This window comes from Pseudopipra pipra, chromosome 1 (genome assembly GCF_036250125.1).
Source record: "Pseudopipra pipra isolate bDixPip1 chromosome 1, bDixPip1.hap1, whole genome shotgun sequence".
NCBI classification, from domain to species: domain Eukaryota; kingdom Metazoa; phylum Chordata; class Aves; order Passeriformes; family Pipridae; genus Pseudopipra; species Pseudopipra pipra.
Genome location: NC_087549.1, coordinates 91856348 through 91928436, shown reverse-complemented (window position 1 = coordinate 91928436; position 72089 = coordinate 91856348). Strand labels below are relative to the sequence as shown.

Sequence of the window (72089 nt, the reverse complement as noted above, 5' to 3'; positions counted from 1 at the left end):
TACCAACTAAGAGCTAACCTCCATTTCTTTAGGATTTCACTAGACCACAATTCCTTTTAAAATAAAATGCAAATCACTCAGAAAACACAACTTCTTCCCCCTACCCAGAAGTTATTATGAATTAATACTGTGTCTGGAAGAAGTAACAGGTTTCCTTTTTCTACTGAACAATAGTCTAGGTTATAACATTTTGTAATGTTTCCAGATAGAAGAAAGCAGTTCAATAAAAGATTTTGCATCAGTAAGGTCATTTGGGGACATAATTATCTGTGAAAGACATTGCATTTTTGGCAATATGTGAAAAGAGATTGCAGTTCTGGGTGCCTAATTTTTTGTGGTGTTTTTGAGGTAGGTCCTTCTCGTGTAGAAACCTTTCTCTCCTGCACTGTTTTTTAAGTGTCAAATTTCATTGCATTTAAGAAGAGTATGCAATGTAACAGATGGCAAAAATGCCATTGAATAATTTTATAATAGCAGAAAGCTAATTGCTTGTCAGCAGAAAATTCCTTTTCTGGAACTGGCAGAAAACCACAGAATATCTGTGTTGTTGCTGAAAGGTTCAAGCTAGTCAATTCTGTAAAAATCTGACAAAAGTAGTCTTTGCATTCATATAAATATATTTAGGGAAGGTACAGCTGCTGAAATGAGTACCTAATTGATGTGAAATGCTGCTGGAGTGCCCAAATGAAACAACAGAATTTAAAAAATGAAATTACCTCAGTCGTGACTTGGCCATCAGATGAGGCAAGGTTCTCTGGCTTTTGGAAGAGCTTTGTAGTAGTTTATACACAGTGAAGATTTTCATTTTGCATCCTTTTGTTGACAGTATTATGTAGAGATGTATTCTGCCTACTAAATATTAATGAATGCTCCTTTTGGTACCGCTGTGAGAAATGGCAATATTATTATAATTTCTGTATTACAGATGTAAAGCCCCTAAATTATAGTCTTTTTGACTTCTTTTGCATGTATTTTCACCAATAAGGTAAAGTCCCTACAATTTAGTAGGGCAAGCAGAAACTCATTGTACATTTAAATTATCTTAGTTTTGTTAAGGTTATTGTGAATATCTGAAGAAGTTTGAAATATGAATCTGCTTTTTCTCTTGAAGGAATGGCAGTCCCAAACATTAAATCTTATAAACCTTAGCTCAGTTCCTTAAACTTTGTAGTCACTCTTCTTATCATTGAAATGGGACATAATGCTATTTCTGGGCACTGTTTCAGTACTGGAGCAGGTTCCAGGTGTGTGAGTTTCAGTTCTGTGAAGTGTTTCAGCTCCTTTTGCCCTACCTCCTGTATCATACCTGCTCGTAGTACCTGCAACTATCTGATGCTGACCTTGAGAGGATGGCAGTGGACTCCCCAGCATCAGCAACATCTCCACCTGGATAGTCCTTCTGAGCATTTCCTCTGAAATCCAGGCTGAGCACATCCTTACATAGCTCATGCCATCTGATGAATGACATTAGTAAGTGAGACAGATGTGGATGCATTTTTTAAACAAAACAAGGTAAAAAGTTTTTATATTTAAAAGAAAACAATTTATATTTTAAAAAAAAAGAAAGCCTAAATACTACTCCTAAGGAAGATCCTCAACTTGCAGTGCCTGACAAAACTAATCAGCCTGAATGACTGTATCATTAGGTGTTTACAGAGTACAATGCTGTGTTCACAAAGAACATCACCTAGAATACGGTTTTAAAACTTTCAGCAGAACTGGTTCCATGAAGTATTTAGATTTTTTGTATAATTGTAATCCAAAGAAATACTTTGAGATACAATAGAAGCAGATAGCCATTATTTCTACCTTAGTAGAGACCACAAACTAGCAAGCACCCAGTAATTTTTGTTGTATCTTTACTTTCCTACAGAGCTGTCAGTGGGAAAATTATCTCAATAATTTCAGTGTGAGTCTTGTCCTGCTTAGTTTGATATGATATTGGATACATGAATAGCTGGAATAATAGATATAATTTATTGCTTGATAGGAACACAGAAGAGCAATATAGGGAATCTCACACCCACTGATACCAACCATCTCTACTGTGTCAAGAAAGTCACTTGAAATCTGAAGGCTTTCCATCGAGTTTACATATGGCCTTCAGGCCCTGGAACTCATCAAGTCCTCAAAGTCTGGAAGAGCTCCCATCTGTTGACTCTATGGGTTCAGCATAAATACCCTTTTTCCCTGAACATGGCTGTGATGGGGGCAGAATCTCACTGGTATAGAAATGTGATTCCATCTTTTCATTTGCCAAATGTATTTTTAACTACTTATTTTTGAGTGGCTGCTCTGCACTTTGCTTTAGTGTTATTTTTATAAAGATAATTTGTAGCTGTGTAAAAGGTGCTGAGGGTGCACTTCCAGAACCTTTTTGTACATATGCAAAAATAATGAATAAATAAATAAATGCTCCTTTCACATGACCTCATCAAGAGCAAAGCCAAATTCCTGCAAGAGAAAGCCAGCTGAGCAGAATTTTCCAAGTGCCTGTATTTCTATTCCCATTGCATCTCAGGGCCCTAGTCACAGACTGGGACATTACAATACTAAGTGCCACACAAAAATAAAAAGGATGTCTTTGCTCCAAGGGGCTTTTATAACAGCAGTAGCTGAAACAGAGAAATGTCTGTCAGTAGGACCCAAAAACATTCTTCTGAGCGTGGAAGTGTGTATCAGCACTTTCTTTTTATGCAGGCTCAAGGACAGATGGGATCAGTGTGATGACATCTAAAGTTCCATTTCAGCTACTGTGTACAAACTTATAAATGCTTCGGGAGAACCAAGCTGTACACTTGCTGTACTTTGAAGAGGTAAGTTAAAAACCAAATGCTAATCAGCCAACTATGCAGAGATGAAGTGGGGACAGTCAGCTCAGGCTTTCAAGTCAGCATTGCTGAGGGATTTTGCTTATGTAAACACTTGTGATCTTGTTTTCTATGTCTACAACCATCTGAGGTTTTGCATAGCTGTAGACTGAACATCTGCATAAATCTGAATGAAAGATTTAAAAACAAATAAGAAGATTATGTAGCAAAACTACATCTTTGTTGCAGAATTTTAGAGCTCAGACACAAAAAATCAGACACATTATATGAAACTAACAATACAAAATTATGTTTTCAACACATATAATCCATCTGGACACTAACTTTTATTACCTGTATCTTCAGGTTTGAGCTGAAGGTGAGACACTGCTAGGAGCAAGGAAATCATTATGAATTGTTAAGCTAATACTGAAGACACTGCATAGTTCCAGTAAATGGACTGTGAGAACACATATTTGTGGAGGTAAAGGCAAATGGACTTATCTCTCAAATCTCATAGTGGTGGTGATGGAGCCCCAAGGTTTAACTAGCCTGAAAGTGACAGGTGTGCTTTCATTAAGAGAAAAGGATTTAGCTCATGGTTCCCTGTGGCAAGTGACAGTCCTCAAATTTGCAGGAGTGCAGGAGAGTTGGGGTCCTACATGCTGAACTTTTATTCACGCAGTCATGCCCTAGCAATGACTGCACCTCAGGTCTTTTGTGATATCCTCCCAGGCTGTGATTGTGCCCTACCATGTGCCTTTCCTTGTGTATGCACACAAAGTTAAGAGAAATGCACGTGACCTGAGGCTGCACGGGAGGAAAATAAGCACATCTCTTCTTTATCAAGTGGAAAAAAGAAAATCTCTAAAAGGTGATTTTACACGTTGATTATCCCTTGGCAAGACACATGCATTGTTAAAATCTCTCTCTCTCACACCCTCCCACGCCCCCACCCTGTTTTTTCATCTCCCATGACTTTGGGGGAATGCCATTAACAAAGGCAGAGACACAAATCTGGGAAGTTTGAGAGCAGGGAAGAACTAGAAAGGGAACTGCAGCTTTAAATTTCTACTTCTTTTCTTTTCATTACTAGCACCTAGAGTCCTGAGTGGCATTGGGCCTCATTTCCAGAAAGTACAACTAAATGCAAGACAGTTTACACAAAATCTCAATTTTTACCCAATCGGGTAAAATGGAAATATTTTTTGACTAACCAGAATTAAAACATTTTTGTTCAAATGAATCAAAGCATTTTATGCTAGATCAGAGGAAAACAAATCTGGACTGTTAATACTGATGTGCTGACATCAGCCAGTTTATCACAAGATCAGGATTAAACTCTGGTACTATACCATAATGTGCCAGTAGACTGCACTAGCCCCAACAAATTTGTTTGCTGGAGCTTGTGCAGAGGGAAGGGGATAAGGGGAAGGAGGTCCTTGGGCCATTCAACCTGATTCCATTTGGGGAGTGTTGAAACTTTTCAGTGAAATTAAAATGCAGATGGAATTGGGTTTTTTGAATGCTAGAAGTGCAGCTGGGAAGTAACTGGTGGGTTAAAACTGCAGATGAAAAGCCGTGGGCACTTGCAGCAATTAAGCAGTCTGGAGTCTTTCAGAGAATGAGCAAAAACCCCCACATTTTAAATACAGTGAAAACACCAGGCAAATATATCTCTGTAGCTTTTTCCTGGCACTTTACTTCATGAACCAGCTAGTGATACTAGTGTTCATACCCTACATACCATTTTTTCCCAATGATTTTTCTTTAAAAAGAGGTTTTAAAAGTTTTTTTAAAAAGGTTAAAAATATGTAGAAATGAATGACTCATGAGCCAATATCAGCAGGCCCCTATTTCAGGGTGTCAATTAGATGGCTACTTTTGCAGTGATGGGTGGTTGACAATATGCAGTTAAAATCACTAGTGGCCTCCTCCGCTTCTTCCTCCATTAGCTTCTATTGTCTTTAACATAAGCTTTGGTAATTCTTCCACTGATTTGTATAAATAATAATTACAGTTCAGTAATCCTTGTTATAGCATAGCCTAATTAGTCTCTGTAGCTGACTGATGCTTTTTAATCATGAAGATAGAAATGAATTAAATAGAGGATAAACAAAAACCCCTCACAAAACAGCTTTCTCTCCAACATAATAAAAATGTTTCTCAAGGAACTCTAGGAAAAAACCCCACTATTTTAAAAAGTATTTTAATTTGTTTTCCTGGGCAACTGCCAATTCTTAATTTGTTGATATTTTTGTTTTTTCTCTCTTAGGTTTCAACTGGAAGATGGACCATGTCTTGAAATGTAGATAACATTTCTATCCTTAAGTAAGGATAAGAAATTAAGAAATTAAGAAGTTCCTCCTAGGAATGATGCTGCATACATAACACATCTGACATACAATAGACCAAACTAAGCTCTTGTACAAGTCTCTTAAAGTCAATGGAGTTACACTACAAATGAATTTGGCCCAATGAAGTATTCTGGAGAATAGAGCGAAGCCTATCAGATTCCATACAAGAAAATAGAATACCAGAGCTGCACAGTTGGGCAATTTAATTCTATTTTCATTTTAGCTTGAAAGCTTTTTACTCGCTGGTTTCTATCCTGCATAGGTTTTTATACTGCGGTCATCAGCACAATATGAGTACCTTCCAATAATGCATTAAATAGTGTGACCAGCATCTGGTACAAGTTTGTTTTTCCATCTTCTCTAATGCACTGAGAAGTTCTGTTTACAATAAATAATTATCATGAGGAAAGGCACTTGTCCATTAAGATTACTAAAAAAGAGGAACAGCATTTTTTACACAGATAATCAAATACTTAGAGGGAAAACACACTTCTTTTCTACAGTTCAGAAATGCAGCTTTAAACCTATAATGTTTAAAAAGTACTTTCTACAGATGTCCCAAGAAGAACACTTTGCAACACTAATAGGTTCCTAATGCCTTTCTGTATCCAGAATTGTTTCAAGGTAAAATCTTGGGAGAAGAAGCTGTGTTGTCAAGCAGTAGGAATCAAAGTGGCTCACCTCCTTGTGGAAGATGCTTGGCCATTTCTGGGACTGGCAAGTTGAGAGCAGAGCAGGAGAGGTGAGTTTAAGGCTTCAATCATGGGTGCTCAAGTGCCAGCTGGAGTAGGCAGCACAAGGGTGCATGCGTCCCCTCTTCATCCAGAATGGAAAGGAGTTGAGTAAACCATTCACACAGCGAAATCAGAAATAAAGGAGAATTTGGGATTTGAGCAATCTCCCTTGTGAATGAACAGTGCGCTTTGCTCAAGACACAAAAAGAAATCTTAAAAAGATTAAAAAAAAAAAGATGAAGACATGATCAGAGAGAGCAGAAATACCATGTTGCATGAAGTGGCTTAAAGCCATTCAAACCCCAGGCTTAGTTCTTTTGATACATCTAACAGATAAATCATGCTGTTGTTTGATAATCTACATTTGAATTTTATACTTCAAATTGAGATGAATCCTAGCAAGCACAGGAGTCGTTACTCCCTAATTTAAATTCAGTTGAGTAGCATCTGTGCTGAGAGGCTAATTACACAGATTTTTCAGTGGTCTTTATATGAAGTATTTCCTCTTTTCCATTTAAGAAATGAGGTTTTTGTTAGCTCTGCAGATAACCGTAGTTCAAATTCACGCCTATCATTAGCATCTTCTTTATGTTTGTTGTTGTTGTTTTTCCATCAGGTGTTTATATGAGTTTGATTCCATCTTCTTACACAGGGCTGCAAATAACAACCCCATTTTCTCCTAACAGTCATTTCCTCGGGTTTCTGTTCCAGCTCTTTCATCACACACTGCCTCTCCCTGCAGAGTCTAGGTGCTCCTGCAAGTCTCATCTCTGTTACTGCAAAAGTTTCTGTTGGCTTTGGGTTCTCTGTGATATGATTTATTTCAGTAAGATATTTAGAAGGCAGTGATTTAAACAAAAATAAAAGTAGAAGAACTGGGAATCTGAAATACAAGATGACGTTGCCTCCAGTCTAATCTACCTTGGAAGATTGTCTGGGAATGGTTCAAATCACTTTGATGAACTGACTTCTTAGAGGGAGAATCAGTACAGGTATTTTTCATCTGGCAGTTTACTGAATAATTGATGGCTCTGAAGACCTGTGTGTGTGTTTTCTGCTACCAGGCAGGATCAGTCCAGCTCCTGAGAAGGTGATCAGGAGGTGGAAAATTACTGGCATCACAAAGAAACTGAAGCTGATAACATGATGTTAGCAACAGCAATGGCTTTCTCCCTAGTACTGAAAAGAAACCATAATCTCACCTGAGTTACACTACTGCTACTCCAAAGATGCCGTAGAACACAGAAACTTCCTAATGAGTGGAATATTGCAGTCAGTACTTTCAAATGACATATAGAATGTAGTTCAGACAAGCTGTGATTTATTTCAATAGATCCTATACCTTTGAATCCTGTATTTTATTACTGAACCAATCCACAAGATCAGTCTTCATCGAAAGTTGTGATAATTGCTATAAATATTGGATTAAAATAGGACCAGAATCTGCTGTTGGTAACATGAATATCCTCCTCTTCACTCCTGAGGGAACCTGCAAACGCAGACCCCCTAGCTCAACCTTCCTTTCTTATTCACTTTTAGCTTGATGTGTTTTTTTTTCTGTTTATTATTCTCTCATTTGTGTTAGAAAAATACATTCTTCTCCTTGCAATAAGAATTATACTGATTATTTATTTAGATAGAAAGAGCCTTCCTGCATTGTTTTTATCCAGGGATTCGCTGGTGAATGAAACAGATCACATTCTTAAAAGTAAACTGAATTCAGAAGTATAGAGTTAAAGGCAGGAGCATTTCAAGAAAAATTAGAACCCATTTTGAAAACACAAAGACCTAAAAATAAAGCAAAGCAGATAGCCTAAATTGGCTTTGATCCCCTGTCCTCCAGCTCCTGCTTTTTGATCTGTGATTCTTCAGTGAGGTAAAAGAAAGTTTTTATCAAAAATATCCCTATCATTTAGGCACTGTAATAACCTGCAATCTACAGGCTTTCAGGACTCAGAGAGGTTAGGTAATCACCTTTTGTTCAGCTCCTCATTCTCTATGATTTTCATTCTAAGCACCTAAGACAGAATGCCACAGAAATCTATGGGTTGATTTCTGTTTGAGCCGGTTTAGATCATGCTAAGTGCTGCAAACATGTCTATTACTATGTTTAAAGATCTCTGTAATGAGGAGCAGTATATCAATGATTTATACCTCTTCTGTTACCATTATCCATGCTAATAAAGGACTCCAAGATTGTCTCCATCTCTTGTCAAAAGCATTTTGTTTTCACATGTTCCATATAAAATTTGGTGATGAATTGTAAAATGCAAATGAACTATGGCCAGGTAGGTAGATTTATCTTATCATAATATTATGACAATTTACTTAATCATTTTATCTCTTGAACTGTGAAGATTGCATTGAGCCGCTGTGGAAACACGGCAGAAGGCTGCAAGAATGCATGATAGCAGTCAGCACCTGTGGAAGGTAAAGATGCTTTGTATTGCTGCTGTAATCTTAAGAGGGGAAAAAGGGATGATCTAAAAAATCCCCCAAAGGCTCATTAAGAAGCATTCTATTTGCACATAAGTGTATTGTGCTAAATTTACTTACTAATTTCGATGTCAACAGCGACCAGTACTAATGAAAAGCTTATGCAACATCAGTGAATTTAGTGAAAAAAGAATAAAAATAAAAAAGTAATTTTAAGTAGTTAGATTACACCAAACTGTAATTACTAATTCAAGATTACACAAGACTGTAATTAACAGTTCAGTGTTACAAACACTATCAAAAGGCAAATGATGACACATTTACAGTATGTACAAGCACCATTGCTATCAAAGTTTTAATACCATGTGTTTTTTTCCCTTCTACTAGTGGTACAAAAGGTTTAGGTAAACTAGATGCCAGCAGAGAGATCTGGCCAAGTTAGTGTTATCTACTCTGTCCCAGTTCAAGACAGGTCTTAAGATGCTGCTTAAATTCACCTCTCTCCAAAAATAAATTTCCTGAACATACGCTTGACAGCAGGATGTGCTAAGACCACATTTCTTACAGCAGCATAGACAGGAATATTTTTCTGACCTAGAACCACAAGGATACAATCCTCATTTTAAACTCCTTCCAAGCGAGGCAAATAAGAATTTAGTCACCTCACTAACAGGAATGTTATAATGTAAACCACACTTCTCTCCAAACCAGCTCCAATAAAAGGAGGACAATTTTTATTTGTGTGTGGTCAGGCCCTATGGGGAGACTACTATGAAGATTCAGGGCTGATCTGGTTCTACAAGATTGTGAATTGCCAGACTTTTATAGAACTTCTAATTGTATTTTAAAAAGATGGCTAAGGATACCACTCCTAATAGGGGATTACTGTGATTGTGTAACAATAAGTTAATGTATTATAATATTATAGACAATAAATTAGAAGCAAAATGGGAGCTCATCAAAGCAAAGACAGCTGGAGGCCAACTACAGGATTATCTGGTGTAGCAGACTGTCCAAAACCCAAATTCAAACAAATATTCCATACAGAAATGCTGACCCTAAGGGACTCTTCACATTGAAGGCAATATTAATTTCCAATCCATTTCTAGACTCTGCTTTCCACTGTGGGCTTTTAATACTGCTGCCCAATGCACAGTAGCATTTTGCCTGAGAGAAGTGGCAGGGCATGAGGACTATTAAGTAAAGTCATTTAGAACGATAAAAACAGTGCTCAACAGGGAGCATCTTTGCTGCAGGAGGAATCCCTTGCGAAGATTCACAGGACCCAAATCTGTCTCCACCTCCTTTCCTTTTCTCTTTGCATTTTCAGGGCTGGCTGGCTGGACAGCATAGGCTGAAGTGTTGGCAGCAGAGTGAAAACCTTCTACTGTGTACATGAATTGCTGTTTGGGATCAGACCATGAAAGAGGAATATCTAAGTAAGACAGATGCTGTGGCACTGGGCAGTGGGAAGCTTTCAGAGAGGATCATGCAGTTACAGTGCTGCCCTCATCAATTAACTGCCTCAGCTTGTACAGTACAACTCACTGATCCTAAATTGCATCATTTTGCATCACAGCATTTGTACACATGTATTGCTGCATCGTGCCGTGGTTTTTGTGCTTGATGTTTTCCATTGCTTCTGGCTCAGAGATTGCCCCATTCTGGTGGGCAATGACTTGGCTTCAGCCTCAGCTGTTGTTTTCTGATGCACGTGGGGAGGAAGATGTCAGTGCTTGGGAAATCTCCTTAAGTCTTCGTGGGTCTGTGCCAATACAGTAGGTCCCCTCAGCAAATCTTAATTACCTCTCTGTTGCCTTCCCAGATATACTATCTTGAATATTGGATGTCTAGATTTACCATTCCTGCACCCTGTGGTTTGTGACAGCTGGAATTTTATCCAAGACCAGTTTGTTGAGGTTCATTTTTCAGCACCATGGAAATTTTAGGTTGGAGCAGGACTCACCTATGTGGCAGGCAGAGCCTCCCTTGCACCTCCTTCTGGGATACTTCTAGGATCTAACAACGCATCTTCTCATCCACTTTCTTCATCCTTCACCACTTGCTGCTGCAGCTGGAAGATGCATTTCTTTGACTGCAGTATCTTTAAAATTATGATAATCTTATATGTCATGTTTATGTTTTAAGAGCATGCTGTTACGTTTTAATTTTCACACATCAGATGTATCAGGCATCTGATAGGTTTATTCCCCCACTCAGAGTTAAGGAAGGAGAAACCCCCATCGGTGACCTCAGGAACATCAGGCACTTCACATACTGCTGGAAGGCACATCTTGGTGTGGTGCTATGCCTGACAGCAGAAGGAGGAACCTGAGGAAGCTGCATGTCCCTCCCCTGGTCTGGGGACCATTTCCCCATTTGGAAGCCCTGCAATGATGGGGACCAGAGTGGTTTTGGTACCAATAGCTGTACTCTTGACACACTAGTTTTAATTTTTGTTCTCTCCATGTTAGCCTGCAGCATTCTCTGAAAGACTTCACGCTGTAACAGAGCTCAGATAGATCACTGGCCCTACCTGTGTCTCTGCTCATTGAACATGAGCTATCATCTCTGGTTTGCAATTAAGATGCTGTAGTGGGACTAACAGCACAGAGCTTTGGGCACACTGAGTTACTGAAGCTTTTGCCAGCTTGAAAAATTCAAAGGTGAAGTCGTACAGCAAAGCAACTGGAAAAAAAATACTCATGAAAGTCTCTTTCAACAGTCGTGTGTTAAGCAAACTATGTAAAGTTAAAAGAAAAAATTGCATACCTGAAGTATTTTTAACTTATTGTTTGCTATATGCAATAGATAAGTTATTAATTCTAAAGAATTTCAAATATTTTAATGACACTGCTTGGATCTGCTGTTTTTCCTTTCCTCTAATCCTTCCGGTATTTGATGGTGGAAATAGAGGATTTAGTTGTGACTTGCCTGCAGATAAGGTATTATCACTATTTTTTACACAAGAACATTAGTTGTTGGGATGTCCAGGAGCAGAGAGAAACACTCACTGGCCACTGTAAAGACTGAGCAGTATTCCCTGTGCAAAAAATAATAGATCCATAGATCAAGAAGAGTTTTGCTCACATTAGGAACTTAAAAGAAGCAAATACATTGCATCCTTATGAATATATTATTTTCAAACCAGCCACATCTGCCCTCACTGTGTCCTTTAATGTTGAGACTCTGCATGGTGGCTTTAAATTGCTCTTAAAATGCAATTTTCACATGCTTGTTTGTTTTGACTGATTTCTTAATACAATATAAAGTACTTGCCAGAAACAATCCTTCTCTGTCAGACAAAAGCACCAAAGTAAACATTCCTTGATTTGTGCTTGGCAGCTATTGAAGAAAACTTGTGCCAATAGGAAATTTCTTTTACTGCTGCTTTACTGAAACAATTGGTTATTAAATGAATCTTAGGTGATTCAGAGGCATGCAACTCCTACAGTTTTTTCTATCAGATTTTTCCATTTATGCTTTTATCTTCACCTTGGAATTTTCCCTTTACCATAACAAATGTGGAATTTTTCAATCATTCAAGGGACAAAACATGGTGGGAGCACTGGGTAGCCCTGCATCTACCTTCAAGCATACAAGTGGCTTAATCAGGGGAACCACAGAGAGCTGAGTAATCACTTATTCCCTCCTCCTACCCACTCCACCTTAAAAAATGTAAGCATACATACCTTTTTTCCCCCTTCTTCCTGGTATTTCTTCCATCCTTTCTGAATTTTTGAAGAGGAGCACTGATAGGTCTGAGACAGCTTAAGCAGGATCTTTAGCCTAGCAAAACCTCATCTGACATGCCTGACTGTAAAGCCTCTGTAACGCCTAAAAAGTAGTCCAAAGACACAGTGTAGCTCTGTTTCTGTTGGAGCAAACTGAATCCCGAAAGAAAGATCTTTATTACACATATTTGCTACAATTTATCATATTTTGCAGAGGGATATCCAGACTACAGGGTGAGGGGAATGCATGGAACTTTTCCATCATACAACTACACATTGTTCAAACTATTCAAACTCTTCATGAACCAAATTGCAACATACTCGTTACTATCAGTTAACTGACCAATATATAGTCCCAAAATGGAGCTACTATAAACAGTCTATAAACAGTCTTTTGGCTTCAGAATTGCTTCTCGTCTCAGGCATACTTGGCACGGTCTCACTTTGGCAGAGTTAGCAGTTCTTTTTCTCTCTCGCTCAGGCTTCAGGGTCTCTTGCTGAATTCCATGGTTATCTCTGAGGCCCCTCGCTGGACAGTTATCTCTGGGGCTTTTTGCTGAACACCTGCTCCTGCTCCTACAAGCCTCCAAGCTAACCAGTGACCATCTCATTTTTCCTTGCCCCATTTTACCTGTCACTGGCATTAATTTTACAAGCCATTTTCTCACTGACAGGCTTTCCTTAAGGAAGACTGATGCAGAAAAAGTCTTTCTGGAAGACTGATGCATAAAGAGTCTTGCCAGAAGACTTTTCAGCTCAGGATCAGGGTTGAGTTTACATTAGCCTCCACCTCCTGGTTTTGCCTTCCCACCACGCAGCCTTCCTTGCATCCACATATCACTGTTTGGACTGTGGGGACCCCTGCTCCCGCTCCTCACTTCCCTTTGGTTCCCCACAGATGCTGCCCTACTCTTTCCAAGTAGTGAAGCTCTGGAGAAAAAGCATTCATGTTACCCTGTTTGCTCTGCCTGGGTTTAGAAACCAACACTGACCAGCATGAGAGGAGGTTTGAGGGAGTTTTTCATGTAGTCTGGAGGTGTGCTCAAAGGGAAGAGTAGTGCTTGCAGCACAGGCCGCTGGGACAGCCATCTGCAGAGATGACATGGGATGCATATCTCACTCTTCTCACTTTACCATGTCCAGAAACCTGAGGCCTCCATATGTGTCAAAATTGCAATGATTTTTTTCTCTAAAAATAATCATTCACATTTCAGATAAATTTTCCCCAATTTTACACAATCTTAAACAAATGTAAAATTTACACACCAATGTTTGGGCATTGTAAGCATTTGTGCCACACACCACCCCAATGTTTTTAACTGATTGCAATCCACACTGTTAGTATTGCAAGCATCTACTATCCCTCCACTGAAGAGCATCATCAAGGAGATATCAACTTAAAGAAGTAAATAAGCATCAAATTATTTTCAGGAAACAACGATCTCTTTGCAGTGCTCTGCAAGCAGGGAAAGGCAAAGTCTAAATTAACTCTGTCAAGTATTATGTTTGAATTAGTTGGTCAGGTCTAAGTATAGTGTTTCATGTAGTTGGGCTCAGTGCCTTGTGGAGAGCAGGAGGAAACACAGAAAGACATGAAGTCATCTGACAAGAAGTCAGATGGAGGGAGCAAAACATGGCTGCAATGTTTCCTTAAGACACCTAGCAGTGAGGCAGGCTGGGGTGGCACAGGGAGCTGGGAGAGGACAGGGAAGAAGAGCTATGAGGCTGGCATCTCGGACAGGAAGAGCTGTGTGCTTAGTGCCAGGTGTATACAGGCCACGTGGGGAAGGATGGGAGAAAGTGCTGGAGTTGCCAATGCCTGAGTGCAACTGCCCTGCAGCTTTACTAGTCGTGCAGCATGGAAGAAAAAGCTGCGCGGACAATGGAAGTTAGTGCTATATCACCAGAGCACAGCACTGCAGCAGGGAGAATACCTCACACAACATAAGCCACCTGTACCAGGTAAACACATGCAGCACCGGGAGTGAAATGCACCATTCCTCTTCATGTTAATGGGAACAAGGGCTTCTTCCCTTGCTGCTGTGTAAAAAGCACACCCTGTGATACCCACAAGGCTCTTCCTCCCAGTTCTCCCTTTGAAGCCAGCTCAGTTTGCTCTGTAGGATTTCCCAGAGGAGTCTGGGCACCACATGGTTCAGCTGTATGTCCTTGGTCAAGGAGACAGTCATGATTCATGTTTCAGACAAGCAGGCGCAGCTGGCAGGTAACATCTTTCAGGAAGCATCTCTAAATGTCGTCATTGTTCCAGGCCTGGGAGACAGTCTTCCCAGTCCTCCCCACCCAGTTGCCATGGGGACATACAACCAGGTGATGTTGAGATACGTTTCCCTGCTACTACCAGAGGCTCAGTCCCAGGTCAAAACAGCAACACCTCCAGCAAAACTAACCATCAAATAACTTGCCTTTCAAACAATGTGTCAATGACAAGAGGAATGGGTTTGCATCCCTTTGCGATGCATAAGCAGTTCCTGATATTTTCTGTGTTTGGGTAGGGGAAGAGCTGGCTTTTAGCTCTAACATATCAAGAATATGAGTCTAAGCTTCATTTTTTTTCCTCTTTGGAGGTTCCAGCAATGCTGGCTTATTGTTAAAAGTTCAGCAGTTTGAATATTTAACAATGTGGCCTATTTTCCCATTTTTTATTTATTTGTTTACTGCTTTTATCAGTACCGTTCAATAAGGAAACCAAGAACTTCTGAGCAAAAATCACATTCTCTCTCATTTCTTAATGTACTGCACTTGATTTCCTAAACCTATGGATCAGGTTGTGTTGTGAAAAAAAAGGGGAAATATCTGAAATTCTGTGGTGGTAAAAATAAAGCCAAAAAGACACTTCATGTCTGAATCTGCCACAGAACAAAACAAATGCCCAAATTTTAATTTGAGCTTTTATTTCTACACTAGAAAGAGGGATAGCTAGTATACCACCATCTTTTTCCAAGGATGGTTTACTCTCAGCTAAGAGTGGGATTAGCCCACAACCCAGGGTCCAAATGTCTGCAAGCTGAGGCTCTGAATATCAGAAAGCTTATCAGTTCTGGGCTATCCCTCAGTTTAACAGAGAGAAAAGGAAGCAAAGTGTCGCAGGTGAAGTTTTGCAATTAAAAAAAATAAAGAAGCACTGCATGAGTTTTATATCTAACCATCACTAAACCAAAGTCTCATCCATTCAAAATGCAAATTACATCAGTGGCCACATACTGGATAATGTGAATAAATCTTCTTATTCTGCCCGCTACTACTAAGATCACCTACTACGCTCCTGGGAGTTGTGCTCCTATATGGTCCAGCTGTACCTGAAGCCAGCAGAATAACACAACATACTTACTCCCTGCAGTCCTGCTAAAAGAGGGAATAATTCATGCCAGGGGAGTGTGTGCTCGCCGAGCAGGTGCATTTCCCTGTGCACATGTGTGTGCAAATCACATTCCCATCCCCTGTGACCAGATTCTACTGACACCTCTCTGATAACATGGGCGATGGCCTGCAGCTTGCAGCCTTCAAAAGCAGCAAACACTAGTGGACTCAGGTTTTAGAGATGCCTTTACTAAGGGATTCCAGGCAAGAACATCCTTCTCTAAACCAGGAATCAGCCCTGTGTTTTTAAAAACAGTCAGTTGGCAAGGTCAGAAAATGTAGGAATCCAATGCAAAATACATGCTCCAAAGTACTTTCTGGCTGCTACCTGGAATGCTCCCTCATACATGTTCCTGTCATTTTATCTTAAAAATACATGGTTGAGTGATCATCCAGAAACCTGCCTAGCTTCCATTTTTTTTTTTTGCAATCTTCCTTTACACAAAATACTTTACATTCTCATGCAATAAACAGAAATATTTTGTTTTACTGTGTTAAAACACTGTGAAATATACTCACCTTCACATACTCACCTTCAGTCTATTTTTTAAAATTCCAATGAGTAACAGGAATGAAATCTGAAAGACTCAGGCATTAAGAAATATGCTTATCATGAGAAATCTTTACTGAAAAATTAAATTTTTATTGAGTCAAACAATTGCTTTTACATTAGTACTTCATTATTTCAGATAGGAATAGTTATACTTTTGCCATTTGCTACCATGTTATAGTTTCCTTGTCTGCAAGATTATATTTCATCGTTCCACTCCTGAAATAAAAACAAACAAAATGAAGACCCCGCACTGTGACTTTTCTTCATACACCTAAAAAAGACAGCTACAGAAGGCAAAGTTACAGCAGCCAAACTCCTCTCATAAAACTCATGTTACATTTGGTAAGCCTCAAGCTCATCTGGAATTTGAAATCAGTGGATTTTTGGTGGCAAAGTAAAGCAATATATAATTAGATATTCTGGGAGGTTTTTTTTCAGTTTGTTGGACCAAGAATTTCACACTACAATGTGTTCATAATTTGCTGGAACATACACACATATTTTTCACATTCTACCTGTCTTTGCGCATTATTTCTACAATGTCTTGTCTTGTCAAGTTATATACAGCTATTTGTCCTCTCCACCCAAGCCATATTGTGTGATCAAGCCTCTTTCTCCACTTCCTAATTTTTTTTTAAAACCCCTTTTCTTCCCCCCAATTTTCAGAACCTACTTCTGAAATCTCATTAACTACCTGCATTATTCATACAGCCTCACTGACCTGGTTTTATTATTTTCTTGCATTACCAAAACAAACAAAAAAAGCTATCAAAGATTTGCAGCTGATCCTGGAAGGACCAAAAAAGTTTCAGCCACAGAATTTTATTCTTCACTGAGAGAAAATGAGCCCTATCCAGACAATGAAGGCAGAAACTCCCAACTTCTGCCCTATCTGTATGGCAGTATGAAGGACCCTACCCTCTAAACAGCATTATTATTGTTATTATTGTTATTGTTTATTTTATCTGACAGCATCTCCTCTTCTTGGAATGAAGAAAGGAGAACATGAAAAAGGCCACAAGTCTTGAGGAAATAAAAGATTAAGTACAAGACATTTTTTAAAAAAAGTATTCTTGCAATAAAAAGGCTGTAGTTTGGGATGGCTGCAGCAAGTGGGTGAGGTAGGCACACTACTATGGTAGAGAGAGAAGGCATTTTACAGCACTTGCTGATGAGTAGCTGCTCAGTCCAGCAATATCAGGCCATGCGCTTAATAGAGCTAAAATCTGCACAGTCTATGCCAAGATTAAATTAAATATTTTTCTGGAATCTACTGTCTCCTGCACCCATGTGAACTGGAAAATTTAAGCAGAAAGATTAGAATGCACAGGATAAATACATGTTAGGAAGTTTATCAATACACATCCATATAATGCATGATATATAAAGTAACAATAATCAAGTGTAACACCTCAGATGTGCCATCAGGAACAATATCAATGACAAAGTGATTTCCACGGTCATGGCAATACAGATTTCTTACATGGTCACATGATTTTTTAACAAATTACACTAATTAGAACCTATTTCTGAGTGCTTCGTCTCACCTTAAAGTAAAAAAGAAGCAGCAGCAGAAAAGGTTCAGGCAGGTGCAATGGCTGGTGTTGAGCACAGAAAGCCTGCTGCCTAAGGAGAGATCAAAAAGACTTGGATCTTCAGCTTGGACAAGAGACAGCCAAGGAGAAGTATGAGGGATAAAATCATGTTGTCAATATTTCTAAAGATAGGTGAAGTTCTAAGGGGTGTAGAGGAAACAATCTGCCATCATATCTCAGAACTGCTTTTCCTATCGGAAAAAAGTGGGGGACATATAGCAAGTGTCTTACGAGTTTTCAAGACAAGGCAGACCTTTTCCACAAAGCATATAATTAAATTGTGGGACTCTGTGCTGTGGGACTTTTTAGATGCCAAGACTATAAATGGGTTAAAAACAACAGTTAAAAGAATTAACAGAAATGCATGGGCAAGAATCAAACCCACAGATAGACACACCCTCCATCTCAAGAGATCTCCAAACTGCAGATTGCTATAAATTAGGAGGTATATGAAAGCTCACCATGCATGTGGGCTGTTCATGTACTTTTTTACATGCACCCACTACAGCTCTTAGATTAGAGGGACCCAGTGGACCTTCCACCTGACTCAGGGTCAGCATAAAGCATAGTACCACTTTTTTAAAGTAAGTATCTTGCAAAACCATATAAAATCCATTTGTCCACCTAGGATTTCCTTAGTCACACTGCTCCTTCTTGTCCTTTGAGACAGGCAGAGGATTATCTAATATGTTGTAATTAAATCAGAAATGCACAGTTTCTGTTGTCAAGACATGAGTCACTTTTTCATGCACAGATCCGATTCCAGTGACGCAGTTGCAAAGGCATCTTTTCAAACTCTTTAACGTTGGATTGAATTTTTTTCTGAGCTAAGCTGTCAGCAAAAACTGCTGAGCAGTGAGTGGCAATCAATTCAGCCTTGTCTCTCAACAAGTTAAGAGTTTTGACATAGTGCTGTTCTCACATAGAGGCTTGCTTATGAAAATGACATTTAAATGCTTTTTTTAAAAGCATACTTTTATAAAATCATCCACTTTTAGAAAGAAAATGTCTAAAGAAGTAGGCTGTTTGCCTCAGCACCTCTTGAAATTTCAGTAATATTGCCATGCATGCACTTGAGAAGATGCATTTCTTCAGTTTGACTTGACATTTTTCACTCCCTAATGCAGAAAGCAGTGTGAGCCAGGACTTGCCAGGAAATATGTCTACTGGTACATGGCACACCATCTCAGTGAAGTATTAGCTGTTCAGCAACTGGTTGCTTATCCCTTGTGTTACTTGAACAACAAGGATTATGAACTATTCAGCTACAGTATGAAATGGATAAATACGATACATTTCCCAGATCTTATAAAAGTTAAAACAGTGGGTAGAGAATAAAGGGTTTACATTATGCAGAAGAAAAAACTGGGATCAGTATGAAGCAAACATTTCCTAACAAAGAAACCTATTAAACGGCTAAAAAGTCCCTTGTGGGAAGAAGTGGAGGCCTCATCACTTGACATATTTAAAAACAGACTAGACAAAGCATTCATCTCTACAGGGACAGAGGAAATGGATAAAATTACTTATTAGGCTTTTTTCTACCCATCTCTGATTTCTATGATTTAATACATTTTTTAAAATGCAAACCACATTACACAAGCAAAAGGCTGAAAAACAATAAAACAGTTTTTAATTGTACTGTTGCCCAGCACAATGAAACTTGATTTAAAATTAAATTTATGCTAGCAATTCAGACTGCAAGATGACTTCTCTTTGTTTAAGGTCTAGCACTGAAAGCTTTGCTACTGGCACACATGCCTCTAAAAAGATGATTTAGCATCCCCAGACTGGGGATATGTTCTTTGTGCCAGAACTCTTTATAAACTGTGACGGTTCAACTTTTGACAAGGGTAGCTGATGCAAAAGGCAGAATGGTGCTTTAGAGAAAAGCAGTGGAATATGGGGTTTGTGCCTAAGGTCTGGCAGACTTATAAACTCCCTCAGGAATCTCCAGCACTAAATATTTACTGATGTCACTCAAAGCATGACATCTAATCTGCTATCATGTAAATAAAAATAGACTCTCAGAACAGTTTCTTTCTATCACATTGAATATATTAAAATTATTTCAAAATTTGCAGGGTTTTTTCCCATTTTTTTTCTTTTTTTTAATCCTTGAAGGCACTGCTCTATTTAAAATAAAGTGCACTGTCTTGTTCTGTAGAAATATGAAGAAATATGGAAAAAACCAAGCCTGATAAACCTAAGGATAGTCAAAATGACCCTGTTTAAGAGCGGGTGGACCTTTCACTCCACCCACCATCCACACAGGAAGATGAAATCATGATGTAGAACTCCTGAAGAAGAAATCACAATGCACTACTGAAGTGAACTGTCCCAGAGATAATGCTGGGGTGGGTGTTGAATCATAGCCTCTCACTATTTTTGAACCAGCCAAGACAAGGCAGGATGTGGCCACATGTTTTCCTTGCCTTGCCAATAAAACTATTTTAACAACATGCTGCCATTTCCCCTCTGCACCCTGTTCACTCTTGCATCCCGGCTGCAATTTACCATCTTTTCAGTATTAGTCTTGTGCTAGACTGGGCTGCAAACTCAGTGTAGTAGAAAATATTACTTCATTTCAAAATACTGTTTAACCACAGTTCAATGTAGTCTTATCCTAGAAGAGGGGGCAGAAAGGTAAGGGGAACAGTGAATTTAATCTATCCCTAGAACCAGCTAGAATTAAGAAAAACAATGGTCCAGTACCTGAATGACAAGGACCTCCCTCAGAACTATCATCCACCTTCCTGTGAACCTCCTCCATTCCTTTTCCTCTGGTTGAAGTGATGTGTGGTCATTTAGCTGGAAAGCTGTGTTTTCCTGTACTGTGCTTATCTGTTTGGCTGTGGGCTGCCAGACTTATCTGTCCCTTCAGGTAATAAAGTCCGTTCGGAACAGTGTCTATCTGTGGATATATTGTAAAATGCTGGCAACTCTGAAGTTTGCAGATGGTGTTATCAGGACAAGCGTTTGCCTATTTTAAACAACTTCCTCATGAGGGGAAGAGGAGGGGCATATACTGGTCTCTTCTCTGTGGTGAATAGTGACAGAACCTAAGGAAATGGCCTGAAGTTGTGGCAGGGAAGGTTTAGGTTAGATGTTAGAAAAAGGTTTTTCACCCAGAGGGCCCTGAACAGGCTCCCCAGGGAAGTGGTCACAGCACCAAGCCTGACAGAGTTCAAGAAACATTTGGATGATACTCTCAGGCACATGCCATGACTCTTGGGGATGGTCCTGTGCAGGGATAGGAGCTGGACTTGTTGATCCTTGTGGGTCCTTTCCAACCCATCATATTCTGTGATTCTGTGATTCTGTGAAGTGTTTTATATTAGCATGTAGAGTTTTGTGGGCATATAATTGATATAGTAGGACAAACTCCCAGTGCAGCTAAATCAAATACATCAGCCCTTATTTTTGGAGTATGCCCAAATCTAAGGATGTCTTTAAATAAGAATAAAGTTCAATACTTTGCCATTTGGAAAGTAAAAACACTCAACTGTAATTTTAATTACCAAATTAATTTTAAACCCCAGAAGAGTCAGTTTGAAAAACAATAAACTGTTTGCAGCAGCTGTACCCCAAAATCCTTATTTAAAACACAGCCCCTTTGTCCAGGCATAGACCCATCTCTGCTTTGCACAGCTTCTCAGCCACAGCACAACCCCAGTCCCGCATCCTATTTAATTGTCCTTTAGGCTCTTCGGCTCAGGCCACACTGGCAGAGCTTCATCCCTCACTGAGTCTTGCTCAGAGGATGGTCCAGCTCAGAACATCCTTCCTATGTTGTGTCCAGCAGCTGCTACTGCATCATCCTGCCCCAGCCTTCAGGGGATATCAGTATATCACACTGTAAATGAGCAGCTGGTGAGGATGCAGTCTGCCTCCATAGGATAAGCAGGAATTAAAAAAAAAATAAAAATCTCATTTGGACAAAATTAATCCTGTAGTAATGAATTTATAATACTTTTTACCTGGTTGAGTCATATGTCTGGTCATAGCAGGAATAAATCCCACTGAAAGGGAATTGCCTGGGTGTGCAGGCAGTATTTTACAACCACAGGAGCCATTACTTTCCAGGAAGAGAAAAACAGTCAGAGAAAGACAAGGAAAAGCAGGCAGCCAAGTATGCCAGACTTGATTTTAGCCCCATTTACATTGATTTCATCAGAGTTATTCCACTGCAGAGGACACAAGAGTTTTCAGTTCTAACTCTTAAGGATGGTAGAGAATAAAAATAAGAGAAGAGTAATATCTGAAGTTCCTCTAGTCTCACAGCAAATATCTTCTCCACAAATAATTGAGATTTACCTCCCAGCAATTCTTAATGGCCATACTGTAAGTCATACAGGTATTTTACGACACCAAAGCTGTAATAATGTGCTCTGGGTGAGCGGCAGAATAGCTATACAATCAGTATGTTTTTGCACGCTTGCATTTTTGATTGGGTTAGTATTGCAGCACAGCCTAAAACAGCAGTATAAATTTAATGGGCTGGCAGTCTTAAAAGTAGGGAAGTATAATAACAGGTGTATTTATTTTTGCTGTGATATGTAACTGATACGACTGCATCAGCCTAATCTTGCTGAGATTAGGCTCTCTTTTAAAACAGAAAAGAAAATACCTGGTACTGGACCTAAGATAAACTTAGTCAGATGAAAATCAAAAGGAAAAGACAACAGGTAGCACTGTAGAACATGTTGTGCAAAGGTAATACATATATATCACACATTTGCAAAACCTACTTCCTCTATCAGTCAGCCCTTTATTAGAGACACTGTATTCAGACAAATTGAACAAATCCTAAAACATGTAAATCCCTAACACTACAAATACATCTTTTCCCAAAGTTATGAAGTACTATAAAACCACATAGGTTTCTTTTTTTCTTGCTTTTTGACATGATTGTTGTTGGATACTTAAAATTTATGAGTTCATAGATGAGTCAAACCTTGCAGTATACCAGAACTGGAGATGATACCTCTTCTAACTACATGTGCTTTACCACAGACGTTAAAAACAATTACTTAGGAATAGTTATTTCTAGGAATTCTGAAAATATTTTAGTTATAATTATTGTCATTACAGAAAAGTCTGAAACATTTCCTTTAATCATTCGATACACAGCTCCATAACCCCAAACACTTGAAAACTATAACTTTGCTATGTTTTCTTCTTACGTATGTGTCTATATGTACATACACACACATATATATGCACTATTAGAAACTGAGTGTCAAGAAAAGCAGAACCTTTACATTTCCTTATTTTTCTCTATGTTTGCAATAGGAATATAACTGTAGATACCACTTTTGCCATCTACAAAAATTGGACCAGCTTAATTTCAGATCCTCTTGACAGACACAACAACCACTTAGGCTCTGCTTTTCCCACTGTCATTTTTCATTCTTACCAAAGTCTGTTAGCTCTAAGAGTATATTGTTGGGTCATACATTCAGTTTTCATGCAACAAACCCATCTCCCTTTTACACTGCCGCGAAATGACTAAATCTTGTGCCTAAAACCAGCCTTGCACTGCTCAATTCCGTTTCAGCTTTTACTCTGCTGCGCACAGGAAAACCAGTTTGCAGTTGTGGCATTGACTAGACCTAGTTATACACATAAACATTAAATATTACTTATTTTTGTGCTCTTCCAGTAGTTCAAAAAGTAGCCTAAACCATGCAACATATAAGCACGCCTTACAGGGCCTGGGTCTATTTGCGGAATGATAAATTATCAGTAATTCCTCTGAGCCCCACTAATCAAGGCATTCTAATTGCCACATCTAGAATGCCATCAACTGACAATGGTGACAGAGGGAGTTCAGAATATTAAACATTTTGAAGAACTATGCCTTAAACAGAAACCTTCCTAAAGTCATAGTATCTCCTCAAATTGCTCATTCTGTGAACTCAGAAAGAGAAAAAAAATGAACAAAAAACCAGTTAATCATTTCAGAACTTTTTTCCAATTTGTATTAGTGATTAAAGATCCATTTCCTAATGGTTGGGAATAAAAGTCTATCTTGAGAGCTGAAGTCACATAAGTCAAATTCTCCAGCATAACTACCACAGAGTACATGTGCATGAGGTTGTTCATTTGTTAGGAGGACTAGTGGCTTGGAAATGTGGGGTGGTGGTGGAAATGCTGGAAGGGAGGGTAAGCACAACAGAACATATCTAGAGAAGTCTGCAGAGCTCTGAACTCTCAAAGGGAAGCCCTAAGGTGTATGTACACTGAAATAAGTGCACCTGGAGAACAGCAAATATGTGGCTGGGTCCCTGGAAGTACTCACTAGCAGGAATATTTCACAGTGAGCTGCAACTGTGTGATAAGAAAAATAGGCTTCCTTTTGGGGAAAGTGTTCTGGAGACATGTTTTTAGATGGTAAAAAAAGATTCCTCATTTTGCAGAATATGGCGAGATTATAACCATTGGCCTCCTACATGTATTTTTGCTGTAACGAGAACTTAAAAAAGCAACGGTAGCTTGTCTTATTCTTCATTTAATATTAACTAACAAAGTGATTTTATTTGTTTTAAGCAACAATGGATGATAAACAACAGATATTCCAAAGCATGAGATGCTTTGGGTGAAGACATGCAGTACTTGGACCTGGAAGGTGCCTGTTACATTAATTTCTTTTAGGTGGATCCTGCAGCCTGGACTGACTTGATGAAGCCAACAGAAAGCAAAGGGCTACTCATTTCAACAGTGGCAGCAGTAGGCGGCACCAAGTTTGGCAATTTTGCTTTATCCCTTTCTAAAACTTGGCCTTTGAAAATCAACATGTAAATTTTATTTCCAATTTTTAGCTCAAAAAAAAGCTCTGGGTAGGAAGAATCAAATTCAGTAGGGGAAAAAAAAGGACCATATAACTAGGGCTACTGCTTCCATTTAGTGGGATGGACAACAATAAGAATAAATAAGAATACAAAGACAGGATAAATCAACTATGCTACACATCTGGTAATACATCTTATTTTACTATATTTGTTATCAAGATGACATGCAGTCTAGAACTTCATGGCAAACACACTGGCAAAAGCCATAAATCATGAGAATAACAAGGCTCGAAGGAACAAGGCTTACAAAGACAACCCCAAGGGTAACTTTCTTAGATACCAGTAAATAAATCCCTAAAGGCAAGGAACTAAAGTACAGCAAACCTAGCAACCACACTAGCACCCGAATTGAGGTCTGGAAGAGCAAGGATGTGCAGTTCCACACTGTCCAGTTGTGGGACACAGTTGCAACAGAGTCAAAACTTGTAGGCCTGTAAAATTCCACCACGGGGGTCGAGTTCAGAGTCTGAGGACTTTCTCTTTGTACTTCCATGATTGTTATAACCAGGCAATTAGAAGAGGTGTGAGAAGGGCTAACTAGAGATGCCAGCCTTTTGGGAGTCAGCAACAGTTCCGTTGGGTTGTCTGGTAGGCACTTCTTTCCCTTTCCCCCGCAAGCTAAATTTAGAAGGATATTGTTGTCATCAGGAAGACTACTAACCTCATCATCTGGCAGGCATGTTTCAAACCTGCAAAACGGGCACACTATGACTCCTTGTGGGGAATCACCAAAGTCTATGATCTTGCAAAGGCATTTGGCACATACTCTGTGACAACACTCCAGCACTTTCGGTTTTCTCTGTCGCAAGTTATAGCGGTTGTAACATATCTTGCACTCAAGCTCATCTGAGCTCTGGGTCTCCAGGGACTCCTCTGGTAGCTGAGTGGTCATTTCTTCAGATGGTTTTTAGACTTGCAGAAAGAGAAGTCAAGGGATGAAGAGGTCAGTCAGTCTTGTCTTAGAACTTTTTCCTATCACACATCTCAAACAGGAAAAAAGGAGATGACATCATCGAAAAGCATCAGTAGGCATCATCCATTTTCAACTTCTGCTAGAGATTGTGCACTGCATGTCCTTTACTCTGAGCCAGGCACCCATCTGAAAAAAACAAAGTGGAATTTTTGGGGAAGGCAAAGGAAAAAGCAGGAAAGGAAAAGGGAAGGGGAAAGGAAAAGGGAAAGGGAGAAAGAGAGGGAGAAGGCAAGGGAGAGGGAGAGGCAAAGGGACAGCTTTAGCAGGTGAAATATACAAGTTTTACTTTTTACAAGATCAGCTTTCTTTGCTAAAAGTACCTCTAAGGTAGTTTTTTCCTGTGGCATATGAGGCCTATATAACAGTCATGCTGATAAAATGGCATCATGCTGCACAGATTTGTTTTAGACTTGTAGCTCTGACTGGCTCAGCCCATGAATTTCTCAGCAGAAGATGCAATCTGATCACTGACCTGTGACGGTTTGTTTAAATTCTGGTTTCCTAAGGAAATGAGACCCGACTCCTGGAGCTTTTGGTCTTTCCTGGTAACTTGTGAACCCGCTGACCAATTTCAAACAGATCAGCAGAGGGGCCACAGTACTGAAGATAATTAAGTTTCTGAAAGGAAATGAACACTGGCAATTGGGTAGAGGAGAGATATTTATGATAACTACCATTTTATCCTGGAGGGTAATGGCCAGCCAGCAAACCCCTCTCTCTGCTCTGCACGGGCAACATGCTGTCTGTTGCTAAGCCAGAGAGGAGTACAAACCAGGGGGAAACTGGTGATATTCTGGGGAAATAAAGAGTTTGTGGGAGTGGAGTAGGTATGAAAGAGGGCTGGGGTTATTGCAAAGAATTATGTGGGGACCTAGATAAAATTTGGAAAAGATCAGGCTTTATTAATTTTTCTGCTTGTGGAACAGCTCATTTTCTCCACCCAGCTGTGGGACACATGATTACAAAAATGAGTGTTCTTTAGGTTGCAACAAATGTCTCCTAGGATATGTGGCTGCTAGGGTGAAAGCTAACGTGTCTCTCAAGGGCATTTGCCAGATGCACTGGTTTTCGAGTGTTTCATGACTGTGACAGCTGTTTCACACCTCAGCTGAGGAGAGGTCTGTGGCACACTTGCGGTGCTGCATGCCCACTCTGCGCAGCAGTTTTGCTACCAGACCCATCAGCTACCCTTAAACAAATGTCATATTTTGTAATCATGCATTTTCATGACTTCAGGAAACAGTCCTTGTATTATAAACAAGAAATTAATCAGGACTATATACTCCGGAGATCAAAAATCACCAGCATTTAAAAAAGCAGCTCTATCTGACAGAAGACAAAAACTTGCTCGAGATTCAGGCATATCACAGCATTGCATTTTGCATGCTTTCAAACTCATGTCTTCAGTGTTAGAGTAGCAGGGAACTTGCCACAGTCAAATGATGGGGTCAGCACTTGTGTCTGGCTGCCTTTTGCATTATCAATAAATATCACGCACACTGAATATGAAAAAGTTGCCTCTTTCAATAAACTTATTTCTTGACTATGCATTTCAGTAAATGTCTGATTCCTTTACCTTTTCCTTGGGAAGTTTTTACTCACTCCTAGCATTCAGATCTTTGTCCTTTTTTTTTTTTTTTTTGAGGTCAATGCAGGAAGCAATTCTTTTAAGCAATGTGATCCTTCCATCAATACATTTTACCTGCCAACCATCAGGTACAGTAAAGTCTCTTTCATGGGCCTCTTCTTCTTACTGTGCTTTAAGTATTTTCTGTTCTCTCTCTTAACTTTCTGTAAATCCATCAGAGGATGGAAAGACATAACAGAGAAGGATATATAACTTCTATAAGCAACATAATTTCTAAAACTCATCTCCCAGATTTTAAAACAAAGATGTAAACATCAGACAATCCAGTAACAAAAAAACCATGACAACATAGTGAACAAACCCCACATATTTCTGTAAGAATTGTTAGAGACATGGCCCCCTCCCCATTTAATTATCTCAATAACTCTTTCCCTGCCTCTTCCAACTTATTTCTTTAGTGGCCTAAATGTTTTCATCTCTGTCTGACTGTTGTTTTTATTATTTGTACTGTGACTACATTTGTGGTGTGTTCCATTAGGCAAGGCAAACACAAGACCAACCATCCACAGTTTTCAAAGTGTACAAGATAAACATCATCTAAGACATCTTCTACAGAACTTATAACCTATCCTTTATCCTTTGTTACACTGTATGCTTCCCTGTTAATTTCTACTCCTCTTTTTATTTCATTCCAAATATCACCTTCTAGATGACTTTTAGGTAGATATAAATGTCATGAGATGCTAACTTTCCAAAGGATAAAGAAACCACAAAATGGACCAAAAAAAGTGAAATGCCAGCCTACAGGAAGGCAAAGCACTGCTGAAAAATTAAGAAGCTAAACAAAAAAGCAATCGTTTTTAACTTCTACCTCTTGAATATCATTTATCTTCTATACTTGAGGTGAATTAGGATTATTAACAAGCTAAGGCTGGCAAACATTGTCCTATGACATAAGACTAGATTCATGATAAACCAAAAATCTTCCAGAAAATGTGTCTGCTTCTTATTGAAAATTATGACCTTTCTCTGAAAACTCCCAACTTGAAAAATCTTTGTATTTTAGTGTTTATCTTTCTAATGAATATGACCAGCTTTTCACAAAAACCAGCCTGCTTTCCAACCAATTCTATTTGGACATGGATCACTTCCCTCTGAATCAGCTTTCAAACTGAATGTGTTTTCCTATATGGCTCCTATAGGTGCCAAAATTTAGCATTAAAACAAGGAATAGCAAGTCCCTGGGACTAGCAGTGCCCCAGGTGCTAAACTGGGATTATTAGCTCCACGTCCAGAGCACAATGATCCTCCTATTGTAGTTTCTGTCATGAACTAGTCTACAAATTATTTTCAGACTTTTTTTCTTTAATGTTCTGTACCAGACGCTTCACAGAGTCTCTACAAAACATATCCATCAGTAATAAAACATCATTGATTATTTTTTCTTTGGTTAACTTTAGATGTTGGATTTCTCCTTATGTGTCCTAGTGTGAACACTGCTTACTACTATGGGTTATTTAAACGTCTTTTCCTTTGAAAATTAAAATTCAATCACCAGTTCTTATTAGTGCTCTTCATACATTTTTTACCTTCTCAGCTCTCTGACTTTTTTGCTTTTCTGATTTCTTACAGAATTTTTTTATTTTTCCTTCTCAACACCCACTTTCCTGCTCTTTTTTTTTCTCTGCTGGGAACTGACACCTTTTTGAATTTAAATAATGCTGGCCTTCTGTTAAATACACCACATACCCTAAAAAGTTCTCTGATCAGAGACTTATTCAAAATATAAGGAAACTGAGGATTTTATAGAAATCTGACTTCAAATTATCCTTATTTCTTGAGGAAATGAAATGTTTCTTGAGAAATATGGCCAGCTGTGTCTTCAAGCAAATTCTACTCTATGTGAAAGATTTTCTAGCTTTTCTTTTGCATGCCTCCCAGGTGGGTATTCACTGGAAGCAGGCAGAATAAGAAATTAAAGAATGGAATAGCTTAACTGCTGCCCCTCTGAATCCTGTTCCCTCACCAAAAAGGTGACAATTCACATACTTCTCCTTGCTGTGTGTTGAAAGCAATACTACACAGAAAAAAAAAGTGATTGTGTCTATATGTTCATGTTTTGTCCTCCTCTTCGGGACATGTTTTTTATGATGCTGTGAGAAGGTATGTCCCTATTACATGCTCCAATACTCCACTAATATTTGGGCTATTTTAAATACTGGACTACAACTTACATGTAGTTGCAACTTCTTTCTGACCTTGACATCCAGGGGGCAGTCAAGTAAAAAGTCCTGAGTGCAAGTCCTATGATGAGCCTAACCTCTTTCTCTTCAACTAAAAAATTGCTAGTGATTGGAGGTCAAAGTGAGGTCCCATGTCTATTTTGAAACTACTGAGTTTATTTTTATTAATTCTGTCGTTAGTTTAAACCACTCCTTATGTCCAGTTTTCCACCTGAACTTATTTTAGATAGACTTATCTCACCTGCCAACAGACACAGGCTGTAGCCAGGGAAACTTCAATTAGAGACTAGAAAAAAAATTATTTCACAAGGTGTTCAAACACTGGAACAGGTGTCAAGATAGGTAGAAATGAAATCTTCAACCTTACAGATATTGAAAACTTCAGTGGATACAACCCTGGTCAGGCCAGTCTACCTTGGAATTTCGCCCTGCTGTGAGCAAAGGAAACTGGATTTTTGCAGAGATTCCTTCTAACCCAAATTATTCTATGATTTACTGCTTTGGCATCCTGAAGTCACTCTATATTATCTGTTTGAGAAGCTTTGTCCCTTACTGAGTAAGGAATCAGGCTGACTGACATTTGTCTGTATAGCTAAACACTGCTCCTAGATACTAGGAAAAGAACTAGATACTAGGAAAGAACTAGATACTAGTTCTTTCATTTAATATATGAGTTCATTTTTACAAGCAAACCTAGAGACCTTCTCATATTTTGTCTTCCACAGAACCTATCTGATGAGATCAACACAATCCAATTGCAGAACTTCTCATTCCCATGTCTAATATGTAGCACATAGCAGCTTTCTGAACAAAATATTAACTACTAGACACGTACAGTGATGACAGCATCCACTGCAGTTAATTCAAAAACAAGCACATCTGTTACACTATGACAAGCACTTGTCTTTTGTAAGAGTCCTGAGTAAGCACTGCAGGAGTGAATCCATCATTCCCATTGCTGCTTAAGCTGTAACTCCCTCTCTTCCCCTTCCCGTACCTTACAAACTTCTCTACCTGAACATTTTACTAAAAAGGTAAAAAAGCTGAAGCCAGAGAGGTATCTTCTGGATGGCAGAAGATCACCAGCAGTCCTCACAGTGCTCCAGTTGACTGCTGGAGGGCTGTCCCAGAAGCAGGGGGAATATCCTCCCTTGAGAGCAAGAGGAGGTGACCCACAGGACGAGACAAAATAAATAATAGCAAGCTCTTATGTGTGGTCCCAGGTATGGCCAGACAGAGTGCACAGGACTACATCAGCCCAAACAGGCCACTGGCCATTGATCAGTTTTCTACAAATTACTGCCCTGCAACTGCAGGCTTTCTTCCCAGGCATGGAAAGAAAGGTGAATGGGCTCTGCAACATGTTATGGCCCTTCTTTGCACTCATCTATCAAACACTGTGTAGACAAAGTGTTCATGAGAGACCAGAAGCAATTACTTGTAGATGAAACTCTCAGTATTGGAGCTCAGTCATTCTGACAGGGCAAAGTAAATGGGAAATTTGTGCTTCTCCTCCCTAATGAGAGATCATCTTTGCCTAGTTCATCAGACCAACCTTTTATCATTCATTTCTTGCAGTATTTTTTTTTAAGGGAATTTGCCAATATTTCACATATAACCTAAAATGAATATATGAGGTCAGCAAGGAACTTCCATAAGATATCATCCATGGAGCCAACCAACATGCAGCATTTTCAAAGGTTTTAAAAGTTTCCTCTAAATGCAAACCAAGCATATTTAGGAAATATGAGAAGGGAAGTAGAGAGAAAAATAGATACAGAGAAACTTACTTTCCAAGAAAAACAACTTCTTCCTAAGGTTCACTTGAGAGCACACAAGAAAAGCCTATTCTTCTCCACATGGGCAAGAACTAGTAAAGAGGAGGGAAACAAAATTAGTAGAGCAGGAATACAGCTGGGAGATTTTTCAGTCTGTTTTCTCTGAAAGAGAGGAAGTAGTCCAACTTCTCTAGTTTGGATAGAAATACCCATATGTTAAGATTTTCATTTAGAGAAATATACTGGGTAAATCCCATTTACTAAAATTATTGCTGTAACATAATCCAGTTATCTTTATAGATCTGTTGTTGATTTTAAGCTTCTTTCAATATTATGTGCTAAACACTCTGAAGTGCTATCTCTTCTAGCAACCACATATTCACAAATGCTAGCAATTCACTAAAAAAAAAAACCCCAAAGGCAAGGCAACCAAAGAGATAAACTGTGCTTTGAAAGAAGAGTTGTAAAAACATATCAAAATACTTTCCTTCACAAGTGTCATAGAAGATCTTTGATCACTTCTACTTTTCCAAACAAGCTGCAATCTCTTCTCCAACACAGACCAGAAAGGAGCCATCTCCTGTAGGCCACTGCATTCACATTTGAGCAGCTTTGCTGCATTCTGACTCAGCAGGAAATGACCATCGCACCAGATTTTTCCAGCTTGTGTTAAGCACAATGCAAAAAAACCCACCCCAAACTGCTTTACTAATCTGACATTTGAATAGACTGCATTCAAAGTGCCAGCAGCTATCACATGTTCAACCTGTTTCATGCCACATTTCTGCTAACAGTGGATGGGTTTTAACAATGGGCATTTCCCTGTCAACTCCAATCAATGCGAGACTTTGCACCAGAGCTACAGAATGTGACATACTGATCCATGCTCAGTTCATGGTCAGCTGTATAAACTGCTATGAAAAATGCCTTCATTCTTTTCACAAAAACTTAGTTTCCAACGGCATAGGTAATGAGGTTGTTCCTCCAATAACTACGCGCGAAAGAGAAACTCTGCAACATATACAGCAAAAAGTTGTGTATTATTGACTGCTTCACAAGACACTAATACAAAACAGAAGCATTTTTATCATAAGTTATTGTGACAATATTTAGAGTTCTTTCTTGATCTCTCTCAATCCTCTACAATAATGTCACAAAACTTCAAAATACAGAAAATTATAGTTTTTCATATTTGAAGTGGAATTCATGGGTCTCTATTCATTTAGTTCAGAAGTCATGTAATATTAATGTGTCATCTCATACTAAAAAAAAAACCAAAACAGTAAATATTTTTTTTTTTTTTTTTTTTTACTATTCCTCCCCCCTTCCTATCAAGTAAGCAGGGAGATTTTCATCTACCGCAGAGTTCACTTAATTCACAATAGTGACACTGGCTCTTAGGGTACTTTCTACATCCTTTGCATGTGCACATTCAATATCACCAGACCCCATTTCTTTTTAACAATATAATTTGCAATACTTTTCCATTATTCCACTAACTCACATTACGTGTCAGGTAGTAGTAGAAAATGGTATGAATAAACGTTGAGTGCCTTATTGAAATCCTACTATTCTCAATTACTTACTTTCTAGCTACGGGCTACTACAGCATTGATATGAATCTTAAAACTGACTATGGTGTAGAAAATAATGTTTTATTATTTAGGCTTGTAGGCAAAAGCAAACCCTCTTCCAATATTTCTTAAGAAGAAACTCTCCTTCATATAGAATTCATGAGCTATTTATATAGCAATATGCCGAATGACTTCTTAATGTGACATACGGTTGTGGGCTGCTTTGCAGCTGTTTTAAGAATAAAACTAATAAAGGACAAAGGATCTGAGCTCTTATGAGTTGTCTTGGTTTAAACTGGCTTAATTAGATTACGTTGATAAGTAAAAGGAGGTGGCTCGAAATTTGTATCTAACACAGTAAATTTTAATTTTGGAAATACACTAGTTAAAGAGAATTAATTCCTTTAAAGTTATTTTTAATTGTTTCACAACCTGCTTGCTTGAGCTGTTTTAGCATTTTCTCTTGTATATGTTTTCTCACTGCCAGTGGGTTTTCCTTTATGACTCTGACACCAATAAATGATCTACTCCAGTAAAAATATATTTCACGATAGAACTCATGACCTTACTATTATTGCAGGGAAAGGTTAGACATTCTCCTTTTTGGTAGCAGGGGTGGGTTTTGGCACTTTAGAGTTCTGTTACTCTGCTCTAGTGGTTTTGCCCTTTAGAAGCTCTTCTGAGAATTGAACAGACTTTAGGACATGGATTCTAGAATATGACTTGAAAAGATACAAAATTATAAATAAATAAAAAGCTTCCCAGTGTTACTTAATACAGGCATAAATATTTAATTATATGACCTACAGATATGTCTAGCATTTTTCTTTATATTAGACATTATTAAAAGCCAATATGACTTTGTATTAGGTTTCAGAACACATGATGAAATTTTACATCCTTGCTTTGCTAGCTACTGTATACTTGAATGTAAGTAATTAAAATAAGTCCAGAAATGCAAGCAAATAACTTTTACTTTTTTAATAAAAATTACTTGTGCTGGAAGACATGAAGTGACATACTCAAAAGGTAAGATCCCCAAAATGTGACAGAGTTCCTTTCTTTGGACATATTTTCTATGTTATATAATTTGGGAGGGAGCAGGTGAGACAAAATTACAGAAAATTAAACTTGATTACATCATCCAGGGAGAAATTCCTCTTCACACATGGGAATCATTTTAATGCATTATAAGTAAGTTCCAATTAACCTTCAAAATAAGACTTAAATAGAAAGTAAGTGTGGCATTAGCTTTGTTCTAATGAAGCTGAAAACAATCCCAGAACAGACTAGAAATGAAGGTGTACTTCTTGCTTTTTCTATTGTCATTAAGAACAATCCATCTAATACAAGTATGTTTAACTCGGTTCATTCTGTTTTGGACATTTTTGAGGATATGAGTATACATAAAGATTTTACTATATTGCCTATTTTATCTCAATAGATTAGTGCAAACAGGAAACAAAAAGGGTAGGGCATTATACAGGGCAGTACTGCTACTGAATTTTATGTATTCTTTACATATATTTGGTAACAAGGTTTTCTCATTTAACTACTGCTCAGATATTTGCATGTTATCCTGTGCAGAAAGGAAACAGTAAAAAACAACTGCAGTTACTTCAGTCACAGAATGTTTGAAAACTGAATGTCAAAATATTCCAAATCCAATACAGATTTCCACTTACAAACAACTTTTCCAGACCTGGTCTTCCAACATCATGTCCTTTTTGAAATGCTGGCAAGCAAAATCCAATCTAGTTGATGTTGCAGAAAGTACTAATACCTTGAACAGTTAGGGTCTGAAGAAACAACACTTTAACCTGGATGCAGTAAAGTGTAATTTTAATATTTAATTTAGGTCACTTAAAGCACACATCTAAAAATAGTTATTGCTGGGATAAAAATTATTTTTATTTTAGCAATATAGCAATAATTGTCATATAATCCCTCCTAACTTGACATTATTATATCTATTATTATAATAACATCATTATAATCACTAGAGTATCAATGATGTAACTAAGAAAAAATTTTCAAAAAATCTTATCGATGTATTTTAAAAAAAAGGTAAACACAAATCCCTGAGATGCCATAAAAATACAATATATCTTGCAGTAAAGTTAAGTTGTATGTCTTCAACTGCCTTCATGAGAAATGAATGATCCCAATGGACAAGTGTCAATGAGGAGGCATTTACTTTGACAGTAACATATACTGCCCTCTTAGAAAGTATTTGTGAGAAAAAGTCCATTTGGCCTGATTTATACACCATATGCAATGAATAGTCACTGTATGCACACCCATCATTCTAGATGCAGGTACGTGAAATAAAATTGCATCCATTTAAAAAGTGGATGGAAGCAATTAAATTAATTTGTGTCAAATGATACACACAGCTTTTATTCTATTCCTTTAAGGAATACAGGATCATATCAAACAAGAGCAGCTTTAAGTATTACTCTGGAAACATCTTTGTAGCTACTGGGGTTGATCCAGGACTGTCAGAGCTCCATAAATTGCTACATAGAGCCAATCTCAGAATCACCAGAGTGTTCTGCTGGTGAGACTTGCTTACTGAGATTAATGCTTATAAAGGACATAAACTTCAGAGGGATTGATATGAATTGTTCTGCTTTTAACATGTTATTTAGCAGTGCAATGTGGTACTTTTTAACCCATTCTCTGAACTCTCAGAGAGAGCTGAAGTGCTACTGGATGGAATACTTCAAGTAAAGGACAGAATCCTTATGGGCTGAGACTCTACATACAGCAATAATATAGAGACTACACTCTGTAAGCAGACACTTTGGTATGATTGCTTTCCCAAGAGAGATCCTCTCCATTGGTGGTCTCAATGTCTCCTTGAGAGTTAGTTTTGGAGAGTTAGCTTTGAAGGGTTAGCCCTCACCAGACCTCAGATTTTGGGTCACATTTTATTCAGTGGACAAAAGAAAAATCACCTCCACTTACTATGTGTATGCCATCCCTAAAGCACATAGGAATCTGTGAGGATGAGCTGAAGTATGATATCCTCTGGGTATTTCTGAAGGCATCATGGTCACCAGGGTCACCCTGAGACCTGTGGGTAGTGCTACTTCTGTGAGCACATTCAGGCCTGGAGTGCCCTTCGAATGGCATAAGAGGAGCAGAAAGATGCTGCAATTTATTCACAGCATGTAACAGAATCAGTTAAGAATGCTGTGTACCTCCCTCACATGTGTTTCTGATAGAAATATACTGCCACTTACTGCCGTGGCAGCAAATCCAATCAGGTCTAAATCGTATCAATATGAACCTGCAAAAAATCGGAAAATCTGCAGTTAGAAAATGTGTTTCAGCAAGTGCTGCATAATTCTGTCTTGGGACAAGGACAACCTGGACTTTATAAATTTTCCACCATCCTAAAGAGTTACACTGACCAAGTCTCACAAACTCAATGAAGGGTATGAAACTGTCTTTGCTTTGAGCAGAGCTACAGCATTTTGATGCCATTTGTAACTACAATGGTTGAAAGGTTAAACTAAATGAAAATGTTTGAAGTCTGCTAGTTGAGCACATTTAAAATACAAAATGCATGACAGGAAAGTATGCTTCAGAAATTTTGGAAGTAATCAAGGCATATTCAGAAACAGCTTGTATATTAAACTAACTAGAAAGGAAAAAAAAGCAACTAACACAAAACAGATAGAAAGAACATAAAATGTAATTCTAAAAGTTTAAAAAGCAACACAGTCCACAGAGATTCATTACACTTGTCTATTAACCTGGTTTAGTGTAAATTAGTAACTGAAACCACGTATTGGTATATTCTTAACTGGTAATAATTAATGGGGATTTTAGTTTAAGTGTTTTGCAACACGTAGTACAAGGCTAGAAAACTAGAAAATAGAACACTAACAAGTTCTGAATTTCATTTAATGTAATAAAAATTACAACATCAACACAGCAGCTCTTTAGTGAGTATTCTCAAGGATATCGGGTTTTCTATACAAATGAACAGTTTGGCTGAGGCTTATGGAATAAAGCAGGAAATTAAAAAGCATTTCTTGCCTTCTACTAACTAAGAAAAGATTTTTTGATAGAACAGAAACATAACCAGGAACATCTTAAAGTACCAGATATTTTAAATGACAGTTTTCTTCAAAACATTTTAAATAACGAATCTCCTCTGCTCTGCTTTTACTTAAGCAAGTGAATATAAGGCTTCTGAAAGTTCTACTATGTAAGTCTCTTTTCCAAAAAGTAATACTAGAAAGATGCGCTAGTAAGTGAACTAATTAACTAGACATTAGGGGATAACATGTATTTCACTATGTCTTCATTTCCAGTGTGCTGAATGCATACAATTTGCAAAGAACCGAAGACCTGGGGAAAAAACCCTATATAAATATACTGTCTTTTTGGAAGCTAAGACGCACTAGCCTTTATTTATGCTATTACTTTTCCATAGAAAGCTCCATGTTTGAAGCACCAGTACAGCATACTGCTGTTTGTTAGCCTACTAAACTGAAAAGTTACAAGTATTGCAATAATAATCAGGGCAAAAGGCAGGATAGCATCCACTCTGAATCTGACTTTTTCACAACTCTGCAAACATAGACCACATAATTTACAGCAAGTTAATATAAACCTTTTTCCTCTGGCTTGGCTTCTTGACAGAAAGAACTCCGTGAAATTGATTAAAATCCAATTCTGCTCCAGAGTCAAATGATTACAATATTAGTTGAGAGCTTCTGAGCTCTTATTTGTCCTTCTCTGCTTCTAGAGGGCTCTTTCAGAAGGTGCACTCAAAGAAAGTGCATTCTGAGGGGTATTTCCCATTAATTGTGGTGGATATATTTCGCAACAGTGGGTACATCTACACTTTAAACTGCAGTGCAGTGTTGACATAACTGAGCCAGATCCAACCTACCTATAATAACATGCAGTTCTGGATGAGCTAAGTTAATCTGTCTTGTAGGAGAATCAGTCAACCTTATGTACCATTTCCCACTCTATCATCCTGTGCTAATATGCTGAGGCTTTTCTATAACCTGTGCCAATATATCTTGCCTATCTGTAAGCCATCACCGTAGAGCGTTGACAGAAGCTACATTTTGAAATGCAATAGGAGATACCTAAAAGACAGTAAAAGTTGTACCTTTCCTTCTCAGTTTCCAAACTTAGATATGTCTCAATTTGAACTGGGTATCTCAGAGGATCAGTAACCACAGAAAACAGGGTCTTTCATTTCCATTTACTCAAAATTTTATGCAAATGTCATTATTCACATTATGTCTGTGTTCCTCCATACAGATACCTTTCAAAAATTTTTTATACCCATAAATGTCTTGTGTGTTTGAAGTGACAAGACTTACAGTAGAAGGCTTGAGAAACTTGAACTTTCATGATTTTTCTCCTGAGAGACTCCTGCTTCTGAGTGGGCTTCACAGAACACTGCTATATGGACAGATCATAAGACAAAGGTGGATTGAGGGAGAAGCAGCTGCTCCAGCAGTGAATTTTATGTGAAGTAGATTCACTAGACAACCCTAGTATCCATTTTGCCTTATTAATGAAGCACTCCTTTTCCACAGCAAAAGGTGATAGTATATCACTCTGTCTATGCCCAAATCTCTAGCTTTCAATGATCCCACTCAACTGCATAAAATAAAAAGCTCTGTACAGCATTTTTAGAGATGTATTTATGGCATAGTAAAGCAACAAAATCATTCTCTCCTTTTAGGTCAGAGTCGTTAATTCTTCTGATAAGCAAAATGGCAATACGGCATATTGATAATCCATTTGACAGAGATCCTCTTGTATAAATCAGGAGTGATTCAACCAAATGAGCTGCAACACTTGCAAATATGTCAACAAATCACATTGGCTTGTCTTAAAAGAGCCCTTTGTCTGGGGAAAAAAGTCTTCTTCCTGTTGCTTTCCTTATGGTTGCTTGTAGCTCTAAAGAAGTGTTGAGAAAAACTTTACTTGAGGGATTTGTTCATCAAATCTTGTCACTGACTTTACCTTGGAAAATGACAGCAGGAAATAAATCTTGGATGCAAATATTTTCTTAGGATGCACATGCAGGCCTTTCAGGCAAAATTCTTATTTATTTGGGTAACAGGGAGAAATTTGGTAGGATTAAGCACTAGTAGAATACTGTATGCTTTTCTTCATTGTTGTTTCATAGATCAGAAACTTTTTTGACGTTTCTAAAATTTGTTACTGCCTCATTTATTCAATTTCTTAATTTGTAATCCCTGCTAAGGCAAAAGTCATACTGGATTGACTAGAAAAGTGACACAAACAGCCATTAATTTCTCCTTGGCTCTGTTACTAAAAAAAAATTACTCTTTTTTTTAATTGTCATATTATTAAATCTTGGAAACAACTGTGCTTCATAATATATAACTTCAACTAGGGAACATCATCAGTAAACAACTATGACAGCATCTAGTCATTCATAAAAACTGCAGGACACTGTTCCCTTCCCTGAAAAGATAAAGTTCTTTTAATACACTGGGTTGTGCAGAAAGGTGCAGACAAGATCTCAAGGACACTGTTTATGAATACATGAATTGTGGCAGCCCCATTGGCAGGATATCAAGTCTGAAGGACTTACTGATCAAACATTATGTGAATGAAGTATTTGAAACACTCACATAGACTTGGTATCATATCCGAATGAGACACTGCAGACTCAGATGTGTCTCATATTCTGTGAACGCACCAGGTGGAACCATTGGCTTGTAACACCAGTGGTTCTGAAAGAACTTGAGATCCCACTCACCATCAACAGCAATCCTTACCTCACATGGCCAGATTTTAACCTAGCTACTCAGAGAAACAAAGTAGAGTGCTACACATTATAATTCTCTTTAAAGACTGTAAAAGGCATCTTACAGCAACACCTTAATAACCACATCATTAAGCAATAGACCTAAACGGAACAAAAAAGGACCTTCTAAGTAAATGCTCACTATCTTTTCTAAGCACTCGGAAGTAAATCTTACTCTCGCTTATATTTGTGCAAAGCCACTTAGCTCAGTTCCATTGAGTTACTGATGTGGCTTGAGTGTAACTGAGCACAGATGCAATTTACAAGATTGCTATCTGAGAGTCTTGGGATCCTTACAGAAGAGAGCTGTGAATTAGAGAAAAGACTTCAGCAGTATGATGAGTTTTATGTAGGGAGTGGATAGAGAGAGCTAAGTGTGAGTGAAGAAAATTCCGGAAAAAGCTTTCCAAATTGGCATGTTAAGGAAATACAGCAGAAAGCAGGTACAGGGGGAGAAGGTCTGAATGGCATAAAACCAAGTTCGAGCTGATACACAAGATGAATTTGTGGGGAATTTCAAAGATACAGTATTAAACACTTTAGGAAGATGGCCAAAAAAAGGTACAGGGGGTTTAGATAAGGGGAAGAGAAGCCATAGAAGAGTCAAGTCAGCTAAGAAAGTGTAGGTTACAAGGTATATGTTACATTTTACAGGAGTCAAAGTAAGAAAGTATTAAGGCACAGACAGAGGTGGGAGGTGAGGAAAATTTCGAGTGTTATACAAGAATAGATCATGAGAAATTTTGGTAGCAATCTGAATATGAAAAGCAATGGAGATATGACATATGGCTTCTGTTGCCCACCACACTGATGAGAATGAATGTGATAAATAGTAACAGAATGACAGAGCAGGAAAGTATGTAGGAACAACATGTAATTTTGACACTGGAAATACCCATAAAATAGCTACATTGAAATAGCAGAGTTCAGGAGAAAACAGTTTTATTTTGTTGTACAACATTTACTTCCTGTGTTGTAAGACCACCAACATGACAAATGGCTTGGTTCATCTAACAGAAAATTCTATTAAGGGTATGAGGGGGTGTCACAGCAGGTCCTTTAGTGTTTTTAAAAAACAGTATTTTCTCAGACAACAAGCAAACCAAGAAGCACAACTCCTGGCCTGTGGTAGAGCTGACAGATGTGCATAATTTCGAGTAACATGCCTTTATTCTATATGTCCAGCAATACTGCTGTAGAGCTGAATGAGAGAGATTATCTGTGGCTCCAGGCTCATACAATCAGCTTAGCATCATAAAGAACACAACAAGATGAGGTCTGCAAATTGGAAAGTTCAGTCTAGGCACTGTTTTTTTTTTTTTCAAGTGGATACATAATCCTCATTGTTTGTCATTGATCCTGTCTTAGTCAACAACTGAGACAACATTTCAATCTCAGGTCCCTGAAGTTCAGAGGTTTATAGCCGCCTGATCAGAAAGACACACTGCATGGAATCTTTTCAAGTGCAAGATTATTTAACATGGTCAAAATAACCCCTCTTGGGAATGTGAAACTAACTTTTATGCTTTGCTTAGAAATATTTTGGTTTGGTTTTGCTTTTTTCTTTTTTTGGTACCTGCATGACTCAAATCCATTTTTAAAAAAGAAAACAACATTTAATCCTCACCTGTGAAGACATGGGTAGCTGGAGCAAATGAAGATAAAAATGTAAGATTTAAGAAAGGACCACAAAATCATATTATACTAATCTTACTTCCTGTGCAGTGAAGTTCATGGAACATGCTCCACTAATTCCTGCACTCAAGTGATAGAATCACAGAACAATTTACACTGGAAGGAAACTCTGGAAGTCATCTGGTTCAAATCTCACTTCCTGAAAAGTCTAGAAAACAATACTGCAACACTGTGTAACAACAATTTAGTAAAGTTCAATGGGAGATCTATGAAATGGGAGGGTGTTAATCTCAGTCCATTCCATGCACTGACAAGCGCCAAGGCATATGTGACCAAAAATCTGTTCAGTATCTATAATGGAGGTACATTCCTTGCAATGACATGATGGACAAGGGATGTGGGCTATCCAGTCTTCACCTTAAATTCTGGTTTCTTTTTAGGTAGGCAAGCACGTGCTGCTGCTGGATGTGTTTTTCTGTTGTCTTTAGGCAACAGCAAACAATCTATTCTTCCTGTCCCACCTCCATGAGTCATCAGGATTTACTCACTGACCTGTCTCCTGAAGTGGGTGTCCTTTGAAGCTGCACGTAGCTGTGTGCTGTTATCTAGATGACCTTCTAATTTGGGCGCCATCAACAGCCATTTTTGTTACTTTGGTGCTTCTACACCTATTCAATCCCAATTCACACCAATCAAGGTTTCCATTGCAATTCTCAACAGAAGTAAAGACAGGTCTGAAGGGCCTTGTCCATTTTAGTTTTGAATGTCTCCAGTGATGGTGGAGGGTTCACAAACCCTCTGGGCAGTGACTTGCAGTGAAGAATGCACTCATACGCCCGTTAGCTCTTTCACCATTCAGGGGGCAGATCCAAGACAACCTCTCATACCAAGCACATTGCTACCCCACATACAAAGCAAACCACAAGATGATAAGGAAAGTTTTCAAAGCCACACAAGGAACAGTAAATTTGAGAAGTTTGACAGGCATTGACATCTACCTGTGGTCAGTACAGATCACAGAGTTGCTCTAGAGAAACAAAGCCAGCTGAATACCCACTTGGTTTCCATAATCCCCAACTAAAGAATACATGCTTGGAAATGTTGACTACTGCTATATGATTTACTAAATCCTCCCTCAGGCTGTTTGGCAGATGACATTTTGCCTCTTACCTAGACGGAACTGCCAGTTGTGTCATAGCTTGGGGTCTAGTCATCCCTGAGGGTGGCAACCTCCTCTCTGCCTCTAAAATGAGGCTGGCCTTTAAGGGAGAGCCCTCAGTTTTAGCAGAGGCACTTAGTGCAATTTCCATATGTGTGTCTTCATCTTTAGGATTCTATTCATTACACATTCTGGGCACTGTGAATGAACACCAAAAGAAACATACAAACGAAATTGACTGTTGAGTACTTTTGTTTGAATCACACATGAACTGCAATATCAAATAAAGATAAAATTTATGTGTACATATTTGAACACAAATGATCATATTTTCAGGCATTTTTCTTAATAAATTACTTTTTTGATTGTTCTGATTTTCAAAAGCAGGTCTAACATACAGTCCATTTTCCAGGGACTGTGTGTTGTTGAAGGATAAAGTGTGTTGCTTCACACTTCTAAATACTTCTAAATCAGTTACTATATATTGGGAAAAACACAAGATAATTGCAATTTTCACATTGAAAATGAGCACTACTATATCTTCATAAAAGAAAGCATAACAGGTAAAATATTTTTGCTGGTGACTGTTGTTCAACTGGAATAAAACACTGCATTTCTGAAAATGCAGAAGAAAAGAAGTGAAAATATTCAAGGCCAGTTTGGATGGGGCTTTGAGCAACCTGGTACAGTGGAGGGTGTCCCTGCCCTTGGCAGGAGGGTTGAAACTAGATGACCTTTGAGGTCCCTGCCAACCCAAACCATTCTGTGATTCCATGAAAAGTAGCTCAATATATTTCTTTGAACATTACATTAATAAAGTAATGATTTAACCTACAGGTGGCATCTGTAGAATAATATCTAGCTGGATAATTTTATCTACCATTTGAAGAAAATTTATCAGTCGTAGTTATGCTCTACAATCAGTACTTGAAAGGGAGTGACACACATACAAACACAGACATTCCCTGCCTGTAAGCCCACTTCACCAGAGGACACAAGATGTCTCTATTGAAAAGCTGATTCAAGACTGAAGAAAAGAAAGGTTTAACAGAATTACCAGGGAGTTACTTAAATAAAAGAGAAGCTTCGTTTAAACAATTTAAAGCTGGGACACAATGCCATTATCACAATGCCGTGTATTAATTATTATGTTTGCTCTTTCCGGCCTGTCACAATGATGAACAATAATGATTGCACAGTGTGAGACATTCACCAGTTAGCTAATTCACCCAGTCTAGGCAAGGGATCAAAGATGTTTCTGTACTGTCTGTTCCTTAACAACAGCCCTTTTTGGATCCAAATGTAATGAAAAGAAATCCTAGAACTGGAGTGACTCGTGCACATCTTGCCTGTCAGAGCCTAAAAGCCAGCTCTGGGAACACAATCACCACAACTCTTAACTTCAGTCTTTCCAGGGCAGCTGGCACTGTGGAGAGGCAGAGAGCAGATCTATGACTTCAGTTGCCTTCCTCTCAGCCCTCCAGTGGACCACCTCTAGTGTGTTAGTGTCAGTGCCATTCTTTGCTTGTGTGAAAGAAACGTCGGGGGAAAAAAAAACAATCCAAGTTTCATGGACATCTGGAGTTGTACACAGGAAGTGAGCTTTGTCAAGTGTCCACGCTGGAACAAGTGGGTTTAGCTGAACAGACCCCCAATATTTTCCCATTTCCTATCAACACAATTCCCTGTGGTTTCCCCATTATCACTTTGCTCATCAGTGAATGTATGATGCTTGCTGTTTGCTGCCTGGAACACTGCATTTCTTTTTGCAGATGGGTGAATAACCATTCATATCTCTGACTAGAGTCTTTCTTTGCTAGAGATATGCAACTGGATTTGTGTGAGGCAGCTGCTCAGTATTTGTGTGCCAGTTAGAGTGGCCTAGTATGTCATGGTGGACAAATGACGTCAGTTCTGGAGCAGGCTTCACAGGAACTGTGCCACGGCTTAGTGCTATGAATGCTGATGAAATTGCTTTCCCAAGATTTGTTTCCTCTCTCAGAACAATATGATCTTGCAATATATGGGTTCAGTTTGATTTTTTTTCTGTAAGTCTTTCAGGCTTTGCCCATTGTCTGAGTGCTCCGCACTCCTTCAGTGTATTCTCTAGAAAATTTGATATAAACATTTCAGTGTGTACTGGTAGTGCAAAATTAGGTATTTTAACAGACATACTGTCAGGGTAGAAATTCATTCTCATCCACATGTCAGTCCAGAAATCCCACTCATAATTCATATTTCTTCCTGAAAGACCCTTAGCTTTCATATTCCCTACCATAAAAAAGCCCAAACCAAAACAAACAAAACCCCCCACAAAATCCAGCAAACCACTTCAATCCATTGTGACTCAAAACTGAGGCCAAATAATATTAATCTCCTTCTCTGGAATTTTCTGACATACCCTACTTGTTGCACTTCTATCTGTTTAAACGCTATATTGTGCACAGGAAAGTTCATATTATTGTGTCTTGTCCATGAAAGGTATTGCTAATGTTTGAACAACAAATAATGAATCGAATCCATCAACTACGTGCATTACTGTAACACACACATAAACATTTGAATTTTAATTTTATGCATATACAAACATAAAAGCAAATGTTCACTGAAGTTGCCCTTTGTCAATCCTCCAAACATCCCCAAACAAATGCAACTCTTCAAACATGATCAAAGAAGCTCTGGGCCAGCAGTAACAGGGTGATATGAACCTGACTTTTCAATACAAACAGCTGTGTGCTGATCACTGCGTATTTTTTATTTCCCAGGAGTTATTATTTCTCATAGCATTATTTCTTGCTTCTTTTTGCTGTTTATATCTGCTTTGGCTAACACTGCTAATGTGTGAGCAGCAAAATAAAATGTATAGGACAACTCTTTCGAAGACCTTTAAAAAAAATTGAAATCTGTGTTCCAATGAGGTTGGCTTTCTTCACTCACGCAGGATCAAAAGTGAAATAAAGGGGTAAAAAAACTAAGAATAGAGACATAATACTGCTATTGAAAGGGGTGCAAAGTGGTACAGCATAAAGGAGGAGGCATCGACTATGCAGCAGGATTGTTTATTACAAGTTACTATTTTACAGTCAGTGGACAGATACTTCTTTTTTTGGACATGAATTATGTTCACAGTTGCACTTTACTGATCATACTGTGTGAAATTGTTTCTCTTCCTAGAGCAACAGGCAAACAAAAGGTGACAGGGCTGAACTTTTTGTACAGTAATTTACAGCACTGTATGCAGGAAATTTCCACACATGTATCTGTGATGTCAATTTATAGCCTTGGTCTGGCTGGCAAATATAAATATACATGTACATATATTTGCATAATTTTAAACATTCTAGCTCTCTTGAGAAGGTAGTGTGTATAAATGTGTGTCTGCACATGTATGTGGACTAGAACTACAGAGAATTTACCCTCTCAAGAGACCTACAGGATTCTGAATACACACATATGCACTATATGAGCTATCTATATAAATGAGTGAGGGAAGCATCATATTAATATTATTAAAACTGAAAATTAATTAAAAAACTGACAGAACTGACATTTCTTTTCATGAATAATTCTACTTTACTGAAACAGAAAAATAGGCAGATGACTTAATTTTCAACACAGCATGAAGTTCAGAAGGCTGTTCAATTTGTTCATAGCCATATCTGAATATCAAAACTGCATTTATATAAGAACCATGCCAGAAAGTTTCTTGCTATGTGTAATTGCGATATGCTTCCCTCCCCCCAGTCCCAAAGTCAATGAGAATTCATATTTTAATAAATCTATGTCAATATTCGCTACTGAACCCTTACATTTACACCAGTGAACACACTGAAAACTATCCTCAAACCCTAAAAACCACACTTCAGCAAGAAGCAGATGTTTTGGCCAAGTTACAATATATTCATAAAACCAATTTTCTTAATGCAAATGCTGCCAGATCCATTACCACAGCACACTACTGTAGGACAAACTATCTTGGGAGATATACCAGGGTAAGGTAGGGAGGCACAACTGCACTTAATGTTTCTCTATTTCAGGCTTATAAAATGCTTTAACTTGCCTGTTAGATGGCATGGTAGTCATGTAAGAAAGTTTAATTTATTCTTCAGAAGCAGATGACACAAAATTTACCAAAAACTTGGTTCCTTTGGGATTTTTGTGGGATTCATCAATACGCAATATTATTACATCATTTTTACATCACCTGCACACCACAAATTTTCAGCTCTGACTTGCTCTTTCCAACTCTTGCAAGAACTGTTTCTCTATTTTCCCATTCAAGAAAGCATCCTTCTTCGGATCCCTACCTGAGCACATGTACAAGTCTCTATATGCTTAAGTTTCACTGAAAGTAGATGAATGCTTAAGTGTGATCCTATTGTCTTAAGACGATATTTTATATTCTAGGATATGATTTGGCAAAATACAACATATAAAACAGAAGTGTGATGCTTGAGAAAGTATTTTGGTGAGCTTCCAGGGACTTACCTGCCAGCTGCCAAGCTGGCTTATAGTTTTAGGCTCAATCTATTCATCCATCCATCACCAAAAGGTCTGAATGACTGATAACAAAAACAGATGAATCATCGATGGTATGCTCTCTGTTCTCTCTTTGTCCTGTGGGAGACATGGTATTTGACAATTAAGTTTAATATTTCAGGCTAAGAAAAACTTACAGTATAAACAGGGCAGTTTTATCTTACTGGATAGATACTCGTACCTAATTTTTAAAAGATAGAGTGGGTTACAAATGAAATTTTTCATTGTTAGCTGATCTTTAAATGAGCAGGTACTCATGCCTATCATTTGGAGTGTAAAATACCACCTAATGGCCAATGAAGAATAACATAAGCTATACAGTCAGAAGGTGCTCTCCTTTTTGGTCTTTTCACATAGATCTGACTAGTAAGATCATATTTCATTTCCATAAACAAGTGCTATTCAAAGTGTCAGCTTTGAGCTTAATAGCACAAACATCAAGGACTTAATCTCAGAGACGTATTGGAAGGAAAAGACAACTTCTGGTCTGCCATGGAGATGTCAGAGAAGAAAGGAGAAATACATTTGAATCTTTAAAAATGCAGAGAGCACTTCCAGCTATCAACTTTTCTCAAGTGATACAAATAAAATGAGGAATTAAGAAAATTCAAAAAGCATTTCTCTTTAATATTTAAGCACTTTCTAGCTGCACTGTTACCATATCAGATCACTATAGACAAAGCTATGACCATTCACATAAGCTGGGTACCTAACTCACACTGTGAATGAAGCATGTAGATCAAAAATTCACAGCCTTTTCTCCACTAATACCTGCTAAAAGGGATTATCCAATAGGTATGTTTTAAATGAGAGGCTGAGAAGTAGGCTAATAAATTTTTTCAGCTTTGGACTTGAAGGAAATATAAAATAACTTCTGATAAATTGTATAGATTACACAAAAATTTGGCAGAAAATTAAATATCTAAGAGGACAGGATTATTTAGCAAACTGGGCTCTTTCAAACAAAATGCACCTGAATACAACCAGATACAGAGATTCGAATTATCAAACCAGTCCCTGAGAATGGGGAACAATTTAATGGAAAACAAATAAACTGAAAAAATACAAAATCATAGAATAGAACAGTTTGGGTTGAAAGGTACCTTTAAAAGTCATCTAGTCCAACCCCCTTGAAATGTGCAGGGACATGTAGAAGTCACAGAGGACAAATCATTGAGTGTCAGACCATGGCAACATGGATTTAGCAACATGGGATAGTTGAGGAGGGAAACATAGCTTAGTTCTACCTCTAGATACCATTACCTTTTATGCTGCAGTGAAAGTCAAACTAAGATATTTTGTACAGTTCTGATGTTCACATTCTATAAAGGACATTGAACGACTGGACAGTTTCTCACAGAACAGTGAGATCAGTTACAAAAAAAATATTCAGGAGCTGAATAAAACTCCTTCATGTGAAGGCTTTAAAGAGCTCAATCTGTTTAGTTTGCCAGAGAATGAGAGGCAACTTGATTACAGGAATAAAGCACCAGGTACAAAAGCGCTCTTTGATTTAGTGGACACAGTAAAATGTCTGTAATACGCTGAAAACAAATCCAAGAGCATTACAAAACATCACCATTCCAATGAATATATGTATTACAATACAGTTTTAGTCATACAACAGCACATCATTTTCTGCCACAGGAAGCTTCATTGAGTGTGCAGTATAGTCGGTTATTTAGTGAATGCTTTGTTTTATTCTCATTGTTTAATTTGTGGCCCTGCAATTCATTCATTGTACTATGTAAACCTAGCACCAAACACTTCATTGTTCACTTTTTTTTACTTTCATTTAGTTGTCACTTTAACAGCATACAAGTATAACTCAATGAACTACAAAAGATCCAGGAAGATAAAAGCCCTCATTACACACACGTTATACAACAGCCCACATGGTGACTCAAACACTACCCAAAATTTCTGCTTAAGGTGTTTACAAAACTCTAGCTAAATAAACTACATATTTTCAACAGAGAATACTACTATGGAAATACTCCAGGTCCCCCATCACGTATTGGGAGACAAATGGCTTCTGCAGGTTCTTGGTAAACATCTGCAGGGTACCTCCTCAGCGGTCAAGCCATACTTTCACATAAAGCTGTGCCACAGCAGAAGCTTCAAGGTCAGATGCTTTTTCAAGCAGACTCTCATCACTGCTTGTGAGTCACCAAGGGGGGAATATTTTCTTTCCGTTCACAAGAGAACATCTCTTGCCTGAGTACATCCATCCCAAATGTGAGTTTTCTTTCTTTGTCATGAACTGCCTGCCAAGATGAGTTCCCCTGCCTGGAACACCACCTGCCCTGAAACTATTATGAAAATGTTTGGGTTTCTAGACCAACACCCTTTGCCACAGGTATTGTCAATGAACCCTTGAAGGCTTACAAAAGGGGGTCTAAAAGAAGCCTTCAGCACCTCACTGGGCCATCCACTGTGAGGAACTGATGCACACAGTCTAATATCTACAGACTTTCCTGTCTAGGTCTCCACTAGCCTGTCCCTTTCCCTTCTCAACTTGACTCCTCCTACCAGTCCCAGGTAACTCTCCCACCATGCCCCTTGACTCCAGGGCTACATCTCCATCATGGACCGCACTTCAAACTCCACCTTGTTCCTCACTGCAGCTCTATATACCTTCAGGTTTTCTCAAATCCAGATTGTCACAACCCTTTCTTTCTAGCAGGCTGCCATTTCTGCAAATAACTTGGGCAATTCCTAATTACGATAGGAAAGCTGGGAGATAAAACATTTCTTTCCCCAATTTCTGAATATGGCAACACCAGTGGTAGTAATCTTTATAGATGCCACTTTCAAAATGTGATACATATCTACAAAACACCTGTGAATCTGAGTCTTTCAGGGAACTACAACTTTGTAACACTTTGGTTAAATTTCCTGGAAATGGCAAGAAGTATCAGACAGAACCTAAATGAATTTGAAGTCTGCTCAACACTTCAGAGATAGAACATCTCAGGTTTTCACACTACCTGGACTAAACTTTAACTGCTGCTGTGTTATTTGAACTTTTACTGAATGTTTATGTTCACCCATCTACAGTGGAAAAGATAAAATGGGAAAAGGAAAGGTATGCTGAATTATGGCATTGATTATGCCTAAAATCCTGCTACATCGTCTCTGCAGGAAAAACAAGCTGAATGAAACACAGAGGATTGGATTTTAAAAATTTTAGAGCTGTAGTAGGTTAAAAGCTGGACATATTGCACTTCATCTGTCTTTGCAAATGAATTTGAAACCTAAGGTACATTTTGAAGAGGCTCGAGCTCTTTGCATCTTACCACAGCACTCTCACACTTGCAAATGTTTTCTTTATACTAGAAAGTCACAATTGTCATGTGTTATACACTGTGACACATAAGGTCCATACTATATTACTGTCAGAACAGCAGTTTATATTGGATAGGTAACGCTTCAGCACACGATGTATGCAAAGGCCACAGGAGAATTTCCTGAGCTTTGCTCTCCAAGGATCCCTAATACTCCTTAGCAACCTGTCTGGAAGGACTGAAATCACAACCTCTAGGCAGCAGTCCCTGTATATTTGAAATAGTTGCTGGCTACAGCAAGCATACGTACATCTCCAGAAAAAAAAAAACATTTAACAGCGAGTCATCACACCTAGGATATAGACAAACATGTTAAACTCAGACTGAGGACAGCAAGAGGAATATTGGCAAACAGACCCCTGCAGTGGCCTTATATCAGTGCACAGAGTCCACAGCTTTAGAAAATGCTTTCATGAGAATTTCGGAACAGTCTTCTTATAAACCCAGTGTGGACTGAAGAACATCAGAAAGGTGTGAAATAACTGAGAGATCTTAGCCTGAGAGACTAAGATCTAATTGTTAGAACAGTTTAGACCATCAGAAACCCTTATGCATGTCAGGCTCTATTATGGGATGTATTATCTGTACTGAATTATTGTGTTCTTTCCTGATACTGTCTCAGCTGCTACATTGTTTTTACCTCTGATAAACTTCATCTAGTGGAGTTTGCAATTGTTCCACAAGGAACAATTTCAGGACTGAAATGCCACTTGTTAGCTTAACTACATATATTTTACTTATCCCTTTTGCCTTTAAGGCAAGATTGTATTGAGTTTTGATATTTCTCATTCTCTGCATGCATCTAAGGGAGTACAAGTGTCTGGGTCTTTATTATACACAGCTGACCTTTTATTTCCTGCTAGGTGCATTCAATTTCAGATAGCCCAGAGTATGGTCTTGAAATGCTATTTTCCATCATGCTAAACTCATCTGAGGTCTCCATTTTTACACATCTAACAAACTCAAGAGTTTTCTTTCCAGTGTTGCATGGAAAAACAGAGGTCATTCAGAAGGTTATGACTTTTTCAACAGAACAACTGTTGTGACACATTGGAAAACACCAAAGGATAAGCACTTATAAACACTGGGCAAACCACTGCAATGAACATATCTGAGAAATTCCACCCTTTTTTTTGTTGTTGCTGTTTTTAAAAAACTACATCTGAATTCCACTGCATCTACCACTACATTACTAGTTTAAATTTTATATTGAGAAATGTTTCAACTTTATTAAGCCTCATTTAAAACTTAATTTCATTTATACATCCTCTGCAAGAGAAGCCTGTCTCCATTTTCTATGCTACTTGTATTCATGATTGCTGAAGATTGCTGTATCTTCTCCTTCCACTATTTTCACATCATTTACTTAAATGGTATTGGTAGCTCCACTTAACATTTCACTTATATGCTTCTCAAACTTCTTCCAGTCAACGCCTAGCCTTTGAGTTCTGATGCCCTGATACTACCTTATGCATAGAGTTTAAGATCTCTAATAATCTGATATTTAGATTACATATTACCTAAAATGTCAATTCTTGTCCACCCACTCAATAACTATGATAGCCACTCTCCTCATCTCACATACTATTTCCCTTTTTCCTCTTGTTCACATTCAAGAAGATTCCCATCTAGAATATGCTGCTGGCTGCATACAAGTCACAGCACAATTTTGCCTTGCCTCGCTATCTAGTTTATTTCCTAAATCACTCAGCAACGAACCATAACGATTGCTCCTCAGGACCTCATCATGCAGGGTCAGCCGTTCTGTTATCACTGGGAAGTTCCTCTGAATTTTAAACTTCTGCTGAAATGCGTGGTTATTCTTACAGCCAACTACTATTCGGATGTTGTTGATTGCAGCCACCACAAGCATTGCTCAGGCAGATGACCTGCTAATGACCTTCCCATCCACTCTCTGATATTAGTAGGTGAGGACTGCAAATTCTTGCCTAACCTTGGCTGCACGAGATAAGCAAATGTTTATCACCTCTACCATCTTAGACTCTGACTCTGAAAGCTACACTCATTTTACCTAAAACCCTTCGGTACACTTACTCCTAGAAACAAGCAGTGATTTTTCTTGTTTATGTATAATACCAATCCTTTATATATATTTTTTTTCCAAGTGGCGCATTTTAAAACTATTATCCTATTTATCATTACTTCATAAAGCTGAAGAAATGAAACTTTGCAACCCCAGCATTTCCAGGTGGTCATTTTTTTTCTATATATACCACCACCACCAAAACCATTATTATTATTATTATTATTATTATCATCATCATCATCATCAAGGGATAACCTTAAGGGACGCGGAGAAGCGCTGTCCCCGGTGTAGAGGGCGAGCCGAGCCCACTGGTTGCCGCCCGGGGCGCGGAGCCCGCCCGTGCCGTCCCCTCCCGCCGCCGCCGCCCCGGCCAGCGGGGGGTACCCGGGGGGAGCCGCACCACCGCCGCGGCCAACTCGGGAAGGGGCCGCCCGGGGCGTACCTGCGGCTCCCCTCCCGCACCCCTCCCCGCTGTCCATCGGTTGCCACAGACGCGAGCAGAGGGAAGGACGGGCGGACGGGCGGACGGACGCCTCCCCCTCTCCCCCGCAGCCGCCGCCCGGCCCGCGGGGAGAGACCCTCTCTCCGCCGGCGGCAGGTCCCCGAGCCTCGCCGCCGGGCATCCTCTCGCCCCGTACCTGTCGCGGTGTCCTCGGGAGAGGGATCCGCGTCCCCCCGCAGCCCCAGCGCGGCAGCGGGCGGCCGGGCTTTGTTACTACTCGGAAGAGCCTCGGCTCAGCGCCGTCGCTATAGAAACTGGCTGCGCCTCGAACAGACACCGGCGAGTGGCGGGAGGGAGGCGGGAGCCGGGCGGAGGTGTGGGGTGAGGAGAGAGCCGTTCATTCAGGAATATCTTGGCCTTTTCCTCCTCCTTCGCCTCCGCCTGCAGCACCGCCCAGCCCGGCCCGACGGTGGGAAGGCGCCTCGCCGCCCTCACCTTAACCCTGGGCTAGGATGTGGCCCCTTGGCTCAGAGCACCCCCGCCCCATCCTTGCCACCTCCTCAGGGAGACTTGCCCCCAAAACGCACACAGAGGTACACTCACACTCCGAGAGCGGACCTCAGGGCAGCGAGGACCCAGGGAGCACCGTGAAATGCCCGGAGCTGACCTGCACTCCCGCTCCTGCCCCTCCCTGCCTTTGCAGCCCGTTTGATCTCAGAGCATCACCACAAAACCCCGACAAAACCGGGACCAAACTTTTTTAACAACAGCTTTTCATTTTGTGAAAGTGGTTTAGCTCCACATCCTCAGGTGAGGAACTGCTTTTGTGCGGGAACTTGCTGCTGGAACCCCTTTGGACGGCAGCTCGTGGTTGCTGAAGATCCAGGGATTCAGTAGGGTTTTGGAATTCTGCAGAGTATTTAGTATGATGCAGCAGACCCTAAGGGTTGAGGAAGTGTAGGGCCCACTGCCCTGGGTACTGTGCAGGCAGCAAACGGGAAGGGAAACACGGGCTATGGGAAGGAAGAGGAGGGAAAGGCTGAGAATTGATCAGGGTAAAGTGGCCAGGTGGGTGTGAGTTATCATTGTGTTCTGCCAATTTTTAGATTTAGGGTCTTCCTTCTGTTATTTTGAGTCTAGGGAGTAGCATGTTTTCCTACAGCAACAGCCTATGGCGTGTCATGGATGCCCATCTTCACATCCTTCTCCCTGCTTGGCACGACTGACAAAAGCTGAGGCAGTCCCTCCTTTCTTCTTCTTTTCCTCCTCCACTGGAGGTCCAGTCGTATCAGTTTGTTGAATCTATTCTCTTCTAATTTCTCTGCCTGAAACATTCTTATTCTCTCTCTCAATAGCAGTAAAGTTGATAAAACATCCTTCAAAGTACAAGATGGATCTCCCCTTTTCTCTTTCCCTGGTTTGTATTGATTAAACTGGACTTTTTAAGTTTGCCAAACAGAAGAAGCCCAACATGCAAGGAACAACTCAGAGGCTGCATTATCCATCTCAGCTACTGCTAAGCTACAGGGGATGACTATTAAGTATCAGCACTGCAAGTCACTGTGAGTTGATGAATCTGAGCCAAGAGCTGCTGGCACGCTGCAGAAAATACTCTTTAGGAAGAGTTTGCCAAAGACAAGAAAGACCCCCACTAGAGCTCTTCACAAAACAACGTGGCTTACAGCAGAGCTGCTGGCAGACCTTAACACACCCAAATGACAATGATGGCACAAATGAGGGAGACAGAAGGTTGGGTACAAAAGACAGGGGGTCACCACATATCTATCTAATTGCATGCTAAATATTAATTCTAGAATTTTTTTTAAAAAAGTAAATCCAGTCAGAGCATAGCAGAGCTTATTTTTTTTGTTTGTTTTACCTTATAGTGAATTTGCTTGCTCTGAAGTGGAAAGAGTAACATTAGAGAAGTGAAAGATCTGCCACATGCTGGATCTCATAGCATAGGAGAAATTCTGCTCATTTTTCCTGATATAAAAGAATGCTCTCATCCTTTTAATCAAATGGAGTATCAATATTCATAACAATTCAAACAACTATAGTTTAAAAAACCCCTAAGATGCTGGAAAGCAATTCATATTACAAAATCTTTTAGAAGAATAAGAATGCTTTTTAACTTAAGGTGCATTTAGAGAAGAGAGTTGAGCAACATAAATGTTGCTCAAAGAAATGGTCATTGTTTTGACAGCAAGAAATGCAATGCTGTTGCTATTCTGCCTATTCATTTTTTCTTACAAAATAAATTCATAACACTTTCTCCCAGGTGGAGGAACAGGAAGAGATAGAAAAATTATAGGGAAGACATACTTACTATCTGGTCTTCACTGATACAAGGCACCTGAGTACTGATATCATTTCATGTGTTCCTGGGGCTTTTAATCTTCAATGCAGTTTTACACACAGACTTATAAACATATCCCTCTCTAGGCTGAAGGTGAAGAATAACATTTCTAGAAGGGGCAATTGAGATGATTGGATGATATCTTAAAATACTTGCAGGAAAACTCAACAGAATGTATCTTAGTACTGTGCAGATATCCATGCCCTCTAGATTACTTTTCCTTGTTAGGGTTACAGTGGTATTTTACTAACAGAGATGAGCCATTTTTGTAGATGGATATCACCTGTATCTTTAAGACAGAACCTTAGCCAGTTCACTGTTCTAGTGCTTGTAAAGTATTTTACTGTGTGGTTTTTGTTCTTTTTCTTTTTCTTTTTTTTTTTTTTTTAACTCTACTTGAAGTGTATTTAATTTTAGCTAGCTTAATGCCCTTTGGAGCCTAACTTTTGCAATAGTATTTACAAAGTAGGGCTGTTTGCAGTCACAATAGTTCTATATGTATAATGAGGGGAATGAAACAAGAATATTAAACTCTTGCATTGCAGTAATAAATCAGTATTAAATTAGCGTTACATTTTGTAACATTTTAACAATAAGTTATCCTGCCTTTATGTTTTGACATTTTGTCTCTATTTCTCCCAATTTGGCTTAAGGAAAATATGTTTGAAATCCACAACTGGAATGCCTTCTGGCAATAATTTTTAAGGAGCATCTACTTCTTTGGGGGAGGGTGACAAAACCCCCAAAAAAGAACATTTAAAAAAATGTGTACTATGTGTGATATGACCATAGGCAGCTTCTGACTTAGCAGTGACATGTGCTTCTTTCCTAGAGTAGAGGATTTTTTCCAGTAACTTGGTGTACTGAAGGAATTCATTGTGGAACATTGAACATTCATGTGGAGCAGAATAGCCTTTGATGGTGTCCCCTCTTTTTTGCTGTTTGTTCTCACACCAAAAAGCATTCATCCCACCAAACCCTTTTGGCCTATTTGTTCCTTGGAAGCAGAGCAAAGTATCCTTAACTATCACTAAAACCTTGAATAAATAATGCTTCAGCTGAAGGAATGAAACACATTCTTATCACATCACATTAAAACAAAAGAGAGGGGTAAACTGTGATAAAATTGAAGGAACAATATTTAATATTAATATTAATTATCATTACTACTATTATTATTATGATTGGTGCAGCTTCTAGGCTGTACCAACACCAGGTGCTGTTTTCCCAGAGAACAAAAATATAGGCAATTTCTGCCCAGAGGAGTTTTTCTTAGAATTAAATGTTTTTCCTGAGGGCCTGAAATGCCATTAGTTACACATTTGGGTAGTGGTGAGTGCAGTGAGACCTAATTTAATTGCAGCCTTTTATATATGTGTAATATAAATTTTAAATAATGTAATAATTTTAGTAATAACTTTGACAATAGACAGTGCAAAACCATTTTTCTGTGTCTATAGGCTAGCAGTCCTTCTGGAAATTAGAGACTTTGGAACCTGGAAAATGAACTGAAGTGATAATTGAAGGAAGCAATAAAACATGAGTATGCTAAAATAGGGGATGATCTCCTAGGTTCTGTCTTTGTAAAAGGAAAATATGCTTTCCCCAGAGCATTTTTTTTTCTTTACCTTGGGCAGAAACGTGTATTTTAAACCACTGCTTGAGATTTCTGGATGTCCTGAGGAGACAAAGCTACAGCACTACAAAAGGACTGGAATGCCAGAAGGACACAGGTCCTCCCCAGCTTTGCCAGCTGCTTCTTACAGGCAGCTCTGGCTGAGCAGAGCCACCACAGCAGCCTGAGTGGCTAGGAGTGGCTTTTAGGGGTGAGGGACACAAAAAGTAGGGAAGGAGAGCTTGAGTAGGAGAAATGTAGATACCAGATCCATGGTATCTGGGGCATGCTCAGATTCACAATCTTCCTATTTCTAGGTCTACTTTTCTACCCCATTGGGAGGATGTTGGCATAAGGAAAATTAAGTATGTATACATATGTCCATGTATACATTAAGTATGTATATATATGCGGCTGATCACTTAACAAAATAATTGTCAGAGGTTTATAAGGGGTCCTATAAAAACTTGTGGTGGGAGACAAAGTATTGCTGGGCATTCAAAACTGTCAGAAAGCAAATACTTCTACTATGTGGTTGTCTTTCAACATGACCTAGCTCATGCCCGCCCTTCACCGTGTAGTGCCTTGCTGAGATACCACAGCCACTGGAAACAAAACAGTGAGTTAGTCTGCTGAGAAACAGGCAATATACAAGTTGAAGTGCAGTGCTGTACCATTATTGACATACTTGACTGTGTTTGTATTCACTATGTGGGGCAGTGTAGATGCATCCCAAGTGCATATATACACTTAGAGGCCACCCGTGACAACATTGCATCTCAAGGAAACACATGAGTTAAAAGGGCATGTTAAAAATATTATTGATCTGGAAAGAGGTGAAATGATGTGGCAACCTACAGAACGAATACCATTATTTAATTTTGCTTACTGCCAAAGAGCCTCAGAGATAGTGAAGAGAAGCCTATCCTGAGATAGTGAAAAGAAGCCTATCCTAAGAAGCTGAATAAACATCATAGTGGCCGGAGCGATTAATGTTGGGAAAGCATTACATTGGATGGCATATTTTGGGTTACTCACACAAACTACTGGGTCCTTAATTGAGTGCAACTCCTCAGAAAAAAAATCCTGGCATTATTGTGAAAAGCTCAGTGAACACTGGTGTTGAACGAAATGTTAGTGTGAAAGAAAAAAAATCAAATTGGAAACATTGTAATTTCCACAGGTTGGTTCTTTGCTACATCTTGAGTTCTTTGTTCAGTTCTGGTAATTCAGCTGCAAAATAGATATAGCAGACACAGAGATTGTTGGGAGACAGGTAAGGCAAATGATAGACATTGAGGGAAAAATTTTGTATCTCAATGGCATGAAGAAAGGACATGAAAGAGCTTTATAAAAAATAATGAATGGTACAAAGAGGATAAATTGTGCATTTCTAGTCACCTTTTTTTTTTAATAATTTAAGAACAAAAGTGCATCCAGTAGAATTAAAAAAAATATAAATTTGAAAGCGATGAAAGGAAATACTAGCTATTAAAGTGAAAGCATTTGCTGCTACATGAGATTAAATTTAGAGAAAGGATTAGATTGTATAAAACACGTAAAGATATAGAAACCTTAACATTTCAATGCATAAGCCTGTCATTAAGCTAGAGGGACAGAGAAAGGAGCATTAGCAGAAACTGCTCTTTAGGCAAATTACTGAATTTCTTGAAGCTTCTTCTGAAGTAGCTTTTGCTGGTGGTTAGGGGGAGAAGATATGGTAACAGATGACACCGCTTCTCATCTGATATGGAGATTCTTTTTCTTAGCCAGGAGGGACTAATATCCCGCCACGGACAGTCACCCCTTTCTGCCTGGGTGAATATCCTCTGCAATTGCACAACTGTGTGTTTCTTTTTCCACAGTTCACCCAGGACAATATTGCTGGAAACCCACAAACTGTTCTTTTTAGACTCATTTGCAAATTTGGCCTTCAGGAACTCAGGTATCTAAAGACACATCTATGTAATAGGCATAGACCTGTATTTGTATGCTTCCTGATCTAAGTAATTCTGCAAAGCACCATCTGATTCCAGTCTGAAAACCTCTCGATTACTGTTGCTGGTAACTTGCTGTGTGGTTCAAACTTAACCCAGCTCAGGGGTAGATTGAATATGTGACCCATTAATGTTTCTTCAAATAGATGCAAACTTACTAGGTGAAAACCAACAGAAGCTAGATACTTTGGAGGCAGAATGTTTTCATTTTTTAAATATGTTACAATCCCCAGTCTATGAAATTTTCACTTCAAGCCTTGCAGTCATTAGTCACACAAAATTCCCAGTTGGAGACATTAGGAGTTTTTTTTCTTCCCCACAGTAATTTAGATTCATCCATTTTAGATATATGTTTTCCGTGCTCAGTACAACACCACATTAAATGTGCCTGGCAAAAAGAGTAGGGACTTCATACATCTTGGGAAAGATAACAGTGTGACAAGAACACACATATCCCAAGATGTTCAGCTAACAGAAAACTACTTACACTTCACACAGATTTACTTACATATGAACCTGAATTATGCTTAAATTTGATAGTGAATTATGATGTCAGTACAGAGCACTACCACACCTGTTGCCTTCTCAACTGTCTTATAAGCCTCATCATCCAAACAAGTCCTCAGACTTAAGTTATCTGTTTAGTACTTAGGAATCACAGTTTTTTCAATGCTATTGTGCATTAAACCAGTCTGAAATTGTCCAAGTAGGTTGACCAACCTATACTACACTTTAACAGATTCAAAACGTGCCCATCGTTTCTTGCCTCACACAAAAAAACCTATTACAGGCTCACAGCTGGAGTCTGTGCAGCAATTTAGTACCAGCAATGGCTGTTCCCCTTTGCATTTCCCAACCACATCACAAAATGCGATAGCACAGCTAAAGCAATTGCAGAAAACTGTAACAATTGCATTTCAATAGTCATTTGCCATCAACCTTATCTATATAATGTTTTGTTCTTGGGGTTTTTTGTTTGGTTTTTTTTAAAGCCAGGATGAATTTCAATAAAAATGTTGATGAACCATTACACATCCCACCCCTGTCCCAAACAATAGTAAGGAACAAAATAGCAAACTAATGGTAGCTCAACTTTCTCTGGGATATGATTCTGTGCCTATCAGTGGCATGAAAATTTTTGATTGCATTCATTTTATTGAATTGATAGCATTCACATTATGTCCTAACAGCTTAGCTTTCTTGAGGTATACTAGTTCCCAGAGGAAATACACATTCTGTGAGATATGAAGGAGTCGGTAGGCTAACATTAATTACATTGTGAGAGAATATCAGAAGCCCTAATGCCTGAAACCTCTATAAACACAGTTTGCTGCTTCTTAAAGTTTGAAAAAATGAAGCCAAGAAAACCAAACAAGAACACAAAACACTGCAGCTTCCAGGTTTAAAAAAAAAACAAAAAATGAGAAGCCAAAGAAAGACACTATATATTTTCCTTTCAACTTCCTCTTTACTTTGAATATATTTTCTTGTTTGTTGGTTAACTGCACATAAAGGAGTTAATGATGCGTATAGTAAGAAGTCCACTGCAGGCAGAATAATGTTGAATAAATGTTCCTGCATCACTAAGATCTGTAAGCCCCAATGGTAACTTCAATATTTGAATCAATTATTTGCGATTAATTATTACTTTCCTAAAATCAAATTTGCATATAATAAATTTAACTCTTATGTTAAATATTGCTTGCCTTGTGCAAAAAAACCCCCAACTTAAATTGTCTTATGGTAAAAGCCAATTGGAGAACCAAAGTAAAAAATGAACACAGAACAAAATTTTTGAAGAGTCAGTAACTCAAGGATTTTAAGTGAATTTGAGAACAAGGGAAGAAATTCAGAAAGGTTGGCTTTAGTTAGGGAAAAAAATAGTTTTGAAATATTATTTGTCATTGAAATAAGTCAACAGTCTACATTTAATTTGGATTCTTGCTTTTCTCTACTTTTCATTATTTCCAGATTTACCTGATAAGCACAAAATATAAAATCTGGTTTTGTTCGTACAGTCAATAAAAGTCTCCTAAGGCTGGCTTAGGTCTTTACTCTGCTACAACTTGTGGAGAGAATATAGTGTAGATCAACCACAGAGAGGTTTTACTATCCAACTCATCTGCAATAACAAGGGTTGTATATAGGATTGTAAATCACAGTGGAGACTTGTAATATGGAAGGAAGAATAGAGTAGCTGGTTGAAATAGAATCACATGCAAACAGCCAAATATGTCCTTACAGAGCTTGTGCCATTGTCACCAAGAGCCCTTCTATTCTACCAGATAAAATTTGTGTACATCTGGCAGAAGGCAAAACTCCTCAAAATGTGATAACTCTTTTGCCAAACAAAACTTATTTTGAAATGGATACAGCTGTTGAGTATAAATAGGGAATGGAGTGACTTCCTTTAGGTGGGTCAAAAATATGGAATCCGCACTTAAGGGACACATGGACATTCGGATTTTTTTTGAGTTTGTATTATTTCCCTTGTTGATTATCTGGAACTGCTGGTAGTAATGTAGAGAATGGAATTTCACATTGCACCCGAAGTGTTGCATTGCAAACATGAGACAATTTCGTTTAGAAAATAGGATGCTTTAATTTGTACAAAGTAATGTCTGACCCTATTTGAGTAAAAAATCCAACAAACCAAAACAAATAAAGAATGCTCTGAAAGCTCTTGCATCTCATCAGCCTTTGCAGCGGCTTCTCGTCCCCTTGCCTGATTCTGAACGTGGCATGGTGACAAACACACGCACGCCTGCTGTAGCCACTCTTCACAAGTACCTCTGCCTGTGCCGCCACCTTGACATGCCACTTATGGATTTGATGTTTCAATCGCTGGCGTGAGAGACAAGGCTATTTTTTTATACAAGTTTATGGCACTTTTAGCTGAGGCGTGATGATAAGCTTTTCATTACTGCACTGATTCACAAGTTTCAGGGAGCATTTCAGCCATCAGTGGGAAACCTTCACTGACGTGGATGAAAACCAAGGTGGAGGGACGCCCGTGGGGTAAAACAATGGTAATACAGACCCCCACGGAATTTTATGCTGAAGAGTAAAAGAACACATGATTTAACAGCTGTCAGTCCCTACAATAATTCTCACTGGCTGTTGTCAAATGGATTTTGCCCATGTCAATACTGGATAAGACTGGTGAGCTGCCAGCATATGTCCTACCCAGCTGCAGCTGGAAACCCACTGGGCTCTCAGCAAGCTACACATTTCTCCTGTTTTGCCACAGGGACAGCTACCATTGGCAATGCACTTCCTAAGTTCAGAGAGCTAGTTGATGGGAGAAAACATATTGGTCTCAATACATTACTCATTTTGGTTTGGCCCTATATGCCATTTGTGTTCAAAGTTCTGACATCTTGAAAGAGAAAGAAAAGAGAAAGGAGTAGGAAGTAGGAGGAGAGACAATATGTTATAGACATAAGCAATTTTTCTTATTGTGTTTTCATTACTTTTGCCATTATGTCCCTGCTCTTTGATAAATGTATAATAAAACTACTCCTTAATTGGAAGGCAGAAAAACTAATAAAAATACATGCTACACAAAATACCATGACACAAAGTACCTTAAAGGTTTTTTTCCTTTTTAGGGCACTCTCATCCTAGATAGGTTTATATATACCTGTAAGAACAAATCTTTATTAATTTATAAATATATATTTTAAAAATCAGTGTACCAGGCTTATGTAGTATTGTAAGATATTGATTTAGAATACTGTGAATCTGGAAATCTGATTCAGTATAATTTAAAGGGAAATTCCACACTTTGTTAAGAAAGGAAGAAATTGCTTTCAGGAGATACATTTTAACATTTTAAAGGACAGTTCTTGTCTTGGAAAGCAGCTTAGAGGTTTGAAATAATGGAAGTAGTCCCAGAGGAGATTAATTGACAACATGCAGGTGAGTGGGTCAATTACACAAATCAGCTGATTTAATCACAGGGATTTGCAGCTTAGTCACTTTGACAGAGTAATAAAGAAGTTTATCATATCCTGTAGATGCCATCAGACAGTTTGGCCTGCTACAAACATGATGTTGTCACACCTGAAAGATTTTCTGTGGTCATTATTGGTATATACTGTGGTTACAATGACAGTTTTTTGCTGCAAAGGGTAATCAAAGCTAGTATCTTTTTCTCTGCTTTCTCTCTATGTCTATGAACACATCAATAATAGATTTCAATATTTCGAGGGTCAGCGGAGTTAACAGCTAAACTGACTTTTGAGAAAAATGTGATAATGCTGCAGGCCATCATACTTGTAAGGATTTTTATATTGTGCAAGTGTTTGCTTATCTACTTCTAAGCCCAGGAAGCTGGATATATAGTGAAGAAGGAATGACATAGGGCATTACAAATCTCTTGGCAGATAATACAGTGTTTTACACAGAAGTTGTGTCAAGCATTCCATAGGTATCTGTGTGGCTGGTTTCTTGACAAGATGATGAAGTGGCATTTCAAGACCATCCTTGGTGAATGCTACAGAACTGCAATTGTATATATCCATCTCTGCGCTTTTACAGGCACTATTACAAATGAGGGTTATACACACGCTTCCTGAGATTGCCCATCCAAGTAGGATAACCTGAAGAGAATAATTTGCTAATTTTCCTCTACACACCTGCAGTATTATAGCTGCAAAATGAAACATGTAGCATCTTATTCAAAATATGTGCTGAAAACCAAGTCCCCTATTACAATGAAAACTGGCAGAATCCGAAAATGTTTCTAGCAATATGCAGCTGGTGTGATCAGCTGTAAAATTTTCTAGAAGCTGTACTGAAAATGCTGTAATTCTTTTTACTCTCTGTAAGCATTAGTCTTTGCCTGACTAGCCTCTCTTAAGGCTACACAGGGTGTTGTTGCCACCTAGAGTCAGTTCATCAAAACAGTTGTTCTGCATGTCTTTTTTTTTCCTGTCTGCTTAAGGAAAAAGGAATACTCCAACATACCCAGATACCTCCCACCCTGTCATTCAGCCTTGTTTTTTCCACTACAAAGCCCCCCCCAAAAAACCTAAAAACCATACATGTGGGTTTCCAACAAACTGACTACCTCTACCTGAATTGCTGGAGAATGCAAGACAGTGTGTAGCCTTACATTCACTAGGGTCTGCAGAGAGACCACTTGCACTCATCAGTGATTTTGACCTTTGAGGATGGAAGCACAGCTCTGGTCTCTTCAACTAAACCGACTAACTCAGGGGTAACAAGTGCATGGGGTGCAGTGCCAAGGCTATGTGTGGGGTTGCTGGGGTGCTTTGCTGGTGGATTATCTGGATCTAGGGCCTTCATTCCACCCATCTTCCCTTTTCTTTCTTCAAATCACAGAGCTCATATATCATTGCTTTTGGTCATGTGGAGATATATGGCACACAGGATCAGGAAAGAAATTAAATGTTGAGATGAAAGCTGGTGGAAAATAAAATCCCACTGAAGGTTCAACACAACTGCTGCAGATTCACAACTCTTGTGTAGGTGGAGTCTCCACTTCTACATTGGACAATAAAACACTTGCTTCTGAAACAAAATCAGTATATCGATTATATTGACTTCTATATTTTATCCAATTTTATTCCCACTTCTATATTTTATTCCATTTTATTGCCAGAGTAACTGGAAAACTGAAACTGTACAGAATTTTGACTAAGCTCCCAATATTGTTCTCACTGCTCTCTTGTGCATCCATTTCTAATAAAAATTTTGAATTATTTGTACTCTAATATAATCTTGGGGAGTCCTAGAGCAACTACAACTAGTGAAATCTTTAAAAAGGAAAGAAAGGAAAAATTCTCTGTAATGCTTATTCTGAAGTGCAAACATTCCTAAGGTAGAGAATAAAGGAGACTAGGGGAGATTAGAGATGCTCAGGCCCTTTTCACTGATTACCTGGTCATCTCCCATCTCTGCCAGAAAAAGAGCTCCAAACATGAACTTTTGTAGCCCATACCTGCTTGACTAGACATTTCACAAGATAATTGATTGATTCAAGACTTTAGAAAGGTAAAATATCAGGACAGATAAGTAATGAGGGTGAAGTGGTGGTGGAAAAAATTAGGAAATCATCTTGGGAGAAATTACATTTTCCAAATGCATGGGAAAAATATTACATATCTGTATTGAGAAACTGTAGATGAAAAAAGGAAACCAAGGGCTTATGAAAAATATCAGTTCCATCAATTTATTCAGGCTGAATATGCTTTTCAGAGCAGATTTAGAATTCTGCTAGAATAGATTTCCCTCTAGGATCACTTGTTTTTGACATTTATCATTCAGAACGATCAAGAATAATTTCTAATATAAACATTCTGCTTCCACCATCAGTAAAAATGTCTCAGTCTCCATGGCATATGTAGCTATGTGCTGAAATATTTGTGATATTTTTAAGTTCATGTAATTCTGCTTTTTTGCTGAGGGAAGTTGACATTTTGATTGACCACTTTAAACAGCTAGGAGACTAATACTCTGTTCTCCCCTGGAATTATGGCCAGGCTTCCTATGACTTGTTTTTCCCCATACTCATTTAAGAAAAAGACTCAAACTGACCAGCTAACTATTGCTCAGTCTTTGGATGAAGAGCAGTAAAAACCTCTTCCTGAAAAAAAAAAATGTTTTTTTCTCTCTTTATCTCCCCTCAAACTGCCCATTCCCTTTATGAAAATGAACGATCTAGAATTTTTAATTTAAGATACAATTTACAGTATAATCTGTATGTGTATATCATCTCAAACAAATGACATATCTGCTGCTTGTTGGTGGCTTTGTCATTTCGAACACTCATGCTACATTGATTTCTCTTCTGCTTTTGAAATACACGGACTAAATTGTAATACCCAGAATGATTCAGAGGGTGAGGAGGCAACACAAGGAGATTTTCAGTAATTCCTTCTAGCCTTATACAGTGATGAATCACAGGTTTTATTTCACCAACCTGTTTTTACTTCTCTGCTTAGGGCCAACATGGAGTATTTTGAAGAGAGGTTTTTTCCCTAACATAATTGGCAGAACTTTCTGAGGTAACCAAGCCTCCCATGGAAGAAAGGACTTGTCCTGGGCACAAACACCATAACTTTAAAGCCAATGGCAGTGGGATTAGTTAAATGAGGTGTTTTACAATAAAAGTACAGTGACCCACAGATATGACCAAGACATTTCAAACTTTAATTGGAAAGAATCTTAAGTCTTGTGACACATATACTTCTCAGAAGGGCAGAACTGTAGGCATGGCTGGTAGTGGAAACCACTCAGCTTGTAATTCTGCAGTGAAAGCTGCCAGACCAATTTATTGCAAGAGTTGGAATTTTCCAAATTAAATAATACTGTATGTAGAAAACCAGATGCTATGCTCTGCAGACCATTAAGGAAAAATTTTTCAAACCCTTATATTTCAGTAGTTTGTAAAAGTTTAAATAAAAATACATATAATTAGTTTACACTTCACTTTATAAGACTTCATTACCAAAATTGAGAAACCATGAAGCAGTTTGTTGCTGGATGCCTTGCTAAGGAAGATTGACCTTTGGATTAGGTGTGCTCTCTAGAATGTGTTTAATCTGCCTCATAGGAAACATGCAAGCAGCATCCATTTTCAAAAATGCATGAACAAGTAAACAAAAACTCAAACCAATATAAAATGTCCATCTCATTATATTTTAGACAGTCCTAAGGAGAAATTACTCACAAATGTTTATACCTAAAGCTTGAACTTCCCTGAGAAACAGATACTCACATAAATCAATAAGGCTTTTTAGCTGTTGAGAAGCTCAGCATCAATAAGAACAGCAACCTCTGCACCTTCAAGTCTCAAGGCACAAGAAGGGAAAGACTACCATGGGAAGTGGACAGAGTGAGAAGGAATTTCATTTATAAATTATTGGAGACAAGAAAGAAGATAACTGCATCTTTGGAAGGTCTAGAATTGGATGTGTAAAGCAAAACTGTTAGTCTCTAAAGAGTATTTACGTAAGCCTTTCTGCTGAGTCCTGACCCTGCCATCGCTCCTTCCTAGAGAAGACCACCAAGGCATGAAGTCTTCTTTCTCAGCTCCTTTACTTTCTCAGGCTGTTAGTGAGGCAGAGTTGTGCAGACATGAAACATAAACCTCATAATAGTAGCTATTAGCTGGATGTTAATATGATTTAAAAAACTGTGTTGCTATAAATTTAAGCAATTTCTTAATAAAATAATGCTTTGTGTCTGTCCCTGTCAACATCCATACAACCATCTAGCTATTCCTAACAACTTCTGAATCCATCGGGCAATTTCAGGTAAGAGTAATAGAGGAAGTGTGGTTTCAAAAACATTAAATTTCTACCAGTTTTGGGGAAATATGTGGCTAAGGAGGGACAAGTAATGCATTAATGCTATCCATGGAAGTGTAGAGGTAGAAGCTCACCCTTTATTAATTGGCTGATTATCTCACTGAGCAGCAGCCATTAGCTGTGATTCTCATGGGACTATTTGCCATTTATTAGCAGTTCCTCCTAGCATGTGCAGGGATAGCTGTAGTAAGAGCTAAAACAAATCTCCAGAAGCAGTGCAAAGCTGGCACCAGGTGTAAGGCTGGCATCTTTTTTGCTCTGCAGTGGTCATTTGCACTGTGGTTATCAGAGCACCTGACCAAGATAACAATGAGGAATTTGAATTACAGTAGACTAATCTTAGTTTTGCAATCATTTGCTGGAGTAGGTTTTTGTCTGTAGTTCCTTAATATGAGGAGAGATGATCAAAAGTCAGTGACATCGTCAGGATCCCAAGGGCACCAGCAGCCCTGCTTGTTCCTGCTCCAGTTGAGCTGGGGCTTGCCCAACCCTGACCAGGGACCAGGGCCCCATTTCAACTTCCCCAGGGCTCTACCCACACCTTGAACAGAGTCCAGGATCCTGACCTGTGAATCTCTGCTCCAGCAGAGACAATCTCTGTCTCCAGCTCCCTGCAACCCTGCCCTGCCTGGCCACAGGCCCATTCCCATCCCCATGGAGGTGCTGGATGCCCAGGGCTGGGCAGAGAAAAGAAGGTCTAAAGACATACAAATTGGCTAAAATGGTATCGAGGCTCTCCTGGTGTTCTTTTGGCCACTTTTGGTGCTTGTCTTGTTAGGCTGTGGTGACTCAGGGGGTTTCTGATCTCAGCTGGTCATCTATTCAATTAAACCTGATAGGGATCAAGAAGGAGATGCCTTGGCCACCACAGTCCACATCCTAGTAAACTGAACTAGCCACAGTCACCTCAGTTTATGTTAATATATCAGCCTGGTGCCTATGGTATGGGCACACCACTACTTTTGATAAGTCAGTGATAGGGCAATAACCTGTGGCAGTGGGTGGGCAACTTGGACCAGTAGCTTCTTAGGATCACCTCAACATGAACCCCCAGAGCTTGAGAGTCAGGGTGCTCAGGACATAGACCACTTCAGTATCTTCAAGTATTTGTCACTCCTTCCTCTTTTAAAGGCCATCAAGTTATCTCCGCCCACTCTGCTGTCTGGTTCCATTACACTTAGAGGAGCTGTAATTGTTACAGCTCTAGTGAAAACTTTCTATTTTTCATTTCTCCATTTCTCACTACTCATCCTCCCACCACACATCACCTGTTTCCTCAGCCTCCCCCTCAAAAAGCAGTGGTTCCCCTTTCCATCTCTTATGTGCCTCAGCATGGTTACTAAAAGTTTTGCTGACAACAGCATGGGAGCAGAGCCCTGGGCTGAAGGAATGAGGGAGTCTGTGGAAGCTGAGGTCTAGGAGAGCCCGGTATCCTACTGTTTTCAGGAAAGTGGTTCTCAAACACTTTATGGGAACTCAGATGTGTGTCCTCCCTTATCTAGTTGTCCTGGTCCCTCATCTCCAGGCAAGCTGGGCTCCGTTCTAGCCTAACTCCCATGAAGCGTCTGTTCCAGTGGCAACTACACATGTTATTCTTCTCAGTCCTTGCTGGGTGTTGCTGTCCTCCATTTTGCTGGGTCTTACTGTCTTCCACGAGTGCAGAGCTCTCAGGCAGTAGATCTTTGCTTTGAAAGCTAAAGGAGAATGAAGGAACAACTATCAGTACATAGCAGAAATGTAAACAAACAGACTGAACATACTTTAACCCCAACCATGCTTTTAGTATAAGGTCTCTTGTTTCCAAGTCACAGTTTCTGACTTCTGTGGAATGTCTCTGCTCAGGGCAGTTGAACTGAAGTGTTTGTAAAAATGTCCTTCCAATCTAAAAAGAAGGAGATCCAAAGTGTACCAGAAGGCAAAGCAATGTAACAGTATATACTTACCAATGGCTGTTTATTTCAGCATCCCTTGCACTGTGCTTTTAGCTCTCACTTTTCCCTCTGTGAATGTCAAAGACAAGGAATAAGAGAGAAAGCAAAGACTCACCATGGGATTGTAGCAGGTCCAGACCAGTGGTGCTGTGTGATGTAAAAGGATATCTGCCAGATGAGGAGTTTTGTCTGTCTCCTTGGTTTAGGTATTTGAACGGCTCCTCCTTCAGGGATCTGTGCCTGGAGCTGGGTACGGAGCCTATCAGAGCCCTTCTAGTAATAAGCAAACTAAAACAGTAGCTGGCTATTTCCATAATGAGTGGCAAGGAGCCTCAGTTTGCTCCACCTACGCATTTCAGTGACATCTTATCTGGCAGAGGGGAGAGGGACAGAAATTATCTCACATCTTGAGGCACATACACTTTTGCAGTGAGATTTCTGTTCAGGTCCCAGTTTTCAGGAAGATACAGTGGTAGAGGGCCACTGATGCTCTATCAAGCATACATCCATGCGGTTTTGTGATACCAGAAAAGACTGCATGGTCATTAGACTGCTGGATGCAATATCTGCTTGCTGGATGGTGTGCTATATCTGGGCAGGTTCTTTGGAAAGGCTTGAGAGAGTCTTTGGACACAGTGCATGGAACAAAGAAGTCAGGAAGGGAGGAGAGGCAAAATGGGTGCAGTCAGATGGTAAGCTGGAGGCCAGGAGTGCCATAGTAGCTTCAGTTGGAATGCCTCCAATACCATAAGCAGGGTTGAACTGGGAGAAGCAGAGACAAATTGTCAATGAGTGACTAGGAATAGTTGAAGACAAAGAATTTGAAATCGTTAGAAAAAGGAAAAACCTTCGTAATGCATATAATCAGATTCAGGTAAACAAAAATGAAACCAGTGGTGGCACTTAAAAGGCGTTAGGAGATTTTTTTAGATTGAAAGAAGGGAGAAGCTGACAAGTGCTAAAACATAATCCAGGATGGTACATATTCAGAGCAAAAAGTCAGAAAAACTTTATCCTCCAGTGAATAACAATGATTTGGTGAAACTTAAAAAGAGAGAATGATGAATAATCAATCAAGAAGAATCCCATAGTATAGAGAAAGAAAAGATTTTTTTTTATGAATGCTAGAAGTCTAACAAACAAGATGGGAAACAAAAATACCTGACTTTAAATAGAAATTTGATGGGAAAAAGGCAATTGTTCAGACGCTTCAGAATTGGGGTACAAAGTATAAAAAAAGAGCTAGAGGAGGCAGAAGCAGTAGAGAAGTGGTAACATATATTAAAGAAACATTTGTGCCAAATCAAAGTAATAAGCTAATTTTGTTTATCAGCAGCTCAAAGCCTATAAAAACTGACAGTCCCAGCCTAAGTCAGAAATGTGCCATAGCACGGTCGGATCAAATATCTGTATCTCTTACATGCTGAGGGAGAACAGAGTTGCTGACAGAGCAAGAAATGCAACAATAGCAGCAGATATCAATTTCCCACCTGCATATTGGATAAATGTCACATCGGGGATTGATGCTGCATAAAATGAAAATATTGTTTCTGCATGAAAGAGCCTACAAAAGAAGAAAAAACTTGTCTATTAGCCCAGAGCAACATGCAGAACCTAGTTCAAAATGCCCCTGCTCAACATTCTTGTTTAGGGAACAAAAGCAAAAAAAGAAAAAAAAGCCCCAACTGCAATAGAATTACGTAAGAGCAAGGAACTTTGTCAAAAATAAACTAAAATGCATGTCTGAAGGTTAAAAAGTTTGCATGGTGGCTATTTAAACATAACATGTAGAAGTATATTTTCTCTAAACATATGTGTATGGGCAAAGACTTAGGAAACACCAAAAGGAAAGCTGACAGTTAACAGCAGGATAAAGGAATTTATTAGAAGCAGAAGACTTTCTTCACAAAATAGAAGTTGTGTCCAAGAATGGAAAATAAGAAGGATCATAAACTCTGGCAAGTTAAATGAAAACCACAACAGGGTCAGCCACGTAGAATGCCAGCAACACTTTCTGAAGACAGAATGGTCCATCAGTAAGGGCTCTGAAAGAAATTATGGCATCATGGGACAACAGAAAAAAACCTTCATGTGAACAACCTACTAAAAAAGGAGGGTAAATGGCCAGCATCCACAACTGAAGGAAATCTCTAGTGATGTTTAAGTAGGTTTTGTTCTTGGGCTCCTGTTGTTTAACCTGTTTACAAATGAACTGGAAAGAGGGCATATGGTGAGAAGACAATTTGGTAAAGGCACAGATTTATTACACATGGTAGGGGCAAGTTGCCTTAACTCTTTTCAGACTAGACAAGTATTCTGTTGAGGTGTCAGTATATGCCTGCTCTGCTCTTTGAAAGGCCTGGAGAAAGCTAAATGATCATGGGAGACAACAAAGGAGAGATAAGAGGAAGATCAATGTCAAAAGGTCAGGAATGTACACATAGGGAATCAGAGGAGGATGCAGGGCACACCACCCTGAAGACATCTGAGGAGTCAGTGGACGGTTGCCACTGATGCTGTGCTGGGAGATTTCAGAGGAAAAGGGAATGGGTTTGGGGACCGCAGTCACCAGGACTATGTCACCAGGCTTCCTCTTTCTTCTGCTGGGGATGGTGGGGGAAGTTGATCAGGAAATCCCATGACTCAGATGGGGAAGATATAAAAAAAACAAATAAGAGGTCTGGAAGCCACCAGGAGAGGGGCCACAGTCTGGCATAGCTGGTCTGCATGCATGGCTGGGTCCTCTGATGGCGCACGGTGGTCAGGACATCCTGTAAGACTTGCTGTGAGTACAGGCTGCTCCCAGAAGGAGTTTCTGACTTACATTTCTGGTGGACCATGGGATCAGCTAGAAGGACAAGGTGATCTACTGGGATCCTTCATTTCTTCCAGTGTAAGAAGTCCCATGGCACGTATGCCTAGGGAAGTTGTACAGGCAAGAGAAAAGAGAGAGGAGCATCAGGAGTAGTAAACATTTCTACAGCATGATTTGGGGGCAGACCAGCTGAAATTTAGATCTCTAGTAAAACAGTGCCTAGCTGGGTGTGATAAGGAGATGCAAGGTCCAAGAAGGACCTCTGCAAAGCTGGGACCATATGGGGACTACTCTTGCAGAATTCAGTAGAGATGGCATGAGTGATAATTTGCTCTTTACCTTCTGTAGAAGTCAGCATGGATGGCCTCACATGCAGGGCAATCAATGCAGAGTACACTGAAATCTGCAAACTGTTGTCCAAGGTGTCACCAGGC

The 72089-nt window shown here is 39.0% G+C and overlaps 1 protein-coding gene across 4 annotated transcripts; it reads right to left on the bottom strand.

The window, feature by feature from the left end:
• Positions 1 to 16071: 16071 nt before the first annotated feature.
• Positions 16072 to 53009, bottom strand: RNF182 (ring finger protein 182). Of its 4 annotated transcripts, XM_064665290.1 has the most exons (5): positions 52796 to 52984; positions 46713 to 46841; positions 31046 to 31125; positions 25897 to 26042; positions 16072 to 25550 (listed from the first exon to the last, which is right to left on the bottom strand). In XM_064665290.1, the coding sequence occupies exon 5, from the start codon at positions 25341 to 25343 to the stop codon at positions 24606 to 24608; it is 738 nt and encodes a 245-aa protein (XP_064521360.1). In that variant the 5' UTR covers positions 25344 to 25550; positions 25897 to 26042; positions 31046 to 31125; positions 46713 to 46841; positions 52796 to 52984; the 3' UTR covers positions 16072 to 24605. The 4 variants fall into 4 exon arrangements, 3 of the variants coding, with proteins under 3 accessions (XP_064521360.1, XP_064521354.1, XP_064521365.1); XM_064665284.1 differs by lacking the exon at positions 25897 to 26042; XR_010432848.1 differs by lacking the exons at positions 16072 to 25550; positions 25897 to 26042 and adding an exon at positions 26049 to 27215 and having other exon boundaries at positions 52796 to 53009.
• Positions 53010 to 72089: the final 19080 nt, after the last annotated feature.

Excerpts from the sequence above, each read along its gene's own strand:
- RNF182 (XM_064665290.1), bottom strand. The coding sequence starts at position 25,343 with ATGACCACTCAGCTACCAGAGGAGTCCCTGGAGACCCAGAGCTCAGAT.